At 47.1% G+C, this 70696-nt stretch overlaps 2 protein-coding genes across 2 annotated transcripts; one reads left to right on the top strand and one right to left on the bottom strand.

Moving 5' to 3' along the window:
* Nucleotides 1-44891: 44891 nt before the first annotated feature.
* On the bottom strand, nt 44892-54233 carry CDCA2 (cell division cycle associated 2; the record flags this gene model as incomplete). Its single annotated transcript, XM_084221672.1, has 14 exons — nt 44892-45722; nt 46084-46283; nt 46735-46909; nt 47395-47538; nt 48165-48217; nt 48848-48929; nt 49301-49512; nt 50025-50112; nt 50707-50960; nt 51289-51367; nt 51613-51809; nt 52369-52510; nt 53096-53226; nt 53753-54233. The coding sequence occupies 14 exons, from the start codon at nt 54231-54233 to the stop codon at nt 44892-44894; spliced, it is 3069 nt and encodes a 1022-aa protein (XP_084077798.1).
* A 1522-nt stretch (nt 54234-55755) lies between these two features.
* Nucleotides 55756-63853, top strand: KCTD9 (potassium channel tetramerization domain containing 9). The gene is made up of 12 exons (XM_084221910.1): nt 55756-55839; nt 56795-56916; nt 57522-57565; nt 57701-57797; nt 58001-58059; nt 58679-58807; nt 59320-59387; nt 59483-59578; nt 60205-60354; nt 60597-60702; nt 61491-61624; nt 61845-63853. Exons 1-12 carry the CDS (start codon nt 55792-55794, stop codon nt 61959-61961), a joined length of 1170 nt encoding a protein of 389 aa, XP_084078036.1. The 5' UTR covers nt 55756-55791; the 3' UTR covers nt 61962-63853.
* Nucleotides 63854-70696: the final 6843 nt, after the last annotated feature.

Here is a 70696-nt window from a genome sequence, read left to right as displayed (position 1 = left end):
CTGATCAGGCAACATCCCAGGGCTTGGAATGAGCTGGACTTTGTGGTCCCTCCCCAAATCATCGTGGGGTTCTGGAAATAAACAAAGTGCAAGAGAGGTGAATGGAGTAGAGAGAGGGGGAAAGCACCTTCCCAGGGTCACAAGGAAATAGGGCATGGAACCAGCCCTGGAATTTGAGATTCCCAGCTCCCAGGCAGGAGTCCATGGCCTGGAGGGATTGAGCTGTCTCAGGTTTTCCAGCTACCAATGGAAGGACAAACCTGCCTGGACACTGGTACAGCCAGAGGTATTTTGGGTGTTGTCCTGGGGTGCCGAGCAGATTGTGTTCTGTTCCCCATCTGCAGGGCAGCTGGCTCCTGTTCAGGGGCAGTTTTCCTTATCTCTGCCACACCCACTCCTCCCTCCGGGGCACACCTGCTGATAAGAGGCCATGGAATGTCCCTGCAGGGCTGATAAGAGCTGCAGCATCCCATTGGGAGATGTGAGCCCAGGGGGAGGAGCCAAGCATTCCTACCCGGATAGAATCTGGAGATTCTGGAACACCAGCACGGCTTCTCCCCTGCATTCCCAGAGGAGCAGCAGCTGCCTCTGCCCCTGGATCTCCAGAGGATTCTGCCCCCTTCTCCAGGATCCTGCTCCAGCAGAACCACCCCTGGCCCTGCAGGAGGGCTGAGCCACAATTCCAATGGCCCTGCTGCAGCACCCTGACCCACAGGGTGTCAGGCTGTGCTCTGGCTCTGCCAGGGTTGGTTTGGTTCACTGCATTGTTCATTTTATCCTTTCATTTTCTTCCCTTCCCTAATAAAGAACTGTTATTCCTGCTCCCATATTTTTTTGCCTGAGCCCCTTAATTTCAAATTTATAGCAATTTGGAGGGAGGGGGTTTATATTTTCCATTTCAGGGGAGGCTCCTGCCTTCCTCAGCACACACCTGGCTTTCCAAACCAAGACAGGTGTTAGAAAATATCTATAGTTTTTATACTGTTTCAGGTCACCTCTGAGGCAGAAAGAGTTTAACAGCTAAGGCCAATTCATTGAATTTTGGATTCATTTATGACTAGATCCAGCTTCTCCAAAGGCTGGATGAATCCTATTCTGGATGTACAACTCTCCAGCCACAGGCCAGGGGAGGAGCTGCCTCCCAGTGCCAAAGGCAATGATGGGATGTGGGTAATGGGTATGGGAGTGCTCATCCAGAACCAGAAACCTGGGGTCACATTTCTACTGGTTGGTACAAGGGAAGACCAGTTCTTCTCATTCTTCCCAGGCAGGGAGAGTTTGGAACAGGCATTGAACAGAGTCCCTGTGTACAGTGAGCAGGAGCAAAAATACTACCACAGTTTCATAGTACTTTTATTTAATAGAAAATAGTGGGAAATAGTCTCCTTTTTCCTATTTCAGCATGTGGGATTTAATGCAGGATCCAAAAGGTTTCGAGCAGTGCTAAGAGACATTTCCTTCTCCTGTTTTACAGCTCCTTCTGTCCCTGTGTCACAGTTCTGATGTGGAAGGCAGGAGGGCAGCTGGGATTCAGCTCCCTCTGGAATCCAGAGAGGTCTGGGGACCAACTCAGCGTGGAAAAATCCTCTGTTAAATCTGAGGGAGCAGAGCTTGAGGGTGTTCTTGAGTCAGCCTCAAAAGACAAGAATCAAGCCCTAAAAGAACAAGGTGAGGGAGAGGCACGACTGGGACATGAGAAATAGGAATTAAGTCAAGCATGCAAAATTGTCATTAAAATTTACCAGGCCAGGGACTAAATATCTGCCTCTCCCTTACAAAGCCTGATGGAGAGAGTCTCATAAAAATTAATAGGCACTGAGTCAACAGCAGTCTATAGGAATAAAACAGGATGCCATGGAAATTACTCCAAAATCTACAAGGACAGGTGAAGTTTTAAATACGTTTTCTTTTCTCATATGCTCATATTTTAAATACTGCAACAGCAGTAAAAGCTTAAAAGAAGTCTACAAGAAGAAATAATTCACCATTAAATGCTGTGAAGATGCAGGGAAAAACACACTATTGTATCTTGAAATATAAAACTACTTGTCCAGAGCTGAGAGAATATTACTCCTGTGTTACATCTCAGCTGAATTGGAATGGTTTTTACTGTACTTGAGAAATGTTTTAGGAACTTCATGTGAATGGCATCTTTGTCATCACTGTGTTTTTATTGTTGTTGGGTTTATTTAGTTCTGGGACACAGGAGAGGCTCTGCCCACACTCAACAACAGGTACCTCACAACAAGAAAAAGCAAATCCTTCATAAATCAAGGGATGAGACCTAAATCAAGGATTGAGGCAATGGGCTGAGATACTGATTGAAGTAATGGGGAAATAAAAATAGAAATTTGGGCTACAAAACAAACCCAAAAAAACCCCCAAACCAAACCAAAACAACAAAAATCCAAACCAAACAAACATCAACAAAACAAACAAAAAACCACCAACCTCCCCCAAAACCCAACACCTCCTCCAAAAAAAAAAAACCCACCACCAAAATTCCCAGCCCTACCACTGCAAAAAAAACTCAAAAACAAATCAACACTCCCAAAAATCCCCAAACAAAACCACAAACACTTTGCCTGGTGCTTCAGTTCCTCTTTTCTCCCAACCCAGCCCTGTATATCCCAGTCTGACCACTCTGAGGAGGACCAGCAGAGATTTGTTTCCCCAACTCCATCAACAAAAGCCTCACTTCAGTATCCTCTGGTGAAAGATGCCTCATAACTGCTAAAAATCATTAATAAACACCTTCTCTAGACATATGAGAGCTTTTTAACCCTTCAAAAATAGCAGGAGGTTGTTCTCCTGTGACTTCCACCACAAATCCATATAAATGTTAAGTGCAGGCTTTGTTCCCTGGCAGCATTTCCTAATTTGTTAGGACAGATTTGGTTCCTCTGTTGCAGCTCAGTGGGGAAAAAATGCTGTAAAATTTCAGCTGTGGATGATTTTTTTCTCTCTGAGATAGAGAGAACCCAATCTAATTTCTTCGTTACTTACAAAGACAGTTTTGAAAAGCATCCTCAGGCTCCCCATCCCTTTTCTCGGGGCTCACACTTTGGATTTTGAAGGGATCTCTTTTCCCAGCCTCTAATTGACAGTGAAAAGCTGATTTCTGGAGCCAGTGTAAGGTACTGAAGGTAAGTGATCAAAACACTGCCCCTGTAATAAATCACTGGAGCCCAGGTCAGGGGCTGGAGTGTGAATGCAGCGTTCAATAAAGAAACACTCTGCACCTCTCAGCTCCAAACTGACCCAGCTAATTGACCTTGTGGTGCTCCCCCCATTCATCATCCTGGCACGGGGGGCAAGAGGCAGCTCCACTGCACAGGGTGGGGGTGGAAATATAAGGTGAGATGAAATCATAGACAATTCTTCCTTAATTAACTCACTGGGCTGCCTGCTCTGGGAGGTGTCACTGCTTTTCTGGTGGAATAGCAGAAATAAGATGCTTGGTTTGCCCAGTTTGTGGGCATTTAGCCCATGGGTGCCCAACACAGCAAATTTAGGGGATGTGAACAATTGCCTGGATGCAAAATCACAGACTCTTGAATCACAGAACCAAACCCAACAAGAATCACCAAGCCCACATGTTCGGGTTTCCAGTGCAAATCAAACCCTCCATCCATAAAAACTTCACATATTCACATAAATCCTGTGCATGCAAATCCCTGAGTCACTAACACAACACCAGATAAATAAAATTACTGATACACCTGCCTAGGGTTTCCTGCATGGATTTTTTCATAAGAAAGTTGTGCAAGAACATGTTGGAAAACCATAAAGCCAGTCCTGCATCCCTTCACCCATTATCACTCTTCATTCAAGATTTGAAACCACTGTTTGGCACCTAAAACTCATCAGCTCAGAGTTTATCTATTTATCTGATCATTTAGAACCATCATCCAGAGTTTGTGGCCATGCTCATGTGGGGAATTTCAACAATTTAATTGAAGGAAATCACCTCATTAATGTGGAGTTAAAGCCTCTGTGTAGACTGGGAGCCTGTGTTCCATTTTACAAATAAAATTAATTTTTGGGTTTCAAAATGGTCAAGTTAACAATGTCATTCAAAAATTGGGGCAAAAAACCCCCAAACAGTGAGAGACAATGGAATTTAATCTCCAAAACCTCTGTTGAAAAAGGATCACATGAGGACTTCCAAATTTCCACCCATCTGAGGTTTGTGCCTGATTTGTTTTCCTTTGGTCTAAATCTGTTTATAGGCTGTGAACAACGTGATCTAACCCAGAAGTGGCGGAGCTTGGAGTGGGGGATTGGAGCAATGACCTCCACACATCCTTTCAACCCAAATTATCCTAGAATTCCATTAGAAAACGTTAAGGAGGGACTGAAATCAGCCTTTTAAACACCGAAACGCCGTGATCTGAACGGGAACATATAATTATTTGTTAAACCACTAAGAATTTCTGGGGAAACAACCACCACAAAGCTGAGATTTTCAAATCCTAAAGGATTTACTGGAAACCAAGGATTTGAGGTGAATGAGCAGCTCAAAACTCATGTCTGTATTCACAAATATTACTCATATTCAGAAATCACTGGAAATTTGGGAAGAGGATAAAATATTCAGTCCTGTCTTCATACAGTATCACACTGAACCTACTCATCTAAACTGGGAATTTCACAGTGGGGTGTCCCATGAATGCACGGATGCTCCAGCCCAAGGAATTGCTTGTGGTGTCAGGAAATCACACCATTTACAGAGAGTGCTTGATTTACAGAGACCCTGAGCATTTGAAGCAAGTTCCTGGGAATCAAGCATCCCTATTTCTGCAGAGTCTCACATTTCTGAAGCCCCACTCCAACCTTCCCTGAAACCCTCTGCTCTCCTTCCCCATTTTTCTCCATTTAGGGGCACTGAATGCTTGAATGCTTCCCCGGCAGCAATTCCACAGCAAGGACAATCCCCTTGGAGCACGAGACACAGAACCTATTAATAAGCAAATGGAAAGAGCTGGAATATATTTCTCATTGTTTCACTCAGCAGCCACCAGAGCCTGAGCTCCTCTGGGGGCTCAGCCAGGCTCAGGAGCGCAGAGGGAGATGAGTCAACGCTCACGGGCAGCAAACAGCCCCCAACTCGTCCCCATCCCAGGGGATGCAGGTGCTCCTTCAGGGCTGCATTTTCAGGGGAAGGAGCCTTTAACCCCTTGCTGCCCACACCCTGCTAGGGTTGATTTTGGGGTGGGAAGGATGAGGAGTCTGGGGGATGACACGCTCTGCAGAGCTGAGGAGCTCTGGGAAAGGGGCTGGGTAGGGGAGCAAGTCCTTATACCCAGCTCAAAACCATCCTTCAGCTTGTGCTTCTGGGGCTGCCTTAACCCCCTCCTCTCCCAAATCCCATCTTCCCTTCCTGTAACCCTGAGCAGCCTAAAGAGAATTCAAACCACCCTCTCTGAGAGACACCTTCCTGTCTGCCTTCCCTTGCTCTGGTGGCAACACTTTTGGGTCACTGCCATATTTTCTGAAAAATACCTTTGCTAGGATTTTTCTCCTGAGGAGCTGAGAGGCCTCAGAAATGAAATGTAATAACTATCTGCTGCTGTGGAATGTGGCAGGTGCATCTTTGATTGGTCTCATGTGGTTGTTTTTACTGATGACCAATCCCAGTCCAGCTGTGTCGGACTCTCTGGTCAGTCACAAGATTTTATTATCATTCCTTTCTAGCTTTCTGATGCCTCCTTTCTCTCTTTCTTTAGTATAGTTTTAGTATATAATTTTCTTTTAATATAATATATATAATAAAATAATAAATCAGCCTTTTGAAACATGGAGTCAAGATTCTCAGCTCTTCCCCCATCCTGGGGACCCTCAAACACCACCACACTTTTGTATCACATCAGGCTTTGCTGAATTATTTCCATTATTTTCAAAAAGAGATATTTTTTCAGCTATGGCTGTTTTTTCAGTCATACACCACGGATTTTGCACAAGCACTCTAAGGACCAGCACAAACATTGCCTGGGAAGGGACTGCTGGGTTCTAAGTCAGGCTCAAGGGGAAGGAGGCAACACAGATTGTCCTCAATGTGTTCTGCACTTATTCCATCCTAAAAGCATTTCCACCTCTGCTGCTCTGTATGAAAGGACATTGTTCTGCCAAGCAACAGGAAATATCAACCTTGATACAACAAAATACAGGAATTCCCTTTTTCCCCTTTAAACTGAGCACAAACAATTGCTGGGCCCAGCAACATGTTGTATTTTCTGCCCCAGGCTCATCTCCTCTTCCCCAGGCTGAATTCTGCAGCTTCAGTTCCTTCCAGTGTCTCCAAGTTTGTTGCATTCCTGCCCACAACACACCCAACTTCCTTACAGATGCACCAGCAATGTCCTGTGAGGAGAAAAAAGCAAAAATCCTCAACACCCTCTGCCCCCAAACCCCCAAACCCAACAAGCTCTGGATAATCACCCTGGTAAAACACCTCTCCCACCCGCCCTTCCCTAGAACTACCCCCCTGGCCCTTCCCAGCCTGAGAACTGCTGTGTGTTTCAATTCCAGCTGTGTGACAATCCTCCTGGGTGTTTCCTGGACCTAAATCATTGATTGTCTTTCAGGTGGGCACTTCCTGCAGTGCAGCCCCAGCACAGAGTGCTCTGTGCCCAGTGGAATCCAGAGCAGGCTCACAGTGCTCAGCAGGATTTGAATGTTGTGAGTCTGTCACACCTTCCATCCTCCCTGCACCTTCTGCCTCTGCTCTTCCTGCTGGATAAATTGGGGTGACCAGAGAATGGCAATAATCTCAGGCTGATGCACCACTTTTCATCCCCCTGGACTGCTGAGTGATTTGCACATCTCACCTGTGCTTCACTGCCTCGCTGCTGCCCCACATCCTTGCCTGGTGGCACGTGGAGCTTTGGCACCATGGGAAATCACAGCGTGGGTTTCAGAAGGAAAAAATGGGAATAACCCCATTAAAAAAATATGTTCAAATGGCCCTGCAGAAAATGTGTTGATTTTTCTCAAATCCCAGTTGCTGAGGACTGTTTATGATTTAGTATTTTGTACATGTCTGTTTTGCCTGTTTGCTCTGTCCACACACACAGGAACTCAAAATTAATCATTTAATCAAAACTCTTAGAATTTATCAAAACTTTATCATTTCAAGGTCAAGCCTTTGCAGCAGACCCTGCAAAATCAAGCTGCCTGTTTCACTTCTGCTCTGATTTATTAGGATATAAAAAAATGAACCCTTCCTTATGAAATCAGCTCCACGGTTGACTCTGCTTGGGTGCCCTGAAAGTCTTAGGCTGTGAAGGGTGAGCAATGTGGACAATTCCCAGCCTCAGGGATGACCCTTTTACTAGAAATCCCAGCTCTCACCTGGGGCTGGAAGCTTTGTAAAGGCTCTGTAAAATCCAGCTCCATGGGGCACTGTGACTTCAGAGCTCCTGAACAGCAGCAGATCAGAACCAGCCTCTGCTGGTGGGTGGTTGCTGCTGTGATTCACCCAAAAAGCAACTTCTGTTAATGAATAAAAGATGTGTCTTAATAGAAAACCAGGCTCTCACACACACAGATGCAGTCAGAAATTCCAACTGCACACATTATTCTCCTGAAGTTCCATGAAGAACTGCCTGGGAGCTGGTGCAGAGCTGAGCCCAAATCCCAAATCCCATCCCTTGGAGCAGGAGGGCTCTGCCCTGCCTGGGGGAGGCAGCCTGGCCGTGACACGAGGGGCACCAGCACAGTGACAAAGGAGCTTCTGATGCCCTTCAGCTTTCCTGGCTCCAGAAATGTTGGAACATGGAATATTTTCCAAGTGATTTCCACGTCCCTGCTCAGCCAAAAACCAGAAGGGTAATGAATGGCAGCACTGCCCTTTGGAGGACCAAAGTTATTATCCTAATGCACAGGGAGGAATGATGCATTAAAGCATTAAAGAATCAAAACAATCACATTAATGCCTGACAGCATAAGCAGGAAACAAAAGATGAGAGCTGTAATTCAAACCATATGGCTTAATAACTAATCTCTCATTTAAGCATCGTTATTAAAACACCTCCTGAATGTCTGGGCCTTACCAGGACATTCAACATTGTTATTTTACATATTCAGTCTTTTTTTCTCTCCTTCCCTGCTCCTCTCACTGATCTTTCCCTCTCTAAAAGTGTTTTGTTGTGGTTTTTTTTTTTTGGGGGGGGAAATATTTTCAAACTGTTTCTCCTTTCATAAAGTCCAAATCCTACGTCAACCCAATTAAGCCTCCACAGTCATAACAAATGAGGGTTGTCACTTAGGCTCACTTGAGACACAAACTGCAGCTAATATTACTCAATATGCAGATGTTTTCTGTCTCTTTCTGTTGGAAAAAAACAAAAAGTATTATTCAAATGGATTAATGATGAATTGCTGTTAATCTGAAGAGGGTATGCTGCAGGATGACAGCAGGTTGCAGAAATGTCAGGTGGAGGAGATGTGTGTGAACAGTGAAGTCCTCTCCATGTGCTGGTGGGTCTCAATAGTTCCTGAATTGTTGTGCTGCTGGACCACACCAGCTCTCCCTGAACAAAACACCCCCAAAAATGTGTTGCATTAAAATGTTTGGCCCTCAAATGATGCTCTGACAGATCCAGCTGGGGATCTGTCCCAGAGAGAATTCCCACTAAAACCACTGGGGTCATTTCCAACTCTCACAGAAGTGTTTGGGAGTCAGGAGTCCTTTAAGTGCCCCAAAATCAGATTACACCTGACTCTGCAGGGCAAAGTCACCCCCAGTCTACACCCAGTGGCTGCAGCTCCAGTGACTTCACTGCAGCCACCCCAAAAACTTAAAAATTAAAAATTGATTAAAAATTGTCTCCAATCTGCTTTAAAAGGTAATAATTCCCTATATTATCAACATAGGGAATATATTACCAATATGAAGTATCAAAAGTTACTTAAATGCCTCAAAACTAAAAAAAAAAATCAGCATCTGTTTTACTCAGCCCCTGTAACTCTTTCTGTGAATTTGTTTGAAAGAAGAGAACTTTTGCTCAGATAGACAGACAGAATTCCTCCCTGTGAGGTGGGGAGGGGCTGGGCTGGAATTCCCAGAGGAGCTGGGGCTGCCCCTGGAGTGTCCAAGGCCAGGCTGGAGCACCCTGGGACAGTGGCAGGTGTTGGGGTTGAGCTGGATGATCTTTAGGGTCCCTTCCAACCCAAACCATTTCATGATTCCCTGAATCTTTTCTTTTTCATGCCACTCTTTCCACAGCTTTCAATATTTTCATTTATTTATTTCATAGATTGACATCAATGGCAGAAAAAATTGCAGCTGAGTTTGAAGCATTTCAAAGCTTGGGAAAGCTTCAAACCCTGAGCCAAGGACTTATCCTTAAAATAAAGTTTGAATAACAGGTGCAGAAAGGAACTACCCCAGTGTAGGTGTGGGAAAAGGCTTCCCAAAAATCTCCTAATGCAGCATCTTGATTTATTTTTGATTGAAGAAAAGGCTTTTTGGAGGAACTGGAAGCAGGTAGGGAGAAGAAATAAAACCTATTTTGTTTTGCACAGAATGCAGGGTTAGGGCTTAATGCAAATATTTACAGCCCTTTGAGTTTTCCAGAAAAAAAGAGAATTAAAAAGTACATGGAGAGTTTTTCTTCCTCAAGCACCAGCAGCTGCACTTTGTGCTTCACCAGACACAAACTCCTCCTGAGCTGCTAAATAAATGGTAATGATCAGGATCATTCTTTTCTTTGGGGTTTTTCCCTCTCCTTTAAAGATTTCTGTGGAGTAACTGAATGCTCTGATTTATCTCCATTAAAGACAGAACACTGTTTTCATTCAGGAATAGCTTACTGGAAAACATCCAGAGTTGGAAATTTTGATGATGGGTGGGTTTTTTTCTCTTTCTTTTTTTTTTTTTTCCCTATTTTATTCTGCTTTGTTTTCAAAGCAGTTTAACAGAGGGTGAAATGCTATGGAAAAATCCAAGTTGCAATAAAAATGAGCATGTGAATAACTTCTAGATTTAACCAGCCTTGGCCTGAACACAGGTGTGTCATATGTGGAAATTCCAGTTATTTCTATGTTACACAATAACAATATTTCATTGTTAAAAAACTATTTCTACAAATCAAATAGTTTTGAATGAGATTACAGGAAGTACCTGGGGCTGATATTCCTATGGCTGAAGTGGGATTTGGGAGAAGGAAACCAGGAATTACCAGAGCTGCTGCAGATTCTGTGATCTCTGAGTTAGATGTCAGCAGACTAAAGTTAAATCAGCAATTTTTAATTTTTTTTTATTTTTTACTTTCCTCCTGCTCTTTGGTGTATTTACCATCCACACATTTGTTGCTACAATAAATAATCTGTCTTTTGATATCTTAGACTTCTCCTGTGGATTTGAATGTGGGTATTGGTTAACAGAAACATAAATTTGATGCTCTAAAAATGAGATACTGAAATCTGATCATGATCTAAAGTTACAATTGAGTTACAATGACATCAATTATCAGTTTCAGAGGTGTAAATTCATTTACTTTGGGCACAGAGATAAAGGGGGATCAAGTCCTGGAGTAAAAGAATTTGACTGCTATCCCCTGGCTCATGGACTTTTCCAGCCCTGAGCATCACCTGTGCCCTGGAAAAAACTCCCTCACTGCTTCCTGCATTCATTGCTCACAAAAGGAGGCAAGAAAAAAGCAAAGCACACAGGAGTTACAGTTCCAGGCTGTGGGAGAGAGCGCAGAGAAGTTTGGGGTATTTTATTTAATTTTTTATTCCCTCATTTTGCATCCTCTGCTTGGAAGGAGTTGGCAAAGTGTGTCAGCTTCCTGCCTTAATTGGAGTCTCTGTCTACTGAGATCCACAGTAAGTAATAAATAGATTCTCACCTCCCTTCTTTCCAAAGCTATTCAAAGCCCACCTGGGCTACTGATGTTCCTGCTTACAATGGAGAATAGAGCAGGAGCTGAAGGATTTGACACTGCCTGAAACAGACACTTAATAAATAGTGTTCTCTTGGAATGATTAAAACCAGCTGGCCACGGAGAAGCAGTGTAGAATTTAACTCAGGAGAATGAAATAAAGATAAAGTCAGAATAAATTCATCTTCTACTTCCCAGCCTTGCTTTCCTCAGCTCCTCTCCCTTCCCCCAAGGCAGCAAACCTGGTTTTCATAACTGCAAAGAGAAAAAAAGGGGGGGGAAATCCAAGAATTCCTACTAAAAGAGATCAGCCAAATGTAAACTGTTCCAAAAAACATGAAAACCATTTGAAAATCTTCCCTGTCTCCAAGAGACCAGTAATTCCCAACATTTGGCTGCTCAGCTTCAGAAATTGAGAGGGAGGGGAGGAAAAAAAAATAAAAAGAGGGGAAAAGGAAAATTTAAAACACAGGAACAAGATTTCCAGTCACGAGTAATGATTTTCAGGGACCCAGAGTGAAATCCAGTGAAAAACACCTGCCTTGCTGATAAGTGATTCCCTTTCAGATAACTCAAACTGGACAGCCCTGGAACAGATTCACCTACAGTCAGATTTTTCACTTTGGAAATAAAACTCAGCTCCCAGATTTGCCATTAATGTAACATCAATCTTGGTTTTTTATCCCTAATGGAGTCACAAAGTGTTTCAGAGGGAATCCCAGCGCTCAGCTGAAGTTCAGGCCTGGGGTGAAACCACAGCCAAACTGCACAACCATGGAGCAGGTTGGGCATTCCAGCCAAGGGCAAGGGCAGGGAAAATCCAAAATCCCTTCCCCAGCTGCACAGGGCCAGTGTCCACACCCAGGAAAAGGTTCAGAAGTTCTCCAATGCCCACGTGGTTTGTGCTTTCCTGAATTACAGAGAGGAGCAATTCCTCCCTGGCAGGGTGGGGAGGGGCTGGGATGGAATTCCCAGAGGAGCTGGGGCTGCCCCTGGATCCCTGAACTGCCCAAGGCCAGGCTGGATGGGGACTGGAGCAACCTGGGAGAGTGGGAGCTGAAGGAAGAGAGAGTGGGAGAGTGGGAGAGTGGAACTGGATGAGATTTAAGGTCCCTTCCAACCCAAACCATTCCGTGATGAGGAGTTTAGGAAGGATGTTGAGATGCTTGAGCACGTCCAGAGGAGGCAGCAAGGCTGGAGAGGGGCTGGGAACACAAACCCTGTGAGGAACGTTTGAAGGAGCTGGGGGTGCTCAGCCTGGAGAAGAGGAGGCTCAGAGGGGCCCTTATTGCTCTCCACACCTTCCTGAAGGGGGTTGCAGACAGCTGGGGTTGGTCTCTTCCCCCAGGCAGCGCTGACAGAACCAGAGGACACAGCCTCCAGCTATGGCAGGGAAGGGATAGGTTGGATATTAGAAAGAAATATTTCACCAAAAGAATAATAAAGCCCTGGAATGCTCTTCCCAGGGAGGTGGTGGAATCCCCATCTCTGGGTGTGTTCAAAACAGACTGGCCATGGCACTGGGTGCTGTAGTCTGGGTGAGGTGTTGGGCACAGGTTGGACCCGATGATCTCAGAGGTCTCTTCCAACCTCATCATCCTGGGATTCTGGGATTCCATGAACTCTTCTGGAGCTGGGTGGGCACTGTCCACGATGCAGACCCACCTCAGACACCCCACACCAGTGTCCTGCAGGAGCTGGCTTCTGTCAGCACACACAGACACCCAGACAAACACCAAACACCCCCCGTGCTCCTTGCCTGACATCTCTCATCCCTCTCCTGAGCCCTCCCAAGTGGGATGTGCCCCTGCACCAGCTGCCTGCCCATGGAAGGCTGGATCCCAGGAAATCTCTGCTGGCAGTGCAAGAATAAGCATTTTCTTTTTCCTTTCAGGTTTACAGCCAACTGTGATAGCCCAAGGAGAAATAACCTCAAACTGAGCAAGGAGAGGTCCAGGCTGGACATCAGGAGGAATTTGTCCATGAAAAAGAGGGGTTAAAGATTGCAGGGGCTGCCCATGGAGGTTTGGAGTCCCCGTCCCTGGAGGTGTCCAAGGAACCCCTGGACGAGGCCCTTCCCCAGGTGATGCAATAGGCATGGTGGGATTTGGGCAAAGACTCAATGGATTAAGCTGGAATTCTTTTCCAACCTTAATTAATCAATAAAATATTCACCTTTAGAACCAGCAGCTAAAAAGGTGCATCAGAGGTGAAGTGACACCTAAATCCACTGCACAGCTAAAGGCACTCACTGCAGCCCAAAGGATTTTCTCTGCCTCAGCTTTCTGTCCAAGACTAAGAGGCACTGGGTTGTTTTCAGACAGAGCAGAGTAAAAAAGAAGAAAAATAATATTCTTAGAAGTTTCAGCACTCCAGAAGCTCATTTGTCATGTGACACATGATAAGTGACTTGAAGAAACGCAGGCACTGGCTTGAAAAAAGAGGAGAAAATCATTAATTTTTGAGTTTGTGTTCAGAGGTCAGAAGCCTGAGGCTGAAAGTTACTGGAAGAACATTAAGGCACAAACAGGGAGGGAAGAGCCTGATCTTTCTTACAGGGACGAATCCAGAAGGATTCCTCTGGTAATTTAACAGACCTATTATGTAATATATTTAACAAGGATCTCTTCAGAAAAGTCATTTAAAACATTCAGAAATTGCAACCACACCTTGAAAACATCTCATTCACAGGACATTAATTTTTGGGGGTTTTGCATTCGTTTTTTCCCAAGAAACCAGAGAAAATTATGCACCAAATTCTACAGCTGAAATAGGCAGATCTGGGATGGAAATTCCTACTGATCTGAGGGGGAAAATGGTTGTGTTCACCATTTTAAAGCATGTTTTATTTGTTTCCTAAACAGTCTGACTTACCAAGGGTGAAAGACATTAATAGGCTGATCCCAAACACAGGAGTGCAGCCCCCCAGTGAGTTCTCCCGTCCCCACTCTTCCCACTCACAAAATTCAATGCAATTCTTGCAATAGCAAGAAAAATCTTTTTTTCCAGGTGTCCCAGACCAGGCTGGAAGGGGCTTGGAGCACCCTGGGATGGTGGAAGGTGTTGCTATGGCAGGGGTGACACTGGATGGGCTTAAAGGTCCCTGCCAACCCAAACCATTCCAGGATTCCATGGTAATCAGGAATTATAATGCATTAACATGCTTAGCTAATACAAAGTACATTAAGTTTCCCTATTTTCTCTAGAAACACAGGTGGACTCTCTGCTAGCATTCTGTGCTTTACAGAAAGTCTAATAAAAAATATTAGTTTCTTTTATTTTTTAATACAAAAGCTGTTTCAAGATACTTTTCTGAAGAGAAAACCTCACTTTAGCTCTCCAGCCTGCTGTTGTTGGGGAAGGCCTGGATGTTTTTCACTATTACAACACTTAGTTTGATTTAAACCCAGAAAGCTTCTCAGGAACCAGGGAGTTTGTTTGAACACAGGGCCCTGCTCAGCTCCTTCACCCCATGTCCCAGTTTAGCAGCATTGTTATCTAACAAGGCTGAGCCCCCAACACCAATTTTTACTGCAGCCACCAGGGTTTAGGTTGCAGTTGCCTCCATTTTATGGGGAACTGGCTGATCAAATTCCTCGGGCTGCACAGGGACGTCCTGAAAGCAGCGTTTTTCCACTGAATGAAAAGCAGAACAAAAATCCCAGTTGGTGCAAGTAAAATCCTTGTAAAGGCCCTGCCACCTCCTCAGCTGCTGCAGGGCTTGGCTGGGGGGGCTTTGGGAGGGGAAACGACACCTCCAGCACAGGCTCATCCAGGGCCCTGCTGTGCTCCAGTCCCCTGTTCTGCTGAGCACCTGCTCCAGGGGTTCCTTTGCACACCAAATTCTCAGCTTTGGCCATTTAGGGGGGAATTTATGACACTGTTTTGTCAGCTTAAAGCCAACAGGCACAGAATTAAGTCCCAAGACAGATCAAAATCAGGTCTTAAACATCTCTGTTCTCATTTAATTTGAATAAAATGATGCTCAGCTCTGGCACCAACCTCTGTTCTGGACATTTTGAAGTGTTTGAGAGAGAGGTCTTGTCTCCATGTCAGAGACAGAGGAAATGGACTCAGGTCAGGCCAGGGAAGGTTTAGATTAGCTATTAAGAATTATTTTTGTCATGAAAATAGTCCTAAAACATGGGAATGGGCTGCCCTGGGCAGTGGTGGAGTCACCAACCCTGGAAGTGGCACTTGAGGATGTGTTTTAATGGTGACCATGGTGGTTCTGGGCTCCCAGATGGACTTGATGATCTCAAGGGTGTTTTCCCACCTTACCAATTCCATGATTCCATAACATGGAGGCCCAGAGCTGTCCAAAGTCATGTATGAAGCGTGTAAAAGAAGCAGGAGCAGATCCTGAGGGATCCCCATTCCAGCTCTCTGCAGCAGCTCAGGCAGAACCCAACAGTGTTTGAAGTATTTGGGAACCACAAATTCACCCAGAACTGGTGGCCATGAAGAACTGGACACGAAGCACCTGGAGGGAGTGTCCTTGTCCTGGGAAACAGGGAGGAGAGGGGGAAGGAGAATTCATCAGCAGAGGATTTGGAACAGAAATCACAGAATCAAGAGATGGTTTGGGTTGGAAGGGACCTTAAATCCCACCCAGTGATTTTAGGGTCCCTCCAAACCCAAACCATCCCATGATCATACAATAATTAGCAGCAAGGTTCTAATTGCCTTCAGCAGGCTTTCAATCAGGCTGAGTGGCTTGCAAAGCAGCAGCTCCCCCGAGCCAAAACCCTGGAATGGCTCCTGTAAGGTGGATTCCCATCATGGGCTGCAAGTCCTGCCTGTCAGAGAAGATTTTCAACCTTGCACTTCTCCCCTTCAGCCAGAGCCTGGCTGTCCATCTTCAGAGAGCCCCTCAGAGCTGCCCATCCCTGCTCCAGAAGGATAATTCCTGTCAGGCAGACAGCACAGATTTGTTGAAGTGAGAGAAGATTCTCAGTCTAATTTTAGGGATCTGAACAGAAGGTGACACTCCAGCTGGGAGAAGATTTCCACCGAAAACAGTTTTTTGATGCAAACCAGGGGGTGAGGGGAGGGGGGAGTTTCACAATATTATTTCCCTGCTTTTCCTAAACCTGCTTGGTGGAATCCACATGGGACATTCCTTGGTAACAGCCATTATCGCTGAGAGAGCTGTGATGGTCCCTGCAAAGGCTGCCAGCACAACCAGGGACCTTCTGGAAGGAACAGAGATCTCTCCCAAGGAATTTCACAGTGGGATGGATGGTAGAGCCAGGCAGAGGATGCTTCATGAACTGTTCACACGAGTGGTCTCAAAGAAGGGGACTCTTTGGGACGCTGGACACAGCTCCTCAACAATTCTTTTCGTGCCTGGGCGCTGGGAGTTGCAAAGAGGCAAAAAGAAAAGGTCCTCAACCTGCAGAAATTGTTATCCTTCCCTTCCTCCCGAAGAACCAGACTCGGAGAATCCACCTGAGATTTCTAGCTGGTGTTTTTTGGGCAGCTTTGGCTTTTTAAAGGGAAGGCAGAGACTTTAACTCAGTCAAATCAGCAATTTTCTGAGAAAGAGTTTAAAAGCAAGGTGGTTTTAATCAACCTCACTTCCAATTCACCTGTCCCACAAGTAATGCAAAATTTCCTCCCTTTAAGGACAACAAAAGTTAGGAAATTTTCTAGCCAAGGCAGGACATTTATTCATTTAAAAACACACAAGTCAGATCTTGCCAAAATGTGCATTTAAACTATACATAAAGAGCATTCAGAACTCAGGGTCGCCCTTAGAATCGATCTTGTAGGAAGAACTGACCTGGCAGAGGATGCTGAGAGGAGAGGCTGGACAGACTCCCCCTCCCTGTCACATCCTCTGCTCCAACACCCTCTGTCCTGCTCTGCCTCTCCTTGGGATACTCTGCCAAGGAACAAGACCAGGGACCCGGGGCTGATGTCCCCTGGTGCCCATCCAGCTCTGCTCCAACTCAAAAAACCCTGTCAGGGTGTTCAAGAAACCCAAGCAAGTATTTATAACTTCCTGACAGCCTGGATTGCACAGAGCTTTAAGGCCCTGTAAAGTCTGTCTCCCCTCCTCTCTCTGCCCACAATCAAACCCGGGGTGAGCTGTTTCTGCATCTGCAGAGCCAGTCCTGGAGATACCTCTGCTTTCAACACCACCTTCCCAGCACCTCCAGCTGCCAAATCTCCCTTCCTGTCCCATGACCAGCCCAGGGCTCAGCTCCATCCACGAGTGTTCCTTGACCAGCCCTGATTTCGAAGATAATGGAAAGCACCAGAGGAAAATCCTCCCAGTGGCAGGTTTAGGTGATAGAACAAGCAGGAATCCTGGCAAACCCACAGTGGGACTGCCAGGAAATTCTATATGGTGCAGGTGCAAAGAGATTGGGGGGGGGGGGGTGTTTGTTTGTTTGTTTGGGTTTTTGTTTATTGCTGTTTGTTTGAATTCAGACTCACTAAAATATGTACTTTGCAAAATGAATAAAATTAAAACATCTGGGAGTGAGGAGGAAAGGCAGGGGCTGGAGAGCAGAGCTGGGTTGATCTACACACACACATACACAATTACTTTGTTTCAAGTGAAAAAAGTGGATTTGAAGGCCCAGGACTTCATCAGGACCCATAATTGTGGGAAAGTAACCTGAAGATGCCAAACAACAGGAAATTACCAGAAGAATCTGTCAGCACAATCAGCTGCTATTTTCATTGTTCTTTGGCAAATTTCTACACAGTCGGGAACACCTGGGCTGGCACCCGGCCCGGCCCTGACTAATTGCCAGGGGAGAGGAGCAGTCATTTGTCTTCAGTGGGGTTTCCTACGATCGCTCCTCCAAACATGTGGTTTCACTTTTCCCCTCTCTCTGCAGGAAATGGCAGGACAGTGAAACGCAGAATAAATGAGCTCGATTCCAAGAGGTTGCCTCCTCAGAGGCCACTCCAAAAATAACTGTCTTGTGAGAGGCTGTTAATAACTGAGATTCTCTGCACTGTCTGCAGCAAACAGCATTTCAAAGGCATGGGGCTCCTCTGCTCCCCCAGCCCCTGCACGCTTTAAAAACATTGGTGGGGGGAGAAAAGGAAGGGAGGGAGAGGAGGAAGAGTTGTGGACCCGGTGTGTTTTTTGGGGGGAATTCACACTCTCTCCAAATTGCACCTCCAAGAAGTTGTTTGAGTTTTCCTTCAGCAGGACGCTGCTGCTTTGCCAGCTTTATTGCAGGATTGAAGGAGGATTTGTTGAGCAGCTCTGCGGTGGCTCCTCAAGGACATTTCTCTCCATCTCACACCTCCATCCCCTTGGAGAAGGTGGAACACCTCACCTCAGTGGGATCACAGCCATTTACAGCAGGCAGAGGCTCCTTACAAGAAATCCAGAAGAGTTCCCCCAGCAGTGGGTGCTTTGATCCCCCTCACCCACAGGGACAGCCCAAGGTGTGTGAGCGCCAGGCCGGGGTCTCTGTGCTTTACATTCCCAGGGGTCATTTCTATTTGAAGCAGGTATTTGCTGCATGTGTCTTATATTAAAAAAAAGCAAATGCCTCTCCAAATGCAAGCTCTGAATGGGATTTTAAAGCCCTGTGACAGACACCAGAAGAGTCCCAGCACTCACCTGTGTTACAGCTTTATCTCTGCCCAGACTCTGACATGCTAAGAGTGCACTCTAAAAGATCACCTCTTTACAAGAACCACCTGTCTAAAGCGACAGCTTTTTCCCTTAACCTCACAGCAGATTTTTAAGGTTAGCATACCATTTAAAAAAAAATGCCCCCTCCTCCCATTACCACCAATTCTCAGCAAATCCAGGCTGGGATTTCCCCTTTGTGCAGCAAAAATATATTTTGTCTATTTTGTGTATTTTTCTTTCAAATCGGGGGTGCTTTTAATTTAAACTGCACTGCATTTATCATTTGGGATGGTCCTAGCAGCAGCATGTTTTATATTGATGTGCACAACCACATTTGGGATATTTTCACCTGCATCTTGTCCGGTCCCTACAATGATTTAGCATCTTGGCACTCTGACAGCAAAGAATCACTCAAACAAAACAAAACAAAAAAACCCACCCAAACACTAAAACCCAGTTAAAACACAGCAGATGATCATTAGGGTGGGTGAGGGAGCTAAAGGAACATTTGGGTTTCATTTGGCTTCAGTTGCAGCCTCCTGAACTGGGCAGAACTCGGCCGTAATTCTAAACTGACCCAACTTTTCTTCCCTTCCCCCCAAAAAAGGTGGAAAACCTGAAGGAACATTTCACAACACCCAGCACATCGGTTACGCTGCAGTGCTGAGAGGGCTCAGACTTGGCTTATTTTCTCTAGGACTGAGATGTTTTGACATGTTTATTTGTTTAATTTGTTTATTTTGACTAGCTCTGATTATAATTGGCAGCAATGAGCAGCATTAACATTAGGCAGTGTCTTAGACTTGTCGGTTACAATAATGCAAAAGGCATTTGAAGCCAAATTCTCCAAAGGAGTGACAAGAGCTGGAGTTTGGTTCAGCAAAAAGCAGGGAGAACAAATAGGGCTGGAATTTCATCTTCCCACTGATGGCAACAACACAGGACCAGCCCCTTAAACAACATTAAAAACTATTATCATAAAAATTATAAAATCTGTAGCCTCTAAATCACTGGATTTTTAATCAGAACCATATGTATTATCTATATTACATATATAATATAGATTCTCTATTCTATATATTATAGTATTTGCAAAATGCTTTTGCCCTCAGATGCACTCCTTTGGTGCCAGGGATGGTGCAGAAAGGGCTCGTGGTCCTTCACAACCAGATCTTCATTTATTCCTTGGAACTTGTTCAGGCAATGAAGACTCTCATTGACTTCTCTTCCCCAAAACCTTCATTTACTTTCTTGCACTGGAGCTGTTCTTTAGACCAATAAACTTTTCTGGGTTTCTCTTGGGGTTTTTTGTTCTTAATTGCAGCCACAGAAACACAACACGAGTTGGGAGGGGGAGGGGAATCTCTTCAAGACACGCACTGCAGAGCATTTCTGTATTTTTTTCCCCAATCCAAATGTTTTGCCTCCAACAGCATGTATTTAAACTGACAAAAGCAGGGATATTTTCTGAGCTGCTGCCTCCCTCACACAGGGTACTGTGCTGTGATATTGCAGCCCATATGTTCCAGGATCTCACACTTCCCAGCACTACCTGGCTGGTGCCAACAAATCCCCGTCTGTGCCGGGAGCCTGAGCAGAGGGTGGGCTGTGGATCTGCACCCAACTGCCAGAGCTTCCTTCCTGCACCTGAGGGTGCTCTGGACCCCTATTCCCTGGTTTTTCCCCTGCTCCCCACCCAAAACACCATTCCAGGTTTTTGAACCCCCAGGTTCTCAAATGAAAACTTTGCCAGAACATTGCTCTGCTCCATCATGGAGCAAATAAACTGCTGAGCCTTAAAACACCATCTTCAACCTCTACCAGTTAAAGACTAAGACCAAATACTCAATCCCAATCTTTCCCAGGATTCAAAATAAAATCCCCTTGCAGAGTCCAGCTGCAAAGTGCAGATTCCATTGCACAATTCCAAGAGCCTGACATCTTTAATTCAGGATCCAAGCATCTCTGCAGAGCCATGGAGATTCAGGCCAGATGTCAATGGCTTCCCCCTTCCCAGAAGGAACATTCAGAGCATCAGAGATAAACTTCAGACTCTTCACCAGCAAATCCCAGAGAACTTTGAAGGGAAGGGAAAATAAAACCACAGCAGGTTTTCAAGATGAGAATCTGAGGTACAAAAGAAAAAACCTGATGTCAAACATAAGAAAGAAGCACAGGATTTTACTGTACTTATTTTTTTATTATTATTTTTCTCTTCCTAGAGATTATTTACAAGGGATAACGTGACAGGACAAGCGGGGGAAGGCTTTAAACTGAAAGAGAGTAGGTTTAGATGGGATACTGGGAAGAAATTCCTCCCTGGGAGGGTGGGGAGGGGCTGGGATGGAATTCCCAGAGCAGCCGTGGCTGCCCCTGGATCCCTGAAGTGCCCAAGGCCAGGCTGGATGGGGCTTGGAGCAACCTGAGATAGGGGAAGGTGTCCCTGCCATGGTGTTCACACCAAACACTGCAGAGTTCATGTGGGTGAATGGGTTGGTTTGATGCCTTTGCTTACTTGTTTTGCACTTTTAAGCTATTTAAAGTGGTTTGAATACACATTCCCTCCACCAGGCCCTGTGTTCAGTTTTGAGGACTCTCCAAAGTTGATTAAAATACCAACAACACCTGGAAGTGTCCAGGACTTCCCTGCACAAGGTGAGCAGCTCTGGGCCTTGTGGAGGAGAGCAAACTCCCCAGCTGTGTGCATTCAGTTTAAATATTCAGCCCATCTTTCAGTGAAGATTCATCTGTGGTGTCCCTGGGCACTCTCCAGTCTAATTATTGAAGGCTCCACATCCCCCTCCCCACCCCAGTGCCTGTTGGATTTTAAGTGATAACACACAGCTCAATCCACACGGGGGAAAGGCACAAGGTTCCCTCAGCTGCAAAATATTTGTGGAGATGGTCAGAATTTCCCATTTCTAGCCTGGACTTGTGTAGATCATGGGATGAGAGGTGATGGTGTCAGGCCTGCACTGAAAATGCTCAAGTTCACCTGAAGAAAACACTGAAAACATCCCCTTGGCTCTTGTGGTAGAACGTCCTGGAAGGTGTTTGTGCCTCCACAGAGAAACTCCTGCCAGGGCAGCTGCAGGGGAGGTGCTGCTCACAGCGCTTTGGATTCTCAGGGATACACAAGTCTTGAATGTTTGGCCCCTCCACAGCATCTTCCGGCAAACCAGGCCTTTAAATTCCCTTCACAGGACTTTCCAAAACACAAACCAAACAAAAACATCCCCAGCACATGCTCAGTGATCCTGCCCAAACAGCACCATCATGGAATCACAGAATCATGGAAGCACTGAGGCTGGAGAGGCCCTCCCGGAGCAAGCTGTGCCTGATCCCCACCTTGTCACTGAGTGCCACGGCCAGGTGCCACCTGCAGGGCTGGGCACTCCAACCCTCCCTGGGCAGTGCCAGGCCCTGAGCCCCCTTTCCATGGGGAAATTCCTGCTGTGCCCACCCTGAGCTGCCCTGGCCCAGCCTGGGGCTGTTCCCTCTGCTCCTGTCCCTGTTCCCTGGAGCACAGCCCGACCCCCCGGCTGTGCCCTCCTGGCAGGAGCTGTGCAGAGCCACAAGGGCCCCCTGAGCCTCCTCTGCTCCAGGCTGAGCCCCTGCCCAGCTCCCTCAGCCCCTCCTGGGGCTCCAGCCCCTGCCCAGCTCCTCAGGGATTCTCCGGCCCCTTCCCAGCTCCTCAGGGATTCTCCCGCCCTTTCCCAGCTCTCTCAGGGATTCTCCCGCCCTTTCCCAGCTCCCTCAGGGATTCTCCGGCCCCTTCCCAGCTCCCTCAGGGATTCTCCGGCCCCTTCCCAGCTCCCTCAGGGATTCTCCAGCCCCTTCCCAGCTCCCTCAGGGTTTCTCCGGCCCCTTCCCAGCTCCCTCAGGGATTCTCCAGCCCCTTCCCAGTTCCCTCAGCCCCTCCTGGGGCTCCAGCCCCTTCCCAGCTCCCTCAGGGATTCTCCGGCCCCTTCCCAGCTCCCTCAGGGATTCTCCGGCCCCTTCCCAGCTCCCTCAGGGATTCTCCAGCCCCTTCCCAGCTCCCTCAGGGTTTCTCCGGCCCTTTCCCAGCTCCCTGGGCCCCTCCTGGGGCTCCAGCCCCTTCCCAGCTCTGTTCCCTGCCCTGCACATCCAAGCCTTTCTCACTATTTCACAAAAAGGAATTCTGAGCAGCCCGGTTTCACAGGTGGGAAATTGAGGCAGGGCCAAGAGCCCCCCCAAGCCACATGCTCAGGGCAGCCTCTCCCTCAGCAGGCGGAACCGCAGCCCTTCCCAGCAGCCCTACAGGGCACAAAACGCCTTTTAAAAACCTGTTCTGCTGGAGATGTCCCCCAGGGGGGCAGGGACAGACGTCCAACGCCCGGGCAGGGTCTCCTCACACAAAGGCAGCGCGTCGGGCACGGCTCAGACATTTCTGCGAGGCAGCGAAGGTCACTCAGCGCTGAGCCTCCCCGAAGTGCCCCGAGCAGGAGCGAAGCCCAAACTGCGGCTCCCGGGGCTCTGTAGGCGGCTGGCTGTTGCCATCTCGTGGATGAAGAATATACACCAAAATCCCAGCTACGAGCAAGCCCAAAGTCTCCTCCTCAGCCCGGCTCAGCACCTTTCCCTTTGGATTATCTCTGAACTCCTACTCCACTGTGTTATCAGCTGCTTGGTGTTTGCTTTTCTGATAAAGGGATTTTTTTTTTTCCCCGTTGACTGAAAAATTCAGTGAAAGGACAGGCTGGGTCAAGTCTAAGTTCCTTTAATTAGTTTGAAGAACTGGCTGGAAGATGAAAGAGAAGGGGAAAGCAGATGAAACTTGTGCCAAATGGCAAACAAAGGGTTTGCTCTGCAATTTCATGGATCAAGCAGTGGTCAAGGGGTGAAAACCTGAACTGAGGCATTTAAAAGGGCACTAAATTAACGTTCATTGGGAAAGAGAAAAGTTTTCTTTTGTCATGAACAATGTGATCCAAGTTCCCTCCTGGCCCTTTCTCTCCCAGTTTACCTAGGGATGAAAGTGTTTAATGTCATTTATTTAATGCCATGCCATGGGACAGTGCTAATTCTGAAAAATGGGAGGTTTTGTGCCCTTTTTTGAGTTCCCAGTTCACAACAGCGAGAGAGGGAAGCAGGAGCTGGGGCTGGAGGAGTTGTTATTCTCAATCCTACCCCTGGAGATTTATGGATATTGGGTTATATCACACATTGGCTCGGTGTCTGCCAATAAAAACAGCTCAGACATTCACATCACCTGCCAGATGACCCCAGAAAGTCTCCCTGCCTCAGTTTCCTCACAGAAAACATTGCAACTCATCCTTGGACCTTCATTTATTAACCCCCCTTGAACTTCCCAAGTGGCAACTCCTACTAGAATTTACCTATTATTAACATGCTATTAAAAAAAAAAATCCTCTGAATTTTGCTGCCAGCACAAGGACAAAAAGATCACAAAATCAATGATAGCACATATAGAAAAATAAGGACTGAGGAAGATACAAGGAAGATGCTATGGGTCAAACACTGATATAAATTCCAACAGAGATATCCATTCATATTCAGTCAATCAAAATAATAGAAAACCAACCAAAACCGTAGAAAAATCTGCATTTTAATGGAAAAAACACTACAATAATAAACATTTTCAAACATTTGAAGAAAAAGATCATTTGCAGAAAAAACATTTAAAGAAGAAACATTTCAAGAAAAAAAACCAAGAAAATAAGTTTAAAGAAAAAAACATTTAAAGAAAAGAATGTTTTTAAAAAAAGTGTTAAAGAAGAAACATTTGATGAAGAAGCTTCACTTGAAGTGACTCAATCACCCCCTGTTAGCCCCACACTGAGCCCCTGGATCCCCAGCATGAGCACACTGATGTCTGACACTATTTATCCTTTAAACAAGGTGTCAGAGAAGTCAGTTCGTGTCCATGGAGGTGTTTAAGGAGCGGGAAGATGTTTTCCCATTATTTTCTGGCCCCAGGCAAAGGGATGAACATTTTCCACCCTGCCAGGGACGGCATCCCACGTTAAATTGTGACAGATGAGTTGGGGGCTGTGAGCTTTACTGGTCCCACATGGTAGCTAAAACTCTGCTGTTTGACAGCCAAGGCAATCAGAGATGGTTCTGATAAAGGGATGAAGCTGATAAAATTGGTTCTGATAGGCAGTGGGACGGGCTCAGAGAGCAGGGGCCGCTCCCTGCTTGGGGCTGGACCTCCGAGCCTCCCAGCGGCTCTCCCAGGACGTCCCAGCTCTGCTGGGTCCCTTACTCTGCAAAACCCCCCAGGTGCCCAGGGAGGGCTCACCAAAGAACATTTTATTCACCAAAGGCTGGACTTGGGTCACTTTCCTCTGTCACCAGGCTGGAAACACCTGAAGAAGCCAGAGTGTGACACATAAGACACCAGAGCAAAATCCCTGGAGCTGTGTTTTTTCCTGGCTTTGCTGTAAGATCATGGGGGTAAAAAAAGTAGCTCGACATTCTTTGTGCTTCCTGGGTCCTTCACAACATTTCTTGAGGTGCTGTCTGGGAAGGAAAAGCTTCTTAGTGTACATACAAATCAACTTTTCTTCTTCAAACACTGACCCTCCAAGGCAGGGAGGCACTCCCAGTGTGGGGCTGGAGGTGGAGGATGGCCTTGCAGTGCTGCAGCTGAACACAGCCAGGAGAAACCTGGGGGAAACAGCCCTGGCAACCTGGAGAAGCCACCAAAAATCCTCATTTATTGCCATTTCTCTCCCAGCTGCCACTATTTGTGGGCTCTCACCTGGGAGAAGGGCTCCTGAGCTCAGCTCTAGCTCTTGGTTTTGGAGATCTCCAAATATCCACAGAGCAGCTGGTGAACCAGCAGAGTTTCCAGCTCATCATATTAAGGTTAACCAGCCCAGATTTTGGATTACCCTCATTCCTGAATTAGGTGGTTTGAAAAGGGAATTATCAGAGCTATTTCAGCTTAAACCCATCACTCTGAATCCTCACTTGGCCAGGGGGGACTGGAGGATTCCTGGCACACTGAGTTCCACGGGCTTGAAGTGTCCAGGAACATTTTCAGCTGGGAAACCAGTGAGGTTGTCCTGCTCCACCCAAGCTCAGGGAGCTCTGGGAGCCTCTGCCTCAGCTGACACAGGAGCAGGAACTCACCTGCACAGAGCCCCAGGGGAATGCAGCAGGGAAGGTGAAAATCCCCAGGGAAATGTGTTGGTGACCCCAGCGAGTTCCTTGGTGATGGTGCATCAAGATCTGGGCATCCAGGGTCAGAGGCACCACTGGAGCCACCAGCATGAAGTCAAATTGCCCTCCCTGCACAGAGGTGAGGTGCTGGAAATCCATTCCCACCACCTCCAACCTTTCAGCCAGGACAGCACACCCCAGACAGCACTTCAGGGCTGACTGGTGCCACTGAACCCCACCAGCTGATTTCCCATGTGCTGGAAATACAAGAAATCCAAGAAATAAACTACCATGGCAAGATGCCCCACTCCATCCCTGCAGATGTTCTGATAAATATCCAAACACTCAGGCAATTCTCCAAACTTGTGCTGAATTACAAACCTTCTCCATTTTATTCTTCAAAATTCCATCCAGTTTGGACCATGAGGGACTCGAGATTTTTTTTTAAAGTGCAAAGTGAGTGAACAGAAGGGAGAACAAAAGTCACCAACCTACCCTGCCCCATTTATTCTGCTTTGTATCACTTAAAAAATGAACACCGAAGGGCTGAGCCAGGGGCTCTCTTTTTTTAATGTACTGTAATTTCTCAGGAAAACTCTTTGTGAAAAGTAAGCAATATATCCTCGTGGATAAGCCTGGAACCACAGTTTCCCCCACCATGCAAAACATCTGTGCCCTTGCCCAGAGGTCATTGCTGCAGTGGTGTTTCTCTTTACTTTTAAAGAAATGTCAGGCCATTTTTTATCCCAGACTTATGACAGGGTGCTGTTTATTGTATCACAAAGCCACTATAACTCCAGCACAAGGAAACTGCTATTATTTGGGGAGTATATATCTTGCTGACTAGCAGTAGGGATGAAAATAAGAGAGGTCCTTTTTGGAGAGTAAAAGTCAGAGTCTCACCTACTGACACGGACTTCTTCTGGAAATTCCAGTTTCTGGCCTGCTCAGCCTGATCAAGGCTCACATTTTATGCTGGGGGCTTCTATCAAGTCACACAGCTTATCTTCCCCTTCAAGTGGTGCCAAAGTCACAATGTTTGAGGTCCCTCATGTAACCATCAGATCATTTTAGCTACCCAACTTCAAATTTCAGTTCCCACACCATCAAATCATTTTTGTTTCATAGGGAAAGCATGGCAGAAAATGTCAAGGACAATTTGGGGCAGAATAAAAACCATTCCCAGTTCCCCTCTATTTCCTTTTCACCTCTATCATGGAAAATTGCTTGTGGTTTTTCTGGTGGCTCTGCTCAGTGCTGGGCTGGTGCTCTGGGCAGGCACCAGGCTGTGAGAGCTGAGTCTCCTAAATCAGGATCTGAGTGAGATCCCCTCCTTGCGCTCATTGCAGCTCCCCCGGTGCTCTCTGCAAGAGTAACCCCGGTGTCCTGGCCAAATTCCAGCTCAAGTAATTACAATCCACTTTCCCAAACACCTCTCCTCTCTTCCCCCTGCAGCACTTCCAATTGCATATGAAATTATTCTATTATCTAATTAGAATGGTGCCCACAGCCCCTGCCAGGCCTGGGGGCTGCGGGTGCAGCAGAGCCCTCCCCCCCCAGCAGCACAGAACCAGTGCTGGGACTGGGACTGGGACTGGGACTGGGACTGGGACTGGGACTGGGACTGGCTGGTCATACTGGAGCTCAGGGCCCAGTGTGAGGGGCAAAAAATTGGACAAAGAGAAGTGGAAGGAAGTTAAGAAAGGGAAACAAAAGGACGGTTCATGCTGGTGCTTTGGATCCTTGGTTTTTGGATGCTGGTGCTGTTTAAACAGCAAAACAAAACCCAAAACTGCTCAGGGAACCAAACAGGGGCTGCTGAAAAGGAGGAAGAGAGAGTTGTGACAGGGACACAGGACAAAGGGCAGTGGTTTTAAACTGCCAGAGGGCAGGTTTGGATGGGATGTTGGGGAGAAATTCCTCCCTGGGAGGGTGAGGAGGGGCTGGGATGGAATTCCCAGAGAAGCTGTGGCTGCCCCACCCCTGACAGTGTCCAAGGCCAGGTTGGACAGGGCATGGAGCACCCTGGGATGGTGGAAGATGTCCGTGCCCACGGCAGGGGGTGGAATGGGATGAGTTTTACGGTTCTCTCTGAGCCAAACCGTTCCATGACTCCACCAGCTGCACTCTTCACCCAGCCCAGCTCTGTCCCACCTGAGGTTCCTCACACCCCAACTCCTGCCAGTGCAGTGCCCACCCTGGCCAGAAATCACTGGCATTTTCCCTCTGACCCAGCTGAATTCCAGGGGCTTTCCTGCCCCCCACACACCTCACCCAGCTCAGGTGAGGCTTCTCCCAGAGCCTGTGCCCCAAACAACCCAAGCACTGCCAGTGCTAGGGGCTAAGAAATGCTGCCAAAAGGCAAAATAAATCAGATTGTTCTCAACACCTCAGCCACCAGCCCAGGTGCTTCACTGAATTAGGGAGCCTTTGATTTCCTGAGGTGGATTGGAAGGAATCACCTCCCTCATTCCATATTTGCACAAGCAAACAAAGACCAGACTTTTTGGGAGCTCCACTCCCATCTAAGCAGCCAGACTTTAAAACCCAAGCAAACACAAATGGAAAAATTCATTAAAAATCCGAAATATTTTTTCCAGCACATTCAATGAAATCTACTGCTCAGAAACATTACCCAGTTTAAGCTCCAAATATTACACATCCTGAACTCAGAGAGATGAAATTTAAAAGTATTAAATTAAATGGAACATCAAGAATTTCCCCTGACCATTTTGGGAAATGATCTTTGAGATGTTTAACACAAAATTGACCACAGAACATTCATTCTCCACAAATTGCATCCCAGCACCAAGCAATAAGAGCACCAGAGTGAAATGAAGAGGGATGTCATCACCTCTTTTGAAACATTTGTTTGTGGTTCATTGTCATTAATTGGGGAAAAAAGATTTACGGTTCTCTGGAGAGAAGAATTGTTTTTTCACTTTTTTCTGCCATCCATTGTAAGTCTGTGGGTAGGTAACAGATCCATTTCAGTTTAGGTGGTTGTTGGACTGTTAAGCCAAATTTTTGATGTTTTTCCTTATAATGCTATAATTTAAGTCACCATTTTAAAATGGCAATGGCAGCAGGATGCACCAGCAGGTGCTGGGCAGTCCACAGAGGGCAATTATTCATTTCCCAGGGAATGCCTTTTCTTGTGGGGACTCGCAGTCAGGGGGTTGTTTTCTTCTTCTTCTTCTTCTTCTTCTTCTTCTTCTTCTTCTTCTTCTTCTTCTTCTTCTTCTTCTTCTTCTTCTTCTTCTTCTTCTTCTTCTTCTGCTTCTTCGTCTGCTTCTTCTTCTTCTCCTTCTCCTTCTCCTTCTCCTTCTCCTCCTGCTTCTCCTTCTCCTTCTCCTTCTCCTCCTCCTTCTCCTTCTCCTCCTCCTTCTCCTTCTCCTTCTCCTTCTCCTTCTCCTTCTCCTTCTCCTTCTCCTCCTTCTCCTCCTGCTTCTCCTTCTCCTGCTCCTTCTCCTGCTCCTGCTCCTTCTTCTGCTCCTCCTGCTCCTCCTGCTCCTCCTGCTCCTTGTCCTTCTCCTTGCTCATGTCATTTATTTAAAGCATTCTCCATGTCAGTATCCCCACACTCCTGCCGTGCCAAGGACTATTGGGATGTCTGTCCTGGAAATATCTCAACCAAGCATTTTTGAAATACATATTGATCTTCCTTAAAACCTAAACCATCAATACTGGCCAAAGCCAAGGGACAAATTCCACACTTGGTCCAGGCTTGTGGTATTTGCTGGGTCCCCAGGATGGAGGAGGAGTTGAGAATCTGACTCCATGTTCTTAGAAGGCTCATTTATTATTTTATGATCTATATTATATAAAAGAATGCTATACCAAACTGTACTAAAGAACAGAGAAAGGATACAGACAGAAGGCTAAAAAGATAAAAATGAAAACTCCTGACTCTCTCCAGAGTCCCAGCACAGCTGGACAGAGATTGGTCATTAGGTAAAAACAATTCACGTGGAACAAATCAAACAATGACCAGTTGGCAAACAATCTCCAACCACATTCCAAAGCAGCAAAACACAGAGAAGCAAATGAGAAAATATTGTTTTCATTTTTCTCTGAGGCTTCTCAGCTTCCCAGGACAGCCATCCTGGCAAAGGGATTTTTCAGGAAATATGACAGTGACACAGGCTGGCAAATCTTGTACTGGGAAAAGCAAAGGAAAAGCAATTTCACAGCTCTGAAGGAGCTCCCTGTGCCTTAGTCCAGCTTGACATTTGGAATTCATTCTTCACCTCCAAAATGCCAGGAATAGAGATGGATTTTGGCTTGTTCCAAACATAAACTCTCGAGTTCTTTCAGTGAAATACTCAGCAGGTAAAGAAATCTCTCAGATAACACCAAGAGCCAGGCTTAAACCAGAAGGAAACCCTTGGTAAAACAGAAGGAAAAGCTTGGCTGAGCTTGTTTGGGATGAAGTGTGAGCAGGTCAGTGACTCTTCAACATCCAACCACCGCTCCCCAAAGTGCCAGCCCAGCTCCTGAAGGCTCCTGTCCACAGGCAGCAGGACAGTGCCAAGGAAATGGGGCTCTTTTCTAGGATGACGCCTCAGTTTGCAGCCAGAGTCATGTGGGTGCATCCTTACATCTGCTTAAAGCCTCTTTATTTTTAACAAACAGCAAGCCAGGCCAAAGAAACCATTTCTGCAGATTCACACTGATTTTTATTTTTATAAACTGTTCTTGAAAGAGAAACTCCAAAAGGAGATCCAAGCTCTCAGACACACTGCCAATACAGGGATAAATTAAAAAAACACTAGGAGGTTTCACCAATTCCTGAACTTCTTTCCCAGCTCTGATGTTACAGATTCCAGCCAAAGAATTGGTGGGAATAAAGATTTCCTTCTCCTAATACTTGGACAACTCTTTATTATTTAAAAATCCCACTGAGTAATTTCTAAGCAGCCTCCTGTCATTCTTGAGGCCAAAGTAGTTACTGAAGAAAGAGCAAGGGTTAAGCTGCAAGACTTTAAAAGAAATAATAATAATAATAGTAATAATAATAATAAAAATAAAATAAAAATTAAAAAAAAAACCACCAAAAAACTTCATCCAATTTTTTTCCCAAATTAAATCAAGAACATTCCTAATTAGTTTTTCCACCAGAGACATCTAGTGGGAAATGAAAGAACTGAAAGAGCCATAAGCAGCCTTCGCCCTTTCATTAATATTTGCTCCCAAATGCAGGTCAAATAAATCTAACTCACAGTTTGAGATGAGCAGCTTTAAAACTGATGTATTACTTTCTGCTCGGGTTTATGCCACCCATTTTGGATAATTACTCCCAGTGCTTTTTCCCTGTTGGATTCAGAGCTTCTTCATAAGAATGAAATGAAAAGTTGGGGTCCTTGAGAGCTCTCCTGCTTTTAATAACTTTTTATTTCCCCTCCACCCTCAAAGATCATTTCCAGCTTGGCAGTGTGAGGAGCTGGAGCTGCTGCCACTCGTTTGAGTGGCTTTGGCTCCATCCAGGCACAGAGCAGAAGCAAACCCGTGTCCTCTAAAGCTCAAATTGCCATTTTAAATCTATCCAAAGCCCAAAGCCACGTGTGCTTCGTGGCCTGGGTGACCCAACACCCCAATCCTCCCTGTCCTCAGTGCAGAAGGCTGAAAGGAGAGCTCAGGTTGGAACCTGGGGGGATCTGAACGTGGGCTTGGTGGCTTGGTCTGGAAGGAGACAGCTCTGGAGAGCCTGGGAACCCAAGGGGTCAGCTGGGAAAAACCTGGGGAGTCCCAGAATCCCAGGATGATGAGGTTGGAAGAGACCTCTGAGATCATCGAGTCCAACCTGTGCCCCAACACCTCACCCAGACCACAGCACCCAGTGCCATGGCCAGTCTGTTTTAAACACATCCAGAGATGGGGATTCCACCACCTCCCTGGGAAGAGCATCCCAGTGCTTTATTATTCTTTGGGTGAAAAATTTTTCCTAATATCCAACCTATCCCTTCCCTGCCATAGCTGGAGACTGTCCCTGACTAAGTCAAGGCTTTGGAGAGAATCCAAGATCCTCCCCAACCTCCAAGAAGGAAATCAGCCTCAAACAAAGCCCAGAGCAGGATCAGGGTTGTTGAGACCAGAGCTGGGTCCTTTCCTCATGACCAGCCAAAACCATCAGACAGCTCTGAGCACCCCCTGAGCAGAACCATTGCAGGGCAGGAGAGAAATCCCCTCATTAACCTAAAATCATTACTTTATTCACACACAAAGCTGCACCATGGCCTCTCCATCATTTTCCTCCCTGAATTTTAGTGTGTGCGGGGTTGTAGCCACCTCTGCTGTGTAAGTGAGAGCTAAAAATGTGAATTTTTAAATTCTGTTTTGGGTTCATCAGTCATTTTATCACTGCTATTGATTTCTCTGCCTGTGTATAACATTTCTACATATTCCTTGCTCCCTGACTGATAAATCCACCCAAAAAGGACAGGCCAGCATGTCCCAATGTCCCTCTTCTCAATATTTGACCTTTCAGAAGGTTCTGTCTGCAGAGATTTTCCAGCTGAGGATGGTTTTGGGCTGCACATCCCTGAGGAAGGGCAGGCCCTGGGCACTCCTGGAAGTTTAAATTTTATCCTTTTTCATTCCTGTGCTTCCCTTCAGCACATCCAGTAGTTGTGAAGGGAAAACCTGTCCTCTCTCAGAATGAGGAGCTCCAGGATATCTGAAACACTTATGAAGACAAAATAAAAAAACTGCATTTGCTTACTTCTCTGGAGAGATGAACTGAAGTTGTACCAGACAAAGGGAAAAACTAAAAAGGGAGAAGAGGCTCCATGGAGGGGAGCATTGGAATGTGTATTTTAGGCAGGCAGACTTGATCCACCTGCTGAAGAGAGGAAATTCAATTAAATTAAATCCTCTTGCTTCATTCCCCCCTCATAGCAGAGTTCAGGTCTTGGATCCCCTGTCCTCATCTGTCCAGAGCAAAACTTGTCCATTTTCTAGGCTGGACCGTGGAGGGAAGGTTTAAAATGAAAAACCAAGTCAGGTGTGGTGGAGGAAGGGGAAATTTGAGAAGGGCAGAGCTCTCGAGGCTCTGCTGAAGCAAGGCTGGGGCAGGGGCAGGTGAGAGGAGCAAGAGGCACCAGGGCTCAGCCCTGGGTCCCGCTGGCCCTTCGCCACTGGCACAGCTGCCCTGGGGAAATTGCAGCTTTGCTGTTTATAAACAGGGAAAGAACATGAAAACTCTGGGTTTGCCTCTGCCCAGCCCCATCTGGGCTGGGATAAGTATCCTAAACCCCAATAATTTGTGTTCTCACCTCTCCCAAGGGCACTTTAGCACATTTCAGAGCCCCTGCACTGCCAGACCAAGCTGGATTAAGGACACTTTGGGACACAGCTCCTGTACAGCTGCAAAGCCTCTCTGTAATTCAAGTTTTTTGGAAGAAGGTGTTTTATCTGCACTGACTTTGTCACAGAGCCCTGACAGAGCTACACATCCTTTACAGGTTTATTTTGTGGAATTATTCACACTTTGGACCTTCCTGTGCATAAAATGAACAGATAAGAACAAAGCAAACAGCCTCAGGTGAAGTCAGCCTGGCACAGCAAGGATTGATCCCAAATGAATCCAGTTTATACAGAGCCTAATGCAAAAATGTCTCAGGAAAAGAAACCTACCTGATTTGGAAATAAAAAGAAAAAAATGGGGCTGCTTCCACTGTGACTGTGGGGTTTCTCCTCCAGCTAAAGACTGATAACAAAAATCCCTTCATACTACAAACAAACATTAAACTTAGGCCAGTTTAATGGCAAAATGTAGAAAAAGAGATTTTCTGCCTTGTAAAGCACAAGTTCAAGTTACAAGCAGGACTCTTTTATCGTGCATTTATTCCTTTATTTCTGTTCATTGCCATGTCCCAGCTGAGGTACCTGTGACAGTTTCCAGGAAAGCACAAACTCACCCCAGTGGGTTGTTCCAGCAGATTATGGTTTGTAATATTTCCCCCAGCAGAGCTCTGTTAATGGGAGATGCTGGTGCTGCACTCACCAGCTGGGAAAAAATTCAGTTTCTAGCAGATAGTGTGAGGTTCAGCTTTTCAGGGCAGGGAAATTCCCACTGGGATGGGAAAAGCTACAGCTGATGAGCACATCCATAAAAATAATAAAAGAGGCACTCATGATTGTACCGAGATAATGACAGGAAATAAAAAGATTTTGCACACCGAACACTCCAGAATATTTAATCAAAAGCTGTTCCAAAGGGGCCTCCAGAGCAAGAAATAACTGTGGTGTTTGGGAGCTGCAGGGATGGGATCCCTGCTCTAGGATCATGGAATGTCCTGGGCTGGAAGGGACATGTGGGATCACTGATCCAGCTCCTGGCCATGCACAGGGACCCCAAAATCCCTCCCTGGGCACCCCAGGAGCACCTGTCCAAACACTCCTGGAGCTCTGGCAGATTTGGGAATGTGACCACTCCCAACTTCAGTGCCCAGCACCCTCTGGGGAAGAGCCTTTCCCTGATGTCCAACCTGACCCTGCCCTGAACAGCTCCAGCTGTTCCCTGGGTCCTCTCAGGTCCGGAATCAGCTCCACAGCCCGGGTGAGGCTCAGATCCTTCTCCTTGTCCGAGGTGGCTCATTAGGGCTCACCCCCCCAGAGCAGCTGGGGCTGGACCCTGCAGGTTCAGGGGAATCCCAGCAGCATTTCTGCTCCCAGCACCTGACAACTGCAGCTCACCAAATGTGCAAGTGGGCTTTGCAAAGCAGCAGCAGAGACTGCTGGTGCTTAAAGAATTTGTAACCTGAACTCAGTGTTCATAAGTGGAGGGAAATGGGAGAAAGGGCTGAAGGAAAGGAGGTAAGAAAAGGTATCTCATGGCACACAAAGGCTGAGGAAAACTCCTTGTCAGCTGTAGGGCTGAAAGTCCAGCCCTGAGAGTGGCCAGAAATCCCTCACCAGCTGAGCCCCTCACCTGCCCTCTGTCCTTTCATCCTGAATTCCCCTAAGAGAAGTCCAAAGGTACCTGCAGCCTCTCCCTGTTAGAAAGGTGTAAATTCCTCTAGACTGGATATTGGGGAGAAATTCTTCCCTGTGAGGGTGCTGAGGGGCTGGGATGGAATTCCCAGAGAAGCTGTGGCTGCCCCTGGATCCCTGAAAGTGTCCAAGGCCAGGCTGGACGGGACTCGGAGCACCCTGGGACAGTGGAAAGTGTCTGGATGGGCTTTAGGATCCCTTCCAACCCAACTGTTCCACAGGACAAACTGGCAGCACCCAGTTCCAAATTTCACAGCCATTCAGCAGAAAAAAACCCCAAAAATCTTCAAAGCCAGGACTCCAAGCCTGCCCAGCAGAATGTGCTGGGGCTGAGCCTGCTGGCCGCTCCTTCAGAGGGGTGAGATCTGAGTCCAGCCAGGAATGATCCCCTCCCTTCACTGAAACATCAATTCTTTGCTAATAAAGTATCCCAGGCATTGGGTTTCAGGCCCATGTTTGCAGGGATCCACGGGTTATTTCCAAGCCCAGCTATTACCAGTGCACATGGTGACATTAATATGAGTAAATGCAGGAAAAAGGATGAAATAAAACATATCCTATTGAAGGAAATGAGAGCTCCTTAAGAAAGAAAAACACACATAGGAAAGACGTGGGCATATCAGGATACAAATGGGACACTGGGGAGCTGCAGATTCCACAGGCATGATGTTATTGGAGTGTTTGATACCAGAGCAAGCACCTGCAGATATGAATTACATCCTTGTTCAGACCACGAACATCGCAGCCGTGACATCTCAGGAAGTGCTTATGTTATATTTCAAATCCCCCTGCCAACTGCATAAATATCAAATAAATCAATCATGGATCTAAAAGACATTATCTTAAGGACTTGCAAAAGCTGAACAAGCCAGCTCTCTTCTAAAAGTAGCCCCAGACCTTAAATGGTTGGGGCTTTTTCTGTGCTTGCACCTGAGCAGCAGGGACAGGAGTGCTGTGACTTCAGCTCTGCCCCCAGGGACAGAAATGACACAGAAATGGTTCAAAGAGTGGCAGTAAAAGAGTTGTCCCCAAGTTAAACAGAATTTCTACTGCCTTCAAGAAGGGACACACCTCATTTTACACATGGAGAAAGTGAGGCACTGGTTACAAAGTCAGGAGATGGGATGGTGTGAGAAGAACAAAGAGGACCAGGAGTCATTGTGATGCCCATCAGACCATGCAGACTTTGTTTGCAGGGAATTTTGAGAGAGAAAATCTAAATTTTGTATTTATTTCAGTATTTTCTGACCAAGACAGAAAATGCAATCCAGGGATCAAATGCTTTCATGATAGAAAGACTTTTTTTCGCTTGGATCAGGTAAAAAGATGATTAAAACCAGACCACAAACATAGCCCATCTCATAGAAATTTAACTGAAAATGTTTATTCTGCATTGAAAAATTCAGATCTTCATGCTATATTTTTTTCAAAGTTTAAAAGTAACAAATATCAAAATATTAACTCCAAGCCTGAGTTTTTAATAATGCTGAAAGCCTTAATAAATTAAAATTTTACCAATGTTACGGAATTTGGGATTTTCAGAACACTTTTCAATTTAAGAGTTCCCCTATAAACTCTTATTAGATTAATTTGTTGTTTTTCCTTGCTTGCCACAGGAGTTTTAATTACAATTGCTCCAAATACAGCTCCCATCCATCTTAATCAACAGGGACTATTTGGCTGTGCTGTTAAATCATCTGGTGTAATCACTTTGAAAAAGTTTGTTCTGCACTGAAAAAATGGCTGAGAAAGGAAGCAGAAGGAAATCCATCTTTGCACCTTCATCTTTTCCCAGTCAGTTCCCAGCAGCAGGAAGATGGAGTGGCCCTTTGGCTTCTCATCCACAGGGCCCAGATTATGAAAAAGTGAGGTTTGAACCACAAATTCTGGGAAATATTCAAGCAAAGACTTTGCTGCAATCGGGATGAGTTTGTGAATTAAAATCAAAGTGGCAGCAGAATCCAAACTTCAGGGATTCATGGAATGGTTTGGGTGAGAGGGGGCACTGAAGCCCATCCAGTGCCACCCCTCCCCTGGGCACAGACACCTCCCACTGTCCCAGGGTGCTCCAAGCCCTGAACATTTTCATTAAATTAAATTATCTACTCCCCTCTTTGCCATGGAATGACCTCACAACCTGGATGCAGCAGTAACGAGCTCTGGGTAATTACTGTGTGTTTAACTTCATCCCAGAGCTGAAACATGCTTTGGCCAAGTTCTCCCCAGGCCTGTGCCAACTCCCAGTCACCAATTCCAGTGCCAGCCCCTCAGCAGCTGCCCCACCTTCACCGGCCCTCTTGTTAGGAACAATTCAAAATTTGTCAGTGATTTTTTTCCTTAAAAAAAAAAAAACAGCAAAACCCCACTTTTTAGAAAAATTAGATATCAAATAAAACTGGAGGAAACATCTGCAGGGCTTGACCTTCGCTTCAACCTCTTATGATCTTCAAGTGTCAGAACCTTTGAGTGAGAAAACCAAATTTCATTAAGTTTTGCCTGGCTTTGTTTTTTCCAAGTTGTGATTGAAGGTGCAAAACAAAAGGTTTGGATATGAAAATTCTGTCTGTGCCCATCAAACCAGTCTGGGGCACACAACTCAGATTTCTCTAATTCATCCCCACAGCCCAATTTAAGCCACTCCTGAACCACTCAGTGCCCTGCCCTGGGGCATTTTTGCCCAAGAGATTTTTTCTTCCAAGTTTTATTCCACTGGTTTGTATTTTCATTGGATACCCTCTAAGGAAATTGTGTGAGCTGAAGATAAACAATTCAAAACCTTCCAAGTCCAACTTGCTCTCAGGTCCTTGACTGCCTTCAAACCAAAGTGTGAATTGCAGCTTATCAGCTCTCAAAGAATAATTTTGCAGAGCAGAGCTGCCATATGAGAAAAAAGTCATAATAATAAAAACTCTGTTGATCTGCACTGCTACATTTAAGGAGTGTATTTTTCCTCATTCTGAGAGTTTCATTTGTTGTAGGAAACCTTGTCAGGAGCCTCCATGGCTGATGGGGAAATGCTCCCCACACAGGAGGAAACACAATCCTGCTCCAGCTCAACATGGTTCACATTGTCCCGTTAATCCACCCAAATCCTTCCATCCTCTGCTCTTCTCAGAGGTTCCTCTCATTTTAATCCTCCAAAAGCCTCCTAAATCCAGAGTTTCCAAGGAAGTTTCCCTAATTAAGATTTCATTAGCAGCTTGCACACAGACCCGGAGCACCTTCAGCAGCGTCACTGTCAGAGCAAGGAGAGAGCCCATCACCCCAGCTCAGATCACAGGTACAAGGAGAGAGGGGGAAATGTAATGACAAAAACAAAGAAGGGTCAAATTTCCTCCAAAAAAGTCCAGCCCCCCTTTCCCTGTGCTCAGCTGCAGCAAGGTGAAAGGCTAAATGTGGACAGCACGGGAATACGTGAGTGCTTTCTGAGCTTCCTGGGGGGAATACTCAACAGCAGAAATATGTTTCCCCTGGAGACCTTCCCCACCATTTGGTCCAATTTCTTCCTCCAAGAACTGAACCAGCTCATGATGTAATGCTCCAGGGAAAACATTCCTCTCGAAAAAGAGTATCTTCCTAGGGAGAAGTTTGAAGAAAACATCTTAATATTGTTTAAACAGCTTTTGGCACAGGCACACCAGTTGTGCTGTGCTCAAGGCTGAAAGCAAGACAGGCTAAAAAAGTGGAAATGGAAAGTTTCAGGATTTAGTTTTAGGCTTCTCCTCGACTACCGGCCCAAGTCCCCAGTCCTTAATGGAATGAGGAAAAAAAAAAAAACATTTTCAGAAGCAGAAATTTGCCTTGCTAATAAAAGAGGAACAATTTAAGGCTTGGGCTATTCTGTGTGTCAGGAGGAGCCACGAGTTTAATTCTGCCTCAAGCCTGATCATTTTCTTACCTCCTGCACAAAGGGGCAGCTCCAAGGCCCCAGAGCCCACGGATGGGGCTGGGAACGAGGCCTCCTGTGGCTCTTGGAGGGGGCACCATGCCAAGGAGCAGGAAAAGCTCCTGCCAGCCAAACTTTCATTGCTCAGCTTCTGTATGCAGATCTTCCCTATGCTCCCCACTGCTGGGGTCCCTTTCTGGACCATCTCTCTGAACAAATCTGTCACTTTTGGGACTGGACATTGGTGTTAAACACGGGCAGGGAGCACTGGGGACAAAGAAATTCAAGACAGGCAGAGCAGGAGCAGCACACCCCAAACCTGAGGCAGGGGGTGCAGGAAAACCCAGGACAACAGAGCTCTGTGAGGAACAAGCAGGGAGAGAGCTGGGAAAAACAAATGTAAAATGAACATTTAGGGATTCTATTCCATAGCTGGGATTATGTCATGCCCTGGTATAAGCTCCACATACCCATTACCTACTCCTTACATAAACCTTCCAAAGCTTTCCTCACAAAACACACCCTGGGTACTTTAGGGGTTTTTTTTCTTGAGGAAAGAGTAAAATGACCCTTTTATTCCTCATTAATATTTGTACCCACACAATTACTTTTTCCTCAATGGCACACCCGAGGCCACTCAACAGCTCCAAATCCCAGCTCAAATGTGAATTCCCTTAGAACCTTAATAGATTTGCATTAGTGAATATTATTTACTGCCAGAACCCAGCATTTCTGACCTGCTGAACGTGGGACTGAAGGCATTTGTTTGTCCAAACATTTGGGTGCCACAGGCAGGTTATTTATGGCAGGGTGAAGTTCCTATCTCCAGTGTAAGCCAGGTGATTTAAGGGATGGGGATATTGGATCCCTGTTTTCCACCCCGAGGTTCCATGTGCTGGCAAGACAAAGAGCAAGGAAAAGGAGCAACAACTTGATTCAAGAGCAGCACGAGCCCAAAGCCAGAGCACAGAGGGGATCAAACTCTCAGTTTTCCAGTTCCTACCTTGTTTAGTTTAGTGCATCCTCAGGGCTTTTGAGGAACGGGCACCATTTGTGCTGCAGCTTCTCCTCAGACTTTGAAGCACGTGGTAACTGTTAACAGTTTCATCCTCAGGATGTAAAACCAGGCTCATTTATCTACTTGAAAATATTCAGTTTTGCATTTTATCTTTTCAAAGGGGTTTTGCTTGTAGAGAGGGATTGTGATGAATAAAAGCTTTGTAGGGTGGGGAGGGGGCTGGTTTGGTTATTCAATTTTAACTCCATTGTTCAAACTCTCAGGAGAACTCTGGAAATGGTGACTGAATTAAAAGGTGTTATTCTTATTATTATCAATAAATGGGATTGTCCAGACCATTAAACATGATGCACAGCATGGAATATCTCAGCTACAGAGTGAGGGCTTCACTGCACTGCTGGCACTGCTGAAACCCAGCAGCAAAGGCTCCATAAAGAATTTAAACCCAACTCAGTGGACTTGAAGTCCAATCCTTTGCAGGATTCTGTTGAGAGCTTTTACTGCTCCTTTGCTGGGGCTTGTGGCTGCAGATTTTTCAGGTTCTTGGTAGACCCTAAACTCTTAAAGCCTTGAATCACAACAATTTATCACCCATCAGGGAGCTACATAAAATGTATTTTCCTTCAGAGTGACTATTCTCATAAAAAAACTAATTTAAAAAGAAAAAAAGACAATTAAGAATGTTTTTAAAAAATCTACACTACAGCCCAACTTTACAGGGATCCTTAAACCTAAAAAGTCTGACCCCCAAAAAATTAATGCCACCTGCAAGCTGTAAATACACATATTTAATTTTTTTCTCCCCAAGTATTTTCTTTGGCTGTTACATCCAGCTGAACAAGGCCTAAAAATTGTCAAACTAAATTCTTGTTTAAGAGTGTAGCTCTAACTACTGCCAGTTTGAGTGAAACACACAGCCAGGTTTAGGGAATAAGTTTTATTTATCTTGGCTGCGGCGCGGGGTGGAACATTTTCCATCCCATCCGAAGGCAGTCAAAAAGGGGTTGAAATATTGCACAATAAAAGCCATTCATTATATCTGTCTCCTCTGCCTTCCAAAAACAGAGCTGCCTGACCAGCCCCGAGTCCGGGCAGGGGGCAGGAAGATGGGAGTCAAGGGGTCACTGGAAACAAACCAAGACTAACACCGGCTTTTTCAGGCCTGGCTTAGGGAATCTGTTCCATGCCCTCACTCCCACAGCACACAGGTTTTCCTGCTCCCCCCTCCCAAGCCTGGCTAAAGTAGTTAATTGCTCTGTTATGCACAATTTACAGGAGTTAATTACTAAACTAATACATTAGGCTGCTTGTCTCCCAGTCACAGGCCCAGCTCCAGCTGCTCCACTGGGGCTTGGGGAAACTGGACCGTATTTCAACTTGAAACATTTTGATTTTACTTCCTCGCTTTAAAACCAGGTTGAAGGAATACCCCACTATTTTTTATTTATTTCCAGTGCTCACCTACCTGTTGGCAGCTTGCAAATGCAATTTCTTCCCCTGCCTGTTCGTGTTCCTGTGTGTTGGAGCCATCCCTGCCATTCGTCAGGGGAATTTCCCCCTTTCTCCACCTCCTTTGCTGTTTGCTTCCCTGTTCATCACTAAAGTCTCTCCAGGTCTAAGAGTGAGAGGATTCACAGTGAGGAGGAGGAAGAGTCAAGCACAAACTTTCTAAACATTTCTGAATAACACTGACCCAGACAAACCCACAACAGTGACATTTCCAGGCAGCAATTGGGTGTTTCAGAACCTTCTATTGCTCATTAGTCAGGATAAAGTAGAAAAAAAATCAGCTGAAAACCAGATTTATTTACAGTTATTTTAAAGTTAAATAAATAAAAATGGCATATACAGTTCTTGTTATTTTTTCCCCTGCTTATCAGGTCTGGATGAGAAAACTTTTATTTCAACTTTTATTAATTCATATGGGAGAAATTTGGCCATCTCATCCCCACTTTTATAACTTATGTGCACCTTAATTAAGGCAAAATATAGGCATAAAAATTCCTGGGGAACATTAACACTTTCCTTTGAAAACCTCCTGGAGAATTCAGGGATAAGGATTGTTCTTTGTACCTTGAGCAAAGTAGCAGAGACTTTTCCAACTGTGAAATAGCTGCCAGATATCCAGCTCTGAAAATCCATCACCACTGCACTTCACAAAAGTGATGTGTAATTACTCTTACTTATTAACAACATCATAATTACACAGCAGCAAAACAATCAGCCTTTCCAGGCCCCAGCACTTGTCCTCCCTGCCAGTCAGAGCAGCAATTACGTGGGGAGCTGCTAAATGCAATTATTCACCAATCCACACCCAGGGCTGGCCTGTACCTGCTTGAAGTCATTTAAGTCCACACAAATTAAAGTAGGGAAGTACTTTTAAACACAAACTCATCTTTATAAAAGCCCTCCAAAGGGAGAAGAGCCTCGCTTTGGAAGAGGAATGGCAATGCCACGGATTTATTTAGATGCCACTGTAGCACATAAAAATGGGATAAAACCTCTGGAATCTCCTTCAGGCAGAGCTGGAAACCAGAAGCACAACCTGAAAGAGTCCTGACACCTCTCTGCTGTCTCACACCTTGATTTCATTTCCTACCCCCCACCATGGCCACTAAGACAAGCCACAACTCCAGAAAAGCTGCTGCTCATTGCCAGGGAAATGTTGAATTTGGAAAAAGCAGATGGGACAATGGAATTACACTGCTGTTCCCACCCCTGTGTGACAGCACAGGCACCAGGTGCAGGTCCAGTTTCAGGAGTTCAGTGATTTTTCAGGAGTTCAGTGAGCTCCTGCTCTGAGGCAGAGCAGGGACTCAGGTGAGATCTGGGTGTTCAAAGCCCCAAGACGCTGCACAAGCCTTGCATGAGGAGCTCTCCCAGTCTGCAGCTCCCCCAGCTGAGCCATGCCCCAGCTCCCTGCTCCACCACGGATTCCAGGCCAGGTCTGGGCTGCTCTGCAATCTCCACAATCAGAAAACACAGCCAGAGCCTCCAGAGGCCATCCCTGCCTATCCCTACCCCAGGAAGGATCATCTGTCATTCCTGACAGGTATTTGTTTAATCTGTTCCTGAAGGCTCCAGTGATGGAGATTCCACACTTCCCCAGGCCCTGGGTTCCCCTGCTTGGCCATCACTGCTGTGAGAACTTTCCCTTAATGTTTAACAGAGACTTTTCCCTCTGACTAAAACACATTTCTTGTCCTTCTCAGTGCAGATATGGAGAACAGATTATTGCCCCCCACCTCTGCACCTTTGCACAGCTGAAGACTTGTTCAAATCCTCTCCAGATTAAGAAAACAAAATATTTTGAGGATAAATTCTATCCAGAGAAGGACAAAAGGAACTAAAAAGCACCATAGAGTAGACAACTCTTGGAAAGAACTGCAACCTCTTACTTTGATCTAGCTTTCCTCACCCTGCCACTGCCATCAAGCATCCACAAATGATCCCTAACAAGCCTTTTCCACCCAGCTGTGCCAGGAGGAAAATCCAAGCTTTGTTTTCCTCTCCTTTCCCTTATTCTCCCCCTCCCACCTTGCAGCTGCCCTGCACCTGGAGAGCCTCTGAGGGAACCCTGAGGGAGAGCTCCATGTGCTGCTGGGGCTGGACTCAGGGCAGCATCCCCAGAGCTCTGGGCAGCACTTGGCCTTGACCCCTCTTGTGTCAAACACATGAATTTATTGTCTCCTCCTCCAGGGTGACTCTTTGGTCTCACCATTGCCTGATGTTCAGGATGTGACAGCCCCAGTGTCACCCAGTGCTGGATTTGGTACCCAAAAGCTGCACAGACACACCCAGACAGCTCAGGTACAACGTGACTGTTCGGGCACAAAGGGATTTCCAGATGAAACTCACACCTGATTCCAGTCCATCATTTCACTTTCCCAGTTTAATCCCAGTTAATTCCAGCTCAGTTGCTGTTTGAACAGTAAAAGGGAGCAGCTATTTTTACTAGTTTACTCAACTTTTAAGCTTTACATTATAACCCCAGCCAGCCTCTCAGACTTTGTCCAGGATGTTCTTTTCCAGGTCCCTTCCAAGCAGAAAGCTCAGCCCAGGCTGCCCTCTCCTGGCAGCCAAGCACAGCATCCAGCCCAGGAACTCTCCCCAGTCTGCTTCCAAACCTAAGCCCAAAGCAAATCCCCAAGCCAAACATTAAGGCAACTGTTTTTGGAGGGATTTAAGACATGGAGATGTGGCACTTGGGGACGTGGTTTATGGGCCACAGGGCAGTGCTGGACTCTGATCCTAAAGCTCTTTTCCAACCCCAATGATTCTGTAACTCAGCTTAAAAAGTGGAGTTTCTTTCAAGTTGCTTTAAGAATTCTTGTCTTGGGAGAAAGAGGTATAAAAATCCAACTGCTCTGGTTTCTTTCAAGCTCTGTAAAAGCAGCCAAGCACATTGAGGATTTCATCCCACATCACTCACGGTAAAAACCAGGTGACAGAAGGGACGGTGTCGGGCACAAAGCCATCTCCTCCAGGCTGGCATGGGCTTCCCTCTGGGCTGCAACACCCCAGGATGAGAAATGAAAGCAGCAGCAAAGCTTGGGGCAGAGCACCTGCAGTCCTCAACTCTTTATTCCATTGTTCCAAGCAGAAAAGAGCAAACAGGAAGGTGACAGGGGCAAACAGGGATGGGCTCAGGACACACACACGGGGCTGGGAAGAGCTGGGAATGAAGCACAGCCCTCTGGTGAGGAAGGCTTCTCTCCCCTCAGCCAATTTCATTTGTTAGATGAATTTATACAAATAAAGATCTAAAAGCTTTTTTTTTTCTTTAATAAACTCCCTTTACATCAGAGAACTGTCCATGAACTCTAACACTAAACCCTACCCTAAGGAACTCCACCTCTGCTCATGCCCCAAAGCCTTTTCAGAAGATAGAAACAGGTTTCCCACTTCTTGAAAGGGAAGAGGAGGAAGTGATTCCTTTATTCATTGCAGACAATCTCTTTTGAGGGTATTTCTGCAATCTAGAAGGAAATCCATGGAGATTTCAACAGCAGTGTACAGGGAATGGTCACACACATGGGAAACAAACCCTCAGAGCAAGAGTAGCTGGAAGGACACATTTGACTCTGTGGTTTAACGCCTAAAGACAAACCCACATTTATCAGGGAGAAGAATTTTTAAATTCTCTTCATTCTGTGCCATAACTGTGCCAGACCAATGCTCTGAGCCAGTCTGCCACACAGTTCAGACCTTCCAAGTATTTTAGGCATCAAGAAAGGAAAATGAGTTTGAAGTTATCCAGAAAATGAATAAGAAAGTAAATGAATAAAAGTGGGAAAGAGAAGAAAACTGCACTTGAGAGACAACACAAGGCTCTGAGCACCTTCACTTCAGAAAATCAGAGATGCCTGACACATCTTTCAATCTTAGCTCAAGAGTTTCTGCTGCTTCCAAGTGTTTTTGGTCACTCCTGTCCTTCCCAAACACAGAATTTGTGCTTCTCTTTCTCTGGGTGGGAGCCCAGGGTGTTTCTTGAGCTGTGGCTTCACAGAGGCTTCTCCTCCTCCACCTCCTGCCAGGGCCTGCAGCAAGGGGAGCAGAGTGCTCATTCTCCTTCCCTGGGGCTGGCAAGGGGAGTGGGGTTTGTTCCCTGTGCTCAATGTTCTCTGACCCTGCCAGGATGGATGTGCTGCTGCTTCTCCTGCCTTTGGGAGCAGCTGGCAGGGGAATCTCACTGGGGAGCTGAATCCAGGCAAGTCCCTTAGTGGCTGCATCCTTGCTCAGCCTCATGCTGCGCCTCACCCTGACCTCAGCACTGGCCCTGCTCCTCTTCCTGCCGGCCTGCAGGGATCCCTCCTTTGCCTGGGGGACTGATAAAACTTCTTCCACGTTGTAAGAGCAAACTGGAAGATCAGCCCCAGTTATTTCCAAGTTTTCAACAGGAGGGAAGTAGAAGGCAGTGCTGCTTCTTCTTCTTCTCCTTGCTGAATCACGTCTGACAGAATCCTTTTGAGGGCACTTGGCTCTCTGGGCACCCTCCTGTACCTCCTGTTGCTCCAGAATTTCCAGCCCAGTTGAGAGATTTCCTTGTAATTCAAATTCAAAAATCAAGGAACTGCTTTCTTTTGTTTCTTTTTCACATGGAGTCTCTTTGCCTTGCTGGAAATAATCAGATGTATCAAAATCACCTTCTGCATCTGGCACAGCATTTGAAAACTGGGGAGATAAAAAAAAAAAACCACCTTGATTTTTTTTAAAATATAGGCAACAGGTAATCCATAGAAACTGGTTTCAAACAGCTGAACTGGCTACTGTTCTCCTCACCACCCAACTGACAGGGAACCCTGCAGGCTGGATTCTGCTTCAGTGTGAGGCCAAACTTAGGTTGCTTGGGAAGCAGAGAATGCTGGAATGGCCAGGGGTGGAAGAGACCTTAAAGATCATTCCACCCCCTGCCCTGGGCCCAGGCTGCTCAGAGGCTCAGCTGAGCTCTGAATGCCCAACCCCTCCCCAGTTCAATCACTGCCAGTGCTTTCCCCCAGCCATCCCTTCTGTGCTCCCTGAGCCCAGCAGTTACCTCAGGAGCAGTGCCAGGAGCAGGCTCCAGGCTCCCTGGCACCTCAGAGTCTCCAGGCCCAGAGCTGGTGGCTGCTGCCTCCTCCAGGAGCCCAGGGCTTGGGCACAGAGCAGCTGCACAGAGCCCCTTCCCCTGCATCCTGCCAGCCTGGGGCTGCTGGGCAGTGTCCCTGCATTTGGGGTCAGCCAGACCTGCATCCTCTGAACAAGAGCAAACAAGGGGTTAATGCACTGAATGCACAACATCTCGATGTATTACAAGAAAAGCTGCATGGGATTTTACTTGTTTAGAAATTATTTTACTTATTATACTTATTTATCTATAAAATATAACCTCCCAAAGAACCATCCCACACAAACAGTGGGGAACAAACCCACCAGAAAGCTCTGCACATCCCTTCACTCTTCATGCCCAACTCACCAGCTTACAGACTATGAAAACAGCAGTACCCAAAGGAAAGAGGTGGATTTTTGGGCAGATTTACACTGGAGTCCAACAAGAACTGAATTTATCAGTTGGACATTATGAATTTATTAGATCCTCCAGACTCTGCTATTAAAGAAGCAATTAAAAGAAAAAAAAATTTTTGTATAACTGTTGAAATAAAGGAACAGAAAGAGCAAAGCAAAACAAAACTAAACCCCAAATTACCTGTAAAAAGTACATCTGCCTTTGGTGAGCTTGGAGATGACACAGAAGAGAAAACCTCTGGGATTTCAGGGATAGGGCTGAGAAGGGGTTTCTTAGAAGCCATTTCTCTTTCCCCATACAAAGATTTCTTGACTTTTTTCTTTCTTCTTTTCCCATAGGTGGGATGTTTTTTTCTCTGAAAAGATTGAGAAGGAGAATAAGGCACAGTGAAATTTTAATCATCCTCTACAATATTTTTCAGTAAGTGACCCCATTACTGGATTTTGATGGATGGCAACCATTTCCCCTAAAAGGAAGGTTCCACTTCTTCTGCCAGCTACAGAATAATCTAGAAACTCATAAACAAAAAAGAATTACTTTTCTAACATGGCTCTGCAAGAACTTGGTAAGGAAAGAACCACAAACTCACTTGTTGGCCCTCAAGTCTGAAAAGTGACACACAAACACCTGTGCCCAGAATGATCCTTTTGGCCCTACAGGAATTCAAGCCCTCAAGTCAGTAAGGAAAGGGGTGGGGCAGGAAATGCAGGAAAACAAGATGGGGATGAAGAAGAAAATATTGGAAGCAACAGGAAGATCAAAATAATCCTGTAGGACACAAGAAGAGAGAAAAAAATAAAAAAAAAACAGACTTCAGCAACTGCAGTGGCTGGGACTCACCTGGGTCTTCGTGGGAGCAGCTGTGGTTGGATTTGTCTGTCTCTGAATCTTGCTCCTCCCTGGATTTGTAGTGTCTGTGTCATGATCAGTGCTCGTGGCTCCTGAGCTGCTCCCATCAGTGTCCTGTGCCACGGCCCTGCCCTGCTGAGGAACAGGATTTGGGGTGCTTGGGGGCACCTGCAGCTTGGAAAAACCCACCAGAGTCCAACAGGCACAAGAATCAAATGGAATTAATCTCTTCTCACCTCATTAGGGGTTGGCACAACTGGGAATTAAATTCAATATTACAGACTCATCTCCCACAGTACAATCCAGTCCTGTTTGTATTATAATGAAAATACACTAAACTTTCACCTTCAGTTATTTCTTTTAAGAAAATGGGTTACTTTTTGTATATTCCTCTATCTGTTGCCTTCCCCTCCCACCAGAGCTGTCCAACACTGAAGTCTGAAAGCACCTCTGAAAGCACAATCAATCCTGTGCCTTGAAATTCCAGCAAAACCTTTTGTCAGATTATTTACAAAAGCTCCTGGAAAATTCAATAGAAATTAGAAATTGTCAATTTAAGTATCAGGCTGTATTTTTAATAACTGGAAAATCACTTTCACTCCTCAAGGCACTAAGAGGAGGCATTTCCATATACCTGGATATAGATAATCCTCATTCCTGAGGCTGGAAAAACTTTTTTGAGCATCAAGAAGGATAAAAGAACAATTGTGCCTGAAGAAGTTCAAATAAACAAAATAAATTTTACCATCAAGGAAACTCACCTTCTTCTTAGAAGAACGAGTTGTTACCATGTCAGGTTTGTCAGTCTCTGCTACTATAAATGAAAGAAAAAAAAATTTAATCAGTTTCAATGCAAGTTAATCACTTTTTGAGGAAATTACATAACTTCTGATACTGTGCACTTCAGCCACTTTGGTCTTGGGTAGAAACTTAATCTTGAGAACCATCAAACATGGCAAGGTAAAAATTCTACCTTGCTCTACAAAATAGAGGAAAACTCAGCTTGGGAGGATTTGGTAACAATAACTGGACCATCCAAAGCTTTCATAGATAAATATGCACAACCCACCCTCAATTCTTTTGTTGTTGGGTTGCTGTTTAGGAGTCATCAAAATTACAGTATCAGAATCAAGACTCTAAAAAAAAAAAAAATCAAGACTCTAAAAAAAAAAATTACTTTAAGCAGTAAAATTTCCAGAGAATGCTATCACAAGTTTAAATAAGAGTCAGTTAACCTAAAGCTCAGGTAAACACTGCAGCTACTGCAAGGAGCTTCAGAAGAAACCTTTCCATTTCAATGCTAGCATTCAAGTTTTAGCACAATTGAAATATATCCCCTGTATTAAAAAAATACACACAGAAAAATAAACCAAAACCCTCAACTTTCAGTTTTCAGGTATAAAAAGAGTCATTATCTACTGATAAAAACACAAGTGGGGGTTACCTTCTGCAATTTCAACAGGTGAAGGGGCTTCTGCAGGGGCTTCTGAACCTTCCAGGAATTCTGGGAGAGGCTCAACACCTTCCTTCAAACAAAAAATGACATTTCTTAGCAATAAACTACAGCAAATATTTGTCCCTCGGTCTTTGTAGACAAAGTGGTTTTGTTTTGTTTCCTTAAAGAAAGCACCTTTGCTCTGTGTGGCAAAAAGAAACACAGCAGCAAAATATATGAAAAAGTGAAGGGGAAAACCTTTCAAGGTTCAGACACCTTCTGGAACAGCTCTCCAGGCCAAAGTGCTGTTCCTAGAATCCCTAAGAACTCAGCTTCTCAGTGTGATTCTTTAACTCCAAGCAGACTCTTTTATATTTCAGCCATTCCTTCACAAACCCAGCAGGCTGGGGGGAATGAAGCAAGGACTGACCCCTGACAGGGAACAGGGACCAACAGACTCACATCATCCCAGCCACAGTCCAGGAGGGGCAGCGGCTCCTCGGAGAGGCCGGGCCTTGCCCAGGGGCTCTGCCCTTGGGGAGCTGCTGGGGAGGCTCCTCTGCGTAAGGGGGTGTTGGCAGGCAGGCTCTGGTCAAAGATTTCGGGGCTCAGAACTTCTCCAAATGACACTTTTTTCTTCTTTGGTGTTTTGCAGCTCTGACTGTCAGCTCTCTCTGTTGGAATAAAATGAATAAACAGCTGAGTGAAGGGGAACTGGCACAGAGCAGAGGCTCTGCAAGAGATTTAAATATTCTCCTAAAAACCACCACCCGAACAACCAGCAAAACAGCATCTTTACATGGCCTGTGAGGCCAGCCAGGATTGTCACTCTGGATTTATTAAAAAATCAAGGAACAAACAGCCTAAAAACGACTACCTGTCACCCAGGTTTCAGCTGAAAAGTGTAAAACTCCTTCAAAAACCAGGGATTCTATTGAGGGGCTCAAGGCTTTCTGAAGTTTTGAGGTGGGATTAGTTTTTTTTGATAGACATTCCTTTCCTTGGCAATCTTGTTTCTCATGTCACCAGCAGGATGCCACAAGGAGGTCATTCAGTGGTGATTAATACCAATAACCAGACTCAGCAAAGAGGCAAAAACCTTACCATCACAATATTTAGCTATTTAACTTATTTTAAAAAGAAATAAAGCCAAGGGATTTCTTTTTCTTAGAAAAGGGAATCTGACCTGTTTGCAATGTTTCAGAGGCTTTTACACAATTGGAGACTGCAGCAGGTTCATCTCCTCCTCCGTCAATGGCACTGTTTAGGTATGCCTGTCAAATTTCAGAGATACAGTTCAATAAAAATTAATTAAAATATTGTCCTCTAAGCAGCATGTAATAATCAGTCCTTTTGTTTAACCAAATCTCCTTGTTGGCTGCATGAATAAAACTCAAAAACATTCACTTCATGAAATCATGGAATGGTTCAGGTGGGAAGGGAGTTTAAAATGATCCAGTGCCACCCCTGCCATGGGCAGGGACACCTCCCACCGCCCCAGGGTGCTCCAAGCCCTGCCCAGCCAGGGATGGGGCAGCCACAGCTGCTCTGGGAATTCCATTCCCCTCCCCACCCTCCCAGGGAATAATTCCTTCCCAACATCCCACCCAACCCTGCCCTCTGTCAGTCTGAAGCCACTCCTGGCACCCCAGACCTTTGTCAAGTCTCTACTTTTCCTGTCACCCCATCAGGTCCTGAAGGTGCAGTTGGGTCCCCCCTGATCCTCTCCCAGCATGAGAGCCCCAAGCAAAGCTCCCAAGACGACCAAGCAGCATGAAATCATTTCCAAAGCATCCCCAAGCCACAACAGTCAGTCCCCAAAGCACCCCAAAGCATCCCCAAGCCACAGCAGTCAGTCCCCAAAGCACCTGGAAGCTCCTCCTCGGTGTGAGCACGGAATCAGCCCTGGGGCTGTCCAGGAGCTCCTTGGCTGGGGTTTTCTTCAGGATGGATCTCAGCAGGGAGCTGCTCTGGCAGAGGTCACTGCTGGGAGTGCTCCCTGGGGCTTGGCTTCCAGCCTGCACATCCTGCACAGCCCCAGCCCTGCTGGTGCTGAGGTGTGACACAGCATCCCCAGTGCCTCTGTGCTCACACACTTCAGAGCAAGCACACGGCTGGGACACTAAAAAGGAAAAGTGACCAAACTTTAGTACTGAAAGCCTGAGTAAAAAAGCACACACATTTCCACAGATCCTGTGCAGAAACACCCCACAAAAATGCACCATCTGTAAATTCTGGCTCTTTTTGTGCCACATGTACATCTGCTATTTTCAGAAATTTATAAAACATACTAAAAAGGAACACTACATGAATGAAAAGTTACATCAGGATTCTACTGCATCCTAAATCGTAGACAAGGTGACAAATGTCAACTGAAACATTTCCTGACCAATATTTTTATTTCCTAATGAGAATTTAACAAAGATTATAACAGAGCTGAATCCTCTTACCTTGCCCTGTTTCCAGGCTATCTCCAGTTACAGCAGTGTCCAAGGATTCAATAGGATCTTGCTGCTCATGAACCCATTCCTAAAGAAAGAGTTACAGGATTTTCACAACAGCACAAACTATGGAGGGTTTCAATCCCACAGACAAGGAGTTCAGAGTTTTCTCCATCACCCACTATGTCAGCTGAATTTATTTTCCCAAAACACCCAGGGAAATGCTTACAAAATGCTTAATTACTGAAATGCTTAGCAGGATTAGACATGGCAAATGAGGAAATTGTCTGTTTTAATGGCTAACTTAGGAGGTTTCTCCCCAGTTCAAAGCACCTTTGCAGCTGCAGGCTCAGTGACAGTCACAGCTCGTTGTGGGGACAAGATGCTGCAGATCCTGAGCTCACTCCTGCTGCTCTTGGTCCCATTTCCTCTTGAACTTTCTTTTAAAGCAGCTCCTCTGTTGCCCAACATGAACTTTTCACTCCACTGCTCCAGGTTTGGCTCCTTTTTAAAAGGTGCTTTGTTCTGAGCTGCATCAATTAAAAATAAAACAGAACCCAAACAAATCACAAAGACAAACTTCAGGTTTTTCAATGAATCCTCTTTTTGTGTTTCTCCATCATGAGGTGCAAAAAGTCAGGAAATGTTCTAGGCAGGGAGAACAGATTTTTTAGATCTACTTTGAAAATAACATTGCCAACCTTCAAACCAAAATAAATTATTCTTTTCATATAAATGTTATTAAGGTCAGCAATACCAGAAGTAAAATGAAAACCATTCTGTTTCATGGAAAAAAGTGCAAGAACATTAATGCTCAGTGAGAAATCCATCAAAAAGTACAAATCTGGGAACTAAAACCGAGGACAGAGACCCAAAAATATGAGTTTTCAGAGAAACCACTAATCAGGGTGCATTAAGATGGTTTAAACAAACCAAATAAACCTCAAACCAGGCACAAACACCTGTGCCAAGCCTAATAAAGGAAGATGATTTTGTTTCACAAGAAGGATTTCTAGTTTCATACACTCAGCCTAAGGGAAGAGCTGATATTTAAGGTAAATCACTGTCCAGGATATTTAATCAACTTACAGGAACCTCCTTGCTGGGAAGGCTCCCCCAGGTGTGAGAGCCCAGCCTCCCCCTCAGCTTCTTGCAGGGATTCAAAGGAGGCTTGGAAAATGTTGATCTTGTCCTTCAGTGACCTCACATTTGCAGGTTTAAAAGGACTGATCTGCCAAAACAAAATTAATGCCATCAGGCTTTTCTTCCCTCACCACTGCAGCTTTCATGTTTTGTAACTGCACTTGGACATAAAACTCAAAGAATCTAGCACTTAATCTGGCTGCAATTATATCTGTACAGAAAAAAAATAAGGAGAAAAGGAATTTTATCCAGAAATCTGTTACATTTTATTGCATTTAATCTGTTCCTCTAGTCTAGAATTTGCTTTCTGACAGCCCAGGATAGTTCAAGTTATGAACAAATCTGATTAACCAAGCCACTCATGCTTGAAATTGACTTCACTTGGAACCAGCAGCACTTTAATTACCCAAAAACCAAGTGCAGCAAACACAGGAAAGTAACAAAAATTACAATTTATCAGCAAGCTCAACATGGAGAAGAAATTCCAGCCTCTACACAGTGTAAACAAAACCTGGAACATCCTGGAGCCAGTGACCAAGGGACAGCAGGAAATTAATGCCATGTTGTCCCTTTTGCTGGATTCTTCCCAGGACTCACCTGCCCTTCTCCCTGCACAAGGTGGCTCCTGGAGGGAGTGGGAGCTCCCCAGCAGGTATTTGGGAAGGACTCTCACCTGGGTGAAAGCTTCTGTCTGCCTGCTGCTCCTCTGCTGGGCCAGGTACCGGATCAGGGTGTTGTTTTCTGGGGATCCCCTCAGTCCAATGGTTGATCTTCTCCTAAATTTTTTCGAAGCTGAGGAAGTCCCTAAAAAGGGGACAAGAGGTTAAAAAGAAAAACAAAGCACAAAACCACAGAAATGTTTTGTAATACCTAAAGCTTTAAAACAGTAATTTTTAATCTTTTTTAAGGTTGATTAATGGTACTTATTCTAAGATCCAGAATTACCTGCTCAGCCCAAGAACCCTCCCTGAGCACATCAAATAATCACAAACCAAGTCTGCCTTTCAGCTTTTCAATTGTCTGTCAGTGTTTACCAACACTTGCAGAATGTGCCTTGCAATTTCCTTGGGACACTCAAGGCCCTTCATTAGCTGAAGGGAGATGAAGAGGGAGCATTTCACTGAGCAGGATATGAGCTGTACAGTTAAATGTATGTGGGATGTCCCGTACAGATGTTGCAGCAAGAGCCTCTCAGGGAGTGCTCCTGGGCACATCCAAACTCTGATCACTGAATCTGCCCTGAACCAGAGCCTGGGGAATGAGATTGGACTAAAGGAGCTGGAGAAGCCCCTCTGAGAAGGGCAACAGCCATTTGTCAGCCCAGCCTCACCCGTTCCAAAACTTTCCTGAGCAATCCCACACTCAGGACTTATCACAGCAGCGATGTCCATGGGCTTTTTCCTCTGTTCAGAGAGTCCAAAATCAGGTTTTCCTTCCACTTTGTCCCTCTCAGGAGTGGAGTAGTCATTTCCCAAGGGAACAGCTGGGCTGCTGGGCAAATCCTCCCTCGTGTGGAAGGGCAGGGGGGGCTCGGTGAGCACATCCCCCCTGAGGGGCCCAGAGCAGCCCCCAGGACGCTGCCAGCCCACAGCAGCCCCCTGGGGGGGACACAAGTTCTCCTTGGGGCACTTCAGGACGCGCTTTGGTGACCGTGTCTGGTTCCCATCAGTGAAATTCTCCTTCTTGGATGGTCTGATGGCTTTGGATTTGGTCACTTTGCAGCTCCTCCGGGCTCCTGACAGAGGGAAAGAGGCCTCTTCCTTCTGTTCATTTTCTTTAACTTTCAGGGGAGTTTTATATCCTCTGAACATTGTTTGGGACTTATTTGAAGGAGCATCCACTCAGCCTTTGCTGCTGCAATTACAGATTCCTATTAAAAAGGAAAAAAACTTATTACTTGTTAACAGCAAGAGCTCACTACCACGCTCAAGCTTCTCCCAAATCCACATTTTTCCTGGACAAGGTGTTTAATAGTGGGGTGGGAAGGGAAACTTAACCCCAAAAACCTGCACGGAAAGGACACAAGGGGCAAGGACCAGAAAGAAAAACACAGAGCAATAAAAAGCTGCATTATAAACGTGCACACGAGTGGCTCAGGGTAAGGAGCCACAAGGCTGTGATGTCACTCTGTCAAACTTTATATTAATATAAAATACGTGTATAAAATACAATAATCACCAGCACACTGCCACTGTTTTGCTGCAAGTGTTACAATAAATATCAGCAGCTTAACGCTATTTTAATAACACTAATCAGTAGCAGCAGAAAGAGAATACAAGTCTTGGAAAGAAATCAGCAGAAGAAACAACACTAGCAATGTGTATTTTTAAACTACCACTAGCTTCTAAGTAGAAATTTTAAAAGTTAGGGTTTTTTGCAGTTAGCTTCTCAAATCAATGACGTACAACTCAATAACGTAACTCTGAAACTTCCCTCCTGCAAACACGCGCGCTTTTAGAGATGAAATTACCTAAATTAACCTGCTTTACAACACCTGGACAACCATTTTCTTTCTTATTTTTTCTTTTTCTGCTCTGAAGCCCAGAGGAGGCCGATGGCTCCAGTCACAGCCGGAGGGGGGAGAAACTCCCACGCGGGGCTGCCGGGTCCGTACCGCCCCGGGGCACTCGCAGCCCGCAGCCCCGGAGCGCCCCCCGGGTACCCCTCAGCGCCCTCCCGGGTACCCCTCAGCGCCCTCCCGGGTACCCCTCAGTGCCCCCCGGGTACCCCTCAGCGCCCCTCCCGGGTACCCCTCAGCGCCCTCCCGGGTACCCCTCAGCGCCCCCCCGGGTACCCCTCAGCGCCCCCCCGGGTACCCCGAGCACCGCCCGCTCCCGTCCCGGCCGAGCCGCCCTCACCTCGGCCGCGCGCCCGGCCCGCCTCACGCTTTCAAACCGCGCCACGCCCCGGCGGATCCCTCCGCGCCCCCGCCCCTTCGCCCACCCCCAGCGCCCGCCGCCGCCGCCCCGGCCCCAGCGGCACCGCTGGGAGGGCGAGTCATGGGGGCGGCCCCTCAGCGCTGCTGTGCCCCGGGGATCCGCGGGGCTTGCCGGGGGCGGGGGACTCTTTGAGTCGGCGGAGGGATCGCGGCCGTTGGGCCGCAGCGCTGCTTTGGTACGGCAGAAAAAATAAAATGATTAAATGAATTCATTCAACGGCCCGCGCCCACGTGACGGGCGACAACCAATCACAGAGGGACTATGCAAATATGGATACTTCGTCTATTCACGATTGGCTGTCGTCCCGGCTTTGGCCCGCCTTCTCGCTGCCCATTGGGCAGATGCGCGGCGCAGCGAGGCGCTGATTGGCCGTGGGGCTTGCCCGTCAGCGCCCGCCCCTTCCGGGTGTCGGCGCGGCGGCGGGCGCAGCATGAGGCGGGTGACGCTGTTCGTCAACGGCAGCGCCCGCAACGGGAAGGTGAGGCCGGGCCGGGCCGGGCCGGGCCGGGGCCGCTCCCGCGGGGCCCTGCCCGCCCTCCCGCAGCTCCCGGGGCAGCGCGCCGGGCCCGCGCCGTGCCGGCGGGAGCGGGGCGCGGGGTCCCCGCGCAGTGCCTGTGGAGGGAATCGCGACAGGCGGCGATTTGTCGCGGGGGGAGGCGCTCGGTGCCGTGAGGGAGTCGCGTCCGGCCGCTCGTGACGGGCAGCGCTGTGGGATGGGGGCTCTGGGGGCACACGGCCCCTGCGTGCGGGTACCCTGGGAATAACGCGTACGATGGTTTAAAGCTCGCTACAATCGCCTCAGGACTGAAAATAGAGATTTTTTTAGGCCCAGCGGTGCTGGTCCAGCAGAGGAAGCGGCCCTGGGATGCAGCTCCACAGACAGTCCGTGATCTTGATGGTTCCGTCCACATTCTGAGCGCGGACGTTGACGTGACTGTGCTTTAACGTGTATTAATTATTAATTCTGTTAATTCTGCCCGTGATCCCGCTATTTGCAGCCGGGCCTGGCGTGCAGGGCTTCATGTGCCTGCATTTCAGCCTTGCAGTTCTGCTAAACTGCGTGTATGGTCCTGATTTTCCATCCACATCTGAGCCCAGTCAGTTCATGTGCCCATCCTTTAATCCTTGGTTTTAGGGAGGGAAGTACATTTGGGAGAGGCTTGGAACAGGACAAGTAGCAATATTTCTTTAGAGAAGTAAACAACTGAATTATATTCCTACAGCACCAACATTTATTCCCTCCCTGCTGTTGCAGTGAGTTTGGTGGGAGTTGTGCAAGTCACCCTGGTTTTCTTTTCCCTTCTTTCCTGGTCGAGATCCAAATGTATTTTGCTCCTCCTGATAGCCCTGATAAATGTGAAGTGGCAGAACTTCTGGAGCACAGTTTCCTGGGTTTGTTTTCATTCACAGCCTCCTCTTCTCTCCTCCCCCAGGTCGTGGCTGTGTATGGGACTCTCTCAGATTTGCTCTCTGTGGCCAGCAACAAGCTTGGGATCAAAGCCACCAGCGTTTACAACGGCAAAGGGGGGCTCATTGATGATATTGCTTTGATTAGGTGAGGATCAGCCAGGAAAAGGCAAATCAGGGCTGTGGGTTAGGAGACTAACCTGTTAATCCTCCTTAATCCGTACCCAGTGCTTTCCCTAAAACCAGATGGGACCATTTCCAGCCAGGATGCCCAAAGGTCCTTCCCTGTCTTTTTAACTTCAAACCATTGATTGATTCAGAACTTGATACAAGCTGTGTTTGAGGCCTTCTCACCTCCTCCTGTGTTGATTCCAGGGCAGTGTTTGTGCCATGAAATCCCCACTGTTTCTGTCAGCCCTGGAATGGGGGGTTTTCTATAAAGGAGACAAATTCTGGCAGTACTTTGGCTTCACAGAAAAGCCCCAGACTGGGGAGAAAAGCAGCTATTTTGTAAGAATTAATTGATTACACACGTGGTCCCTACCTGGCTGCTGCAGATGAACTCTCTGGTGAAGTCAGTCCATTCCAATCCAGTAGAACCTGCAAAATACAGACAAAAATCAGAAGTTCCAGCTAATGGCCGTTGGTCATAATTTACCTGAAAGAATCAGGAGAGGTTCCACTGTCAATTAGATGAAGAATAAATTATGATTAACCTTCTTTTTCTCTTCCCTCTGCCCCCTCCTGTCTCAGGGATGATGATGTTTTGTTTGTCTGTGAAGGGGAGCCCTTCATTGGTAAGTCTGTAATTCTTACCTTTAACCTTTTATTTAATAGAGTTTCTTTTGCTTTCATATAAACTCAAGATTTTATTTTGTGGTGTTTAGAATATTAACAATTTTTCCAGTAATTCCTTTCTTTATTCTCTGCAGATCCTCAGACTGATGGGAGAGCTCAGGAGGAGCTGACAGGGTCCCACACAGACTGGCTGACTCTCAATGTGGGAGGCAGATATTTCACCACCACCCGGTAAGAATGGTCTCCAAAAACTTCAAAAACTTCATTTCAATAAAGCAAAATACCTTAAAAAGTAACTTACTGTGAAGCAGGAGGTCTTTGACTCCTACAGCTTTCTCTGTATTTTGTGTTTGCCACCACAGTTTTGCAAGAAATTAATTCTTAAACGTCTACAGATGAAAGAAAAGTAAAGTTGGGCTGCTTTTGTTTCCTAGGAGCACTTTGGTTAACAAAGAACCTGACAGTATGTTGGCACACATGTTCAAAGACAAAGGTGAGTATGCTGAGATGAACTTTATTGTTTTTAAGTAATAAATGAGCAAAGTAGGCAAAAGTAACTGTCAAGCTGAGGCTCTCGTTCATAAAGTAAAATATCCAGAGTATGTTAAAGTAGCAGAGCAGAACAGGGAATTACTTTTTAAAGCTTTATTTCTCTCTGTCATCTCACCACCTAATGTTGCTCATCTCTCTCACAAGCTGCCAATACAGCTCCCATCCCTTGTGAGTAGTTTGGGTCCTTTGTTTGTTTATTTGATTTGAGGTTTTCATCTTGTTGCATCTTCCTCAGTTTTGTCAGCAGAGCCAAAGAGCAAACTGCACGAGGCAGCCTTGGGGAGACAATCAGACTAAAATTCCAGTGCTGCTTTTATCCTAGCCAGGACTCTTTTGTATGTGGTACAAATTCAGTTATTCAGAGCAGGAATAAGTTCATTTTAAGCTGATTTTTTCCCCCCACTCCTCTTTTCCTTCCTTCTCTCTCCGAACCACCCTTCCAAGTGGAATGTTTGCTATTCCAGTCCCCTTTGGTAATAAAAAACTCTGAAAACTGAAGCAAATGCTCTTCTATTACTATACCAAAAGTAATTTTATATATATATATGTTGTGGAAACAGATGCTTGGGGGAATAAGCAAGATCCTAGAGGAGCTTTCCTCATTGACCGCAGTCCCGAGTATTTTGAGCCCATTTTGAACTATTTGCGTCACGGACAGCTCATTGTAAATGATGGCATTAATTTGCTAGGTAGGTATTACCTGTCTGACATCTCCTCAATTATTCCTCCTTGGAATTAAAGCTTTGTGTGTAAATGATGGCATTAATTTGCTAGGTAGGTATTACCTGTCTGACATCTCCTCAATTATTCCTCCTTGGAATTAAACTTTGCCCGTGGTGATGCCAGGGGGAGCTTTGTGTGCTCATCCCCGTGCTTGGGAGTTTTCCTTTGGTGGATTTATTCTCAGCAGTGCAGCTCCATGTGCTTGCTTTAATGAGGATAGGCTCGTTATTTCTCTTTGGAGCATTAAAAATCCATACTGGATTAATACCTGCAATTCTGGAGTTGATTTCTTTAACCTAATGCTGCTGTTGGAAATGTTGTGTCTGAGTTTTGTTTTTCCTTTTAGCTGCAAGCAAACTTTTTCTCTCTCCCCAGTTACATCCAGTAGAATGTGTGTGTGTTCTCCAGTAAGGGGAGAGGAGGGTGCTGCTCTCTGAACCAGCAGCTCCTGGATTAACCAGCCCTGCTTTGTTTGTAGGGGTTCTGGAAGAAGCCAGGTTTTTTGGGATCGACTCCCTCATTGAACACCTGGAGGTTGCTATTAAGGTACCTTGCTGTCTGTAGCCCCTGGCTGCGGGTCCTGCTCTCCCGGGGAGTGTGGAACTCACTGGGTGCTGTCCCTGTGCTGTCCCTGTCCCCAGAACTCGCAGCCAGCCGAGGATCACTCTCCCATCTCTCGCAAGGAGTTCGTCCGGTTCCTGCTGGCCACGCCCACCAAGTCCGAGCTGCGCTGCCAGGTGAGGGAGCTCAGCCTTTGTCTTTGCAGCAAACTCCTGGAATTGTTTCCTAGCACCTGATCCAACCCTGCCCTCTCACAGTCTAAAACCACAGCCTGGTTTAAGGAAATATCCAGATCCTGAGAGCTTTGCATTTCCATTTCACGGTGTTATGTAATGAGTAAATGATCTTGTGAGTGTGTTTGTATAGGGCCATGGAATGCTTTGGGGCTGGAGGGACCTTAAGGGTAATCTTGTTCCAATCTGCCATGGGCAGGGACACCTCCCACTGTCCCAGGCTGCTCCAGCCCGGCCTTGGATGCTCCCAGGGATGGGGCAGCCTCAGCTGCTCAGGGAATTCCATCCCAGCCCCTCCCCATCCTCACAGGGAGGAATTTCTTCCCAGTATCCCATCTAAACCTGGTCTCCAAATCCGTTGCCCCTTGACCTGGCATTCTCTGTGCACATAAAAAGTCTCTCTCATCTTTTTCTCTCCCTTTAAGGTACTGGAAGTGTGTCAGTACATCTGTTTATTTGTATAGATTTATATATACAACACCCCAGACATGTTTCTTTTAATTCTTTTGTGTCCAGAGCCCCCCCTTCCCCTCTGTGACCATTCTGGGGGTGTTCACTGGCTTTTGCAGGGGCTGAATTTCAGTGGAGCCGACCTTTCCCGCCTGGATCTTCGCTACATCAACTTCAAGATGGCCAACCTGAGCCGCTGCAACCTGGCCCACGCCAACCTGTGCTGTGCCAACCTGGAGAGAGCTGACCTCTCTGGATCCGTGCTGGATGTAAGAGTGCTGCACCCTGGGCAGCCTGGGCTGCCCTGCTCTTGTCTCCAGAAACAGGAATTGGAACAAAAAAATCAGTTTCCCAATGTTTTCTGTGATTGTTCCACTTAGAGCCCTCCCACACTTCCTCACAGTAATGGGGGGTTGGGCTTTGGGGGCTTAGTGCAGAATTGAAATCTGTGTTCTGCTGATTTCTGCTATTTATCTGGACACCCTCGTGACTCACATCCTGTCTCTGCCAGTGTGCAAACCTGCAGGGGGTGAAGATGTTGTGTTCCAACGCAGAGGGAGCATCCCTGAAGGGCTGCAACTTTGAAGATCCATCAGGCCTTAAAGCTAATTTGGAAGGTAAGTTTTTGTTTGTTAATTATTCCCTGGACATTTTTGTGGCACAGTCCTTGGGAAGAGCCCACAACTCTGGGCTGGTTCTGCCAAATAACCCTTGAATTCCCAGTTCTGCCTTGGCCTCTCCCAGTTTACCCAGTGGCAGATCCCAGGACATCCCTCTGGCTGCCCTGGAGGGCTCGAGCCCCTGCCAGGGGGCTCAGAGGCCTTGGCATGAAGCCACAGACCCCTGTCCCTTTGATTTGAACCCATGGAAAAAATTACCAACCTTAAATGAGGAGTCACAAGCCAGGAGAGTTTAAGTAGAATGACAGTTAGTTTGTTACAAGATAGAAAAGCAGAATTTTAAGATTTTTAGGATGGGGGTTCAGAAGCCAAGATGGAGGGATCTGGGTGTGCCTTGTCCTTCTTCTTTCTTCTTAGCCTCCATGTTCTGGGCAGTGTTGGCACTTTTGGATTGGTTTGGAGTAGAAGCTCACTGTCTAACACAGGTGATAGGTATTGGAAAATAATTGTAAATAATGTATACGTGGTTTTTAGTATAAAAACACAACAGCACCCTGAGGGCAGTCAGTGTGCCACAGACTGACCTGCTGGACTGACCTCAGAGAATAAACAAAACCACAATAAAGCAAAATAAACCTTGAAAACCCCAGCCGAGGAATCCTGACTCCTCCTTTATAACACCTGGGGTCCTCTGGAGCAGAGAAACCCAAGCCCAGCTCTGAGGGAGCATCTCCTGCAGCTGCTGCACCTGGGGCAGGTCCCTCAGCCCTGTGGGTGTGTTGCAGGTGCCAACCTGAAGGGGGTGGACATGGAGGGCAGTCAGATGACCGGCATCAACCTGCGCGTGGCCACGCTGAAAAACGCCAAACTCAAGAACTGCAACCTGCGAGGAGCCACGCTGGCAGGGACTGACCTGGAGGTGGGTCAGCCTTCCTCTCCCAGACACAAACACCTTTCCTGGACATATGTATAAATATAATATGTACACATATCATGTATTGTACAAAAAGATGGTAATTTAGGGGATTCCTGGGATTTCTCCAGCTGCAAAGTTCAATGGAGTTAAGGGAAGTGGAGTTAAACTTTTGACCAGTTCTGTCTCTATTCAGGTAACATTGTTTTTCCTTTTCCCCCTTCAGAATTGTGATCTGTCAGGTTGTGACCTACAAGAAGCAAATCTGAGGGGATCCAATGTGAAAGGAGCCATCTTTGAGGAGATGCTGACACCCCTGCACATGTCCCAGAGTGTCAGATAGGAGCAGAGCACGCTGAAGAGGAAGGGATCCAGACATGCATCGTGACTTGCTTCACCTCCTCCCCTCCTGAGTTAAAGTCATGGTTTTTAGCCACCTTACATTTGCAGTAGTGCCTAGGTAAACTCTTTTTGATCCCTTTTGGGGAGGGAATTCTTGTTTTCAGAGGTACCAGCAGAGAGTTTGTACCTCTGAGAGCAGAGTGAGGAAGTGGGCTGGTGCTGGAATCAGAGAGTGTGGCTGGTTTGGGGGGGAAAGGTTCAATGGTTTCATTGTTTAGCATTGCCTCACTTTGGAATGCATTTTAATTTATAAAGCACAATATATGCAATTCTATTTATTAAATCTGTAGCTGCAATATGAATAGAAAATGTTACTCCTGTACAGTAGCAACCAGGTTGAGGTTTACAGGTGTATTTTCAGTCTGGATCCGTGCCAGGGGTGGCTCAGTGTCCCCAGGGGTGCTCAGGTCTCTGCTGGGGTGGAAGCTGATGGGAACATCCCTGCTCAGAAATTGGATATCTTTAATTAATCCTCTCCAAATGAGTGTGGAGGTGCACTGTCAGTCACAGCTGGTGACAGAAATCCTGCTCTCACATGTCCTGACCACTCCAGGCTGGAGCTGCTGCAGTGTTTTCACCCTTTGTGGTGAATTCAGTGCAGAGAGGAAAGTGCAGAGCTGGCACCAAAGCAGAGAGAGGCAGAGGGGCCCCAGCTCGTGCTCTGCCCTCCCCTCACCACCTCAGCAGGTGAATCTTCCCCTGTTTCCCCCCATGTACTATGCAAAGACTCCCTGAAAGCTCTCTGGACATCATCCTTTTCCCAGCTGGGTCTTCCTGTTCTGGTTGGGCTGCTTCAGGTGCCCCCAAGCCCTCCCACAGCTGCTGTGCCTGTGCAGAGAGCAGCTGGAGCTGCCTGTGTGGGGCACCTGTGCAGGGCAGAGGCCTCAGCACCCCTGATGTGGATCAGGAGCTGCTTCCCTGTAGGATCCACGGAGTTCTCAGCTCACACCACCTTTATTTTACACACAATCAAAAAGCACATGAAGAAACTATACCAAAAAAAAAGAAAAAAGGTGCATCAAGAACTTACCTCAGATGCTTAAACCACCCCAAAGTTAAAACTAACCTTGAATTTAAGGAAATCAAGCTGTTACTGTAGAAATAGAAAGGAGGAATAAGAACCAGTGGATCCCAGCTGGAGTCCCACAGGAGCTGGGGTTCCACAGTTCTTCAGGGGGTGTCTCTCCCTTGCAGTGCAATTTCTGTCGTCTTGTCTCAGTTGTTGTTACAAAAATGCTGCTTTGCCCCCAGTCTGGGAGGGTCAGAGATGGCTGAGGGTCAGCAAAGGATGTGTTTGGGGGAATTGCAGGATTCTCCCTCCTTTTCGAGTTGGTTTGACTCAGGTGAGTGATGTGAACTTCCAAGGCTCAAAATCCCAGAGCCTGGAGGTTCAGAATTGGGATTATTTCCTGCAGATCCCTGTGGATCAAGCCCTAGGGCAGCACTCTGTCCTTTGAGAAATGACCTGTAATTCCAGGGAAATATTACAGTGTGACTTTGGAGTCCTTTCTCACACCTCATGGCTTTCAGTGGGAATGTTTTGTCTGTTGCAGTAGGAGAAGATTCCTAGGGCTAGAGAAACAAATGAATTATTTTTCTTTATCATATTTTGTAGCTGGCAGAAGTAAAATTATTGTATGGAAATATATATATATATATATCTCTATTTTCATAATCACTGTGTATAAAATCTCTTTGAACTTTCACTGAAGCACTATGGAATAATCACAGCATGTGGCACCATCATTCACAGCTGGGTTTTAGGTACCTCTTTTGCCAGGACAGAGCTGTGTGAAGATCCCTGTGCAGAATTTGCAGGTTCCAGCTAATTTAAGTTGCATTAATAAAAAGTGTGAAAGAAAAAAGTGGCTTGGTTGTCTTCATTTTAATAAAAACCCCAAATCTTACCTGGTTTGTGTGAGAAGAACAGGAATTTTTTAGTTTTAAGTATAAAGTACCTGTTGGAAAAACAGCTGTGCTTGGGGGGGTTCTGAGCCATTAATGGGGAGAATTTGCATGGATTGGTTTTGGTTTGGCATTCCTCTCCAAGACTTCTCAGCCTTTTTGTCCCCACCCTTCATATTTGCTTAATAAAATAGTTGGAGGCAGAACAGTCAGAGAATCATGGAATATCCTGGGCTGGAAGGGACCCAAGGATCATAAAAGTCCAATTCCTGTGGCTGCACCAGAAACCTGTGGAGAAAAAGTTGTTGAGAGCTGTCAGGGCAGCCTGATCAGAGCCAGGGTAGGTGCTGGTTAACGAGCTGCAATTACTGGGCAAAACTCTGCAAATGTCCAAACCAACTCTGCTTTTACCTTGAAATAACCCTCATTTTGCAAGGCTCATCAGGGAAGGAAGGAGGCTCCGAGCACAGGAGAATCCCTGGGTGACTCCACGTGCCTGCCAGAGGAGCAGGAACATTCCTGCTCTGAACCCAACATTCCTGCTCTGAACCCAACATTCCTGCTCTGAGCCCAACTGTTCTGCTCTGAGCCCAACATCCCTGCTCTGAACCCAGCTCTTCTGAGCCCAACATTCCTGCTCTGAGCCCAACATTCCTGCCCTGAACTCACCATTCCTGCTCTGAGCCCAACACTCCTGCTCTGAACTTACCATTGCTGCTCTGAACCCAGCATTCCTGCTCTGAACTCACCATTCCTGCCCTGAACTCACCATTCCTGCTCTGAGCCCAGCTGTTCTGAGCCCAACACTCCTGCTCTGAGCCCAACACTCCTGCTCTGAGCCCAACATTCCTGCTCTGAACCCAACATTCCTGCTCTGAACCCAACATTCCTGCTCTGACCCCAGCACTCCTGCTCTGATCCCCATTCCTGCTCTGATCCCCATTCCTGCTCTGACCCCAACACTCCTGCTCTGATCCCCATTCCTGCTCTGACCCCAACACTCCTGCTCTGATCCCCATTCCTGCTCTGATCCCCATTCCTGCTCTGACCCCAACACTCCTGCTCTGATCCCCATTCCTGCTCTGATCCCCATTCCTGCTCTGACCCCAACACTCCTGCTCTGATCCCCATTCCTGCTCTGACCCCAACACTCCTGCTCTGATCCCCATTCCTGCTCTGACCCCAACACTCCTGCTCTGATCCCCATTCCTGCTCTGATCCCCATTCCTGCTCTGATCCCCATTCCTGCTCTGATCCCCATTCCTGCTCTGACCCCAGCACTCCTGCTCTGACCCCAACACTCCTGCTCTGATCCCCATTCCTGCTCTGATCCCCATTCCTTCTCTGACCCCAGCCCTCCTGCCCTCAGCCCAGCTGCTCTCCCAGCTTGACCAGCTCAGCTGGAGCTCGGGGCTGGCTGCCCCTGCCAGGAGTGGGAGGAGGAGCCCTGGGCAGGAAGAGTGACTCTGCTAAGAGTCACCAAATCCTCCCTGAATTATTGACTCACTGGATTACTTTAATCCATTAAAGCTCCAAGAGGTCATGGGAGCTGGGGCAGAGGGTGTTTGGAGAACAGGGAACACGAGACATTCAGGTGGCACAGAACAGTGCTCAGCAAGGCAGAGGAGCAGCCAGGTGGGGGAAAATACAATTTCTGCAGTCCAAAGTACTGAACTGAGCTCCTGCATGCAAACAAATCTATAAATCTGCCGTGCACAAACTCTTGAGATTGAAAAATAGGCAATCATGGAATGGTTTGGGTTGGGAGAGGCCTTAAGGATCATTTCCATCAACTCCATCCCCAGCACCTCCCACTGTCCCAGGCTGCTCCAAGCCCTGTCCAGCCTGGCCTTGGACACTTCCAGGGATGGGGCAGCCAGAGCTTCTCTGGGACCTCCATCCCAGCCCCTGCCCATCCTCACAGGGAAGGAATTTGTCCTAATATAAACCCCAATTCCATATTTCTTCCTGACCTGAACCTTCTCTGTTGTCAGTTTAAATCCATTCTTTGTCAGTTTAAACCCATTCCTCCTTGTCCCTGTCACTCCAGGCCCTTCTAAAAAGGATCTGGGGATCCTCTTCACACCAGAGACTCCATCCTGCCAGCAAAGTTCATTTACAATCATGGACTCATCCAGGTTAATCCCACCTGGCACTTTAGAGAGCAAGGAACACCAAGGCACCTGAAGTGAGATGTTAAGGGGGAGGATTTCAAACTGCCCTGGCCACTCGTGCCCCTGAGCACTGCAGGGTTGTTTTGTTTCCTTCATGCCTGATGCCAGTGAAGGTGGGCAGGAGGAGTTGCCTGGATCACAGATTCCCCATCCCTGGAAGTGCCCAATGCCAGGCTGGGGCTTGGAGCCCCCTGGGACAGGGGAAGGTGTCTCTGCCCATGGCAGGGGGGAAAGAGATGAATTTAAGGCTTTTTCCAACCCAAATCATTCCAGGGTTCTTGAAGACTGAGCTCAGTTCCTCACCCATTTCCCACCCTCAACAAATTCAGACTCACCCAAGAACTTTTACTAAAGGAACCAGAACTCACTGACAGAAAAGCTCCTGTATTTCCCAGCAGGATCATCTGGATCCCAATGTGGGATTTACAACCTCTTAAAAGCAAAGCTGTTACTTTTATGACTTTTAGAGAAAAGAGCTGGATTTAATTGCTGCACTGGGGTGTCCCAATTATGGGCTTTGCTTGTGCTGCATGACAGCCACTGTAACAGGAACACCAAAATTGCAGCCTGGGAGGGAGAAGGGGAAAAATCTCCTGCTGGGAGTGGGGTGGCACTGGGGTTCTTGGCTATAAAAAGTGAGGTGAGAGCACATTTATGGACATTTTCCAGAGGAGAAGAGCTGGAGTTACTCCACAACCTCGCAGGCAGCAGGTAATGTGCTGGAACAACATCCCACATTCCCTTTTTATTTATCCACTGCTTACAGATGCTCCTATTAAAAAAAAAAAAAAAAAAAAAGATTAGAAGAGACTGCAAAGGGCAGATTTAAAGGAGCAGGGACATCAGAGCAGAAACCAGCTGAACACATCTGCCCAACACCACCAGGGAATGCAGCCTTTGAGGTCCACACATGCCTGGAACTCAGGAATCCTAATTTAGATCTTCAGCCAAATTTTTCAGATGTCCAATCTCTTTCAAGTGAGCCCTTTGAGAGGCTGCAAGTCCAGCTGGGGCTCCTGCCCAGGAGGGGCAGGTCAGAACTGCAGCAGGCACAGGGAGGGATTTGGGGGTGTCTGTGCAGGGCCAGGAGCTGGAATTCCATGATCCTTGGAGCCCCTTCCAGCTCACATTCCATGGGTCTGTGACCCAGAGATGCCTCATTCCCACCCCTCTGCAAGGCACAGCTGCAGCTGCAGTGCCTCTGTGGCCAGGCAGGTGTGTGTTTGTGTCCCCAGGATGGAGCAGGTTTGTGTTTGTGTCCCCAGGATGGAGCAGGTGTGTGTTTGTGTCCCCAGGATGGTCCAGGTGTGTGTTTGTGTCCCCAGGATGGAGCAGGTTTGTGTTTGTGTCCCCAGGATGGTCCAGGTGTGTGTTTGTGTCCCCAGGATGGAGCAGTGTGTGTGTTTGTGTTTGTGTCCCCAGGATGGAGCAGGTGTGTGTTTGTCTGTCCAGGATGGAGCAGGTGTGTGTTTGTCTGTCCAGGATGGAGCAGTGTGTGTTTGTGTCCCCAGGATGGAGCAGTGTGTGTTTGTGTCCCCAGGATGGAGCAGGTGTGTGTTTGTGTCCCCAGGATGGAGCAGGTGTGTGTTTGTGTCCCCAGGATGGACCAGGTGTGTGTTTGTGTCCCCAGGATGGAGCAGGTGTGTGTTTCTGTCCCCAGGATGGACCAGGTGTGTGTTTGTGTCCCCAGGATGGACCAGGTGTGTGTTTGTGTCCCCAGGATGGAGCAGGTGTGTGTTTGTGTCCCCAGGATGGACCAGGTGTGTGTTTGTGTCCCCAGGATGGACCAGGTGTGTGTTTTGTCCCCAGGATGGAGCAGGTGTGTGTTTGTGTCCCCAGGATGGACCAGGTGTGTGTTTGTGTCCCCAGGATGGAGCAGGTGTGTGTTTGTGTCCCCAGGATGGAGCAGGGTGTGTTTGTGTCCCCAGGATGGAGCAGGTGTGTGTTTGTGTCCCCAGGATGGAGCAGGTGTGTGTTTGTCTGTCCAGGATGGAGCAGGTGTGTGTTTGTCTGTCCAGGATGGAGCAGTGTGTGTTTTGTCCCCAGGATGGAGCAGCCCAGGAGGATGCTGGCCGCTGTCCTGCTGTGTGTTTGTGTCCCCAGGATGGAGCAGGGTGTGTTTTGTCCCCAGGATGGAGCAGTGTGTGTTTTGTCCCCAGGATGGAGCAGGTGTGTGTTTGTGTCCCCAGGATGGACCAGGTGTGTGTTTGTGTCCCCAGGATGGAGCAGGTGTGTGTTTCTGTCCCCAGGATGGACCAGGTGTGTGTTTGTGTCCCCAGGATGGACCAGGTGTGTGTTTTGTCCCCAGGATGGAGCAGGTGTGTGTTTGTGTCCCCAGGATGGACCAGGTGTGTGTTTGTGTCCCCAGGATGGAGCAGGTGTGTGTTTGTGTCCCCAGGATGGAGCAGGGTGTGTTTGTGTCCCCAGGATGGAGCAGGTGTGTGTTTGTGTCCCCAGGATGGAGCAGGTGTGTGTTTGTCTGTCCAGGATGGACCAGGTGTGTGTTTGTGTCCCCAGGATGGAGCAGGTGTGTGTTTTGTCCCCAGGATGGAGCAGCCCAGGAGGATGCTGGCCGCTGTCCTGCTGTGTGTTTGTGTCCCCAGGATGGAGCAGGGTGTGTTTTGTCCCCAGGATGGAGCAGTGTGTGTTTTGTCCCCAGGATGGAGCAGGTGTGTGTTTGTGTCCCCAGGATGGTCCAGGTGTGTGTTTTGTCCCCAGGATGGAGCAGGTGTGTGTTTGTGTCCCCAGGATGGAGCAGGTGTGTGTTTGTGTCCCCAGGATGGAGCAGTGTGTGTTTTGTCCCCAGGATGGTCCAGGTGTGTGTTTTGTCCCCAGGATGGAGCAGCCCAGGAGGATGCTGGCCGCTGTCCTGCTGTGTGCGCTGGCCCTGGCGCCGGGCCTGGCTCAGCACTGGTCCTACGGCCTCCAGCCAGGGGGCAAGAGGAGCACCCAGGTCCTGCTGGGACCATTCCAGGAGGTGGGTCCTGGGCTGGGAAACAACCCTGGCCTGTAAAAAATGCAGCCAAAAAGGTGACAAAGGCTTCCCTCTGCACCTGTCCCTGTGTCTGTCCCCCAGACACCCCCAGACCTTGGTTCAAGTGGGATTTGGAAAAACAGGGGCAAGGTGACATTTGTGAGCCTGGCCCAAAGAACAGCACCTTGTAGCTGGCAGAAATAAAACTATTGTATGGAGAAAAATAGATATATTTTCATAATCACTGGGTGTAAAATCTCTTTGAACTTTCACTGAAGCACTGTGGAATAATTTGGGCAGCCAGCTCCAAGGGAGAGATGGAGCTCTGAGGTCCAGGCTAAATCTCATTTCATCCTCTCCCTAAATTCCAACATTGCATGAGAATTCCTCCACTTCCCTCAACATCTTGGCAACGTGCACGTGGTGATGCTCAGCAGTTAAATGGCAAAGCACAGCTGGAAGGTTGTGTCCAGCAGTGGTTTTCCCCTCTTTTCCAATCCATACCTCATGCCTTGTTCCTCCTCTTCATTTCAGCATCCTGGGGCTCGTGAGGAGCAGGTGAATGTCAGGAGTGCAGTGGAACCCTCCACCACACATGGCAGGGCTGTAGTTTCACCTTCACCTGTAATGGGGGGAGTTGCTTAGGGCAGAAAAATCTCCCTTCTCCCTTGCTGAAGGCTGTGTCACCTCCTCGTGTCACTTTTCCAATGCAGATTCCAAATGAAATGGAAGAATCAGAGGAGGTGCAGCAGGGTGAGTGCCCAGGCTCGGACCAGGATTCCAGGATCAGGGATCTGAAGGAAGCCGTGGTGAGTAATGTGGTTTTTCTGTCAGCACTGTGGGAAAACCTAAAGATGCACGAGGGGAGGGAGAAAAGGGGGTGGAGGAGGACGAGGGAGTCAAGTTTAGCTCGCACAAGGAAATACCGGCGCTGCCCTTAGTGTGGAACCCCAGGATGGGCTGGGTTGGACGGGACCTAAAATCCACCGTGTCCCATGGGCAGGGCCGGCTCCCACCGGACCAAACTCCCCTGCCCCGGTCCCAAATCCCTCCCGGGACACTCCCAGGACGGGGATCCCCCATTCCAGAGCTCCCCTGGCAGAGAGCGGCGTTTCCAGCCTCAATTAACCCAGAGCGAGCCCAGCCCCCCCCGCCCCTTCCCCCGGCTCCCTGTCCCTGTCCCTGGTCTGTCCCTGTTCCAGGGCTGTCCTTGTCCCTGCCCCAGGGCTGTCCCTGTCCCTGTTCCCCATCCCTGTCCCTGGTCTGTCCCTGTCCCAGGTCTGTCCCTGCTCTGTCCCAGCTCTGTCCCTGTCCCTGCTCTGTCCCTGTCCCAGCTCTGTCCCTGTCCCTGCTCTGTCCCAGCCCTGTCCCTGTCCCAGCTCTGTCCCTGTCTCTGTCCCAGCTCTGTCCCTGTCCCTGCTCTGTCCCAGCTCTGTCCCTGTCCCTGTCCCAGCTCTGTCCCTGTCCCAGCTCTGTTCCTGCTCTGTCCCTGTCCCTGCTCTGTCCCAGCTCTGTCCCTGTCCCTGTCCCAGCTCTGTCCCAGTCCCTGTCCCAGCTCTGTCCCAGCTCTGTCCCAGCTCTGTCCCTGTCCCTGTCCCTGTCCCTGTCCCTGCTCTGTCCCTG

This window comes from Fringilla coelebs (assembly GCF_963513975.1).
Source record: "Fringilla coelebs genome assembly, chromosome: 26".
Lineage (NCBI taxonomy): Eukaryota > Metazoa > Chordata > Aves > Passeriformes > Fringillidae > Fringilla > Fringilla coelebs.
Note: the sequence above shows the minus strand (reverse complement) of the source record. Positions and strands in the feature narration are given on the sequence as shown.

Bases quoted from the DNA above. Each gene is read 5' to 3' on its own strand.
- KCTD9 (XM_084221910.1), top strand. From the start codon at position 55,792: ATGAGGCGGGTGACGCTGTTCGTCAACGGCAGCGCCCGCAACGGGAAG. The intron at 56,917-57,521 runs GTGAGGATCAGC...CTCCTGTCTCAG, and splicing joins GATGATATTGCTTTGATTAG to GGATGATGATGTTTTGTTTG. The intron at 60,703-61,490 runs GTAAGTTTTTGT...GGTGTGTTGCAG, and splicing joins CCTTAAAGCTAATTTGGAAG to GTGCCAACCTGAAGGGGGTG.